The sequence below is a fragment of the Neophocaena asiaeorientalis genome, unplaced genomic scaffold (genome assembly GCF_003031525.2).
Source record: "Neophocaena asiaeorientalis asiaeorientalis breed wild unplaced genomic scaffold, Neophocaena_asiaeorientalis_V1.1 scaffold110, whole genome shotgun sequence".
In the NCBI taxonomy this organism is placed as follows: Eukaryota; Metazoa; Chordata; class Mammalia; order Artiodactyla; family Phocoenidae; genus Neophocaena; species Neophocaena asiaeorientalis.
This window is the reverse complement of record NW_020175053.1, coordinates 7,456,797-7,528,342: the sequence shown is the minus strand read 5'-3', so window position 1 is coordinate 7,528,342 and position 71,546 is coordinate 7,456,797. Positions and strand designations below refer to the sequence as shown.

The window sequence follows — 71,546 nt, the reverse complement described above, 5'->3', positions numbered from 1 at the left end:
GAGCATTAATGTTCTGAAAGCCTTTAAATTTTTTTCTGAAAGCTTTAAAAATATTTGTATAATCAAATTCATCAACTAATTGTTTGCTGTGTTCTTTTATTGCTTCAGAATTGGTGAAATACATGAAGGCCTTTAACCTTTAATTTAGTCTTTTAAGCTGTGTGGAAATAATTGCAGAGAAGAATGCTGCATTTATATGCTTTATGTATTTTATTCCATATTAAGAGTATAATTTTAGCAGTATTAGACACCTTGTCTAATTTCACATGGGTTTTCATATTAAACTTAGAGGTGTTTACCTGTGTCTTTCTGGAATCTATTTGTTCCATTGGTCTAGTTTATTATTTTTAACTATAACCTGGTATTATAAGGCTTTTTACTCTTGTTTTGCCCAGATGTCTGCTCTTTAACTTCTTAGCGGGGCTTCTACCTTGAATCCTTGTCAGTTTTCGAACTCTGGTGGAGTGGGTTGGCCAAGATAAAACGTACATATCATCAGGATGCCTTTTCTCTCCCTCTTCCCCACTCCCAGGACTCAGAGCCAGTTTGTGTCCTTGCTCTTGTGCCTGGTCTTGGTTGCTGGTAGCTCTCCAGAGTGAAGAGATTTTTCAGGTTGAACTCTGGGCCATGCTGTGCGGCTCTCGGGATAGGGATTGAACCCAGGCCCTAGTCAGTGAAAGCGCCAAGTCCTAACCCCTGGACCGCCAGGGAATTCTCTCAGGTTGAACTCTTTAAGTGTTAGCACCTGATATACCGATCTGAAAAAATAATTTTTTTTTTTTTTTTAATGAGACCATGCTTTTTTTGAGGGGCGGGGGCGGTGATATCTAATTCCAGAACGTTTTTATCAGCCCAAAAAGAAACCCTGCACCTAGCAGTCACTCCCCATATTTTCCCCAGTAATCAGCCCCTGTGCAGAAAGCCTCCTGCCAACGTGGAGCTGGGGGAAGGGGTGCCCTTTTACATTCCGGCTTCTTTTCACATGCATTTTACATTTTACTATTTTGTTAGGTTGTCAAGATTTACTCTTCAGAGTCATTAGTTGCTATTTGGCCTTGGCTCTGTAAAATGAACTTGGCGAATAACCACCTTCACTTATTTTACTTCTCATAGTTGGGCCCGGGTGTGCATCATTTTCTCATCTCTTTCTGCATTCTGAGATCTTTGTTTTTCCTCCTTTTGCCACTGGTTATTCTTCCTTTTTGAGCCTCTTCCTCTTGGATTTAACCCTGATTGGTAGGCACACTATTCTTTTATTCTTGCCAATGATATCATTTTTGTTTTTAATTCAAAAAATATTATTTGATTATTTTCTCTCTGATTTTTATTTATTTATTTTTAAATTTTATTGAAGTCTCTCTGATTTTAAACAGTTAATCTTAACTCTTTTTGTGGGCCTCTGTTATTGTAGCTTAATTCTTTTATTTTTTGGCCGTGCTGTGCGGCTTGCAGGGTCTTAGTTCCCTGATCAGGGATCAAATCTGTGCCCCCTGCAGTGGAAGCACAGAGTCCTAACCTCTGGACCGCCAGGAAAGTCCCTAATTCTTTTTTAATCTGTTTTCCAGCTCTGATGGTATCATCTGCACTGTCTTCTGTCTATTTAACTGATTTCTGTTATTGTTACCTTATAAATTATTATTTTTTAATTTACATTCTGCTTGACTTATTCTTTTTTTTTAAATCCTGATTCTGCTATTTGCAGAATTCTTTTTTTATTTTAAATTCTTTTGTAATATGTCACGGTTCTGCAGAATATATTCTGGTCTGTTTTTATTTAGCATTCCCCTTGTGTGTAACACTTTAAATGTGTTTATGAGTCCCATTCTGTCTTTATCTCCATTCTTAGAGATGACTCTGCTAAGCCTGCTCCTTTTCTCCTGGACCTTTATGGTTTGTGCTTAGTGGCCACTCCCGCTCCTGGTTGCCCTTTAAAATTTGCTTGCTGTGTTCCTTCATTTGAGTCTTATCTTTGTTCTTTGTTTTTTTTTTTTTTTTAATGGTTGATTTTTCTCTTTTTATTATTTATTTATTTGCGGTACGCGGACCTCTCACTGTTGTGGCCTCTCCCGTTGTGGAGCACAGGCTCCGGACGCGCAGGCTCAGCGGCCATGGCTCACGGACCCAGCCGCTCCGCGGCATGTGGGATCTTCCCGGACCGGAGCACGAACCGGTGTCCCCCGCATCGGCAGGTGGACTCTCAACCACTGCGCCACCAGGGAAGCCCTGTTCTTTGTTTATAACATGTTTATTTTGTTGAGTTTTGAAGGAGGCGGCATTCTGTACCGTTTCTCACTTAGTGCTTCCCAAAGTTCTGTTGTGTAAGACTTTCTGGGCACATTTTTACATAATGGAAAGAACACAGAATTCAGAGGAAGGACCAAGTGTTAATCCTAGCCCTCGCATTGGGTAGCTTTGGCTAAGATATTTAGACTATATGGTAGGACTTAATTCTTTTAAAGTTTTATATAGTTGTTGTGTTCTTAAAAATTAGCATAATTTTTCTATCTAATGGGAATATAAGGAAAATTAAAATAATACAGTGTACAGTGATGAACTGAAAATTGATATAATTATTAACTGATTTATTTTAAAATGATAATGAAATAATTAAAAAATGAGATTGTTGGGCTTCCCTGGTGGCGCAGTGGTTGAGAGTCCACCTGCCGACGCAGAGGACACGGGTTCGTGCCGCGGTCTGGGAGGATCCCACGTGCTGCGGAGCGGCTGGGCCCGTGAGCCATGGCCGCTGAGCCTGTGCATCCGGAGCACAGGCTCCGCAAGAGATTGTTGGGCTGGAACTCTGATAAAATTGTTGTCACGTAGGTGGCAGTGGTATTGTTTGCATTTGTATTGAATTTATGAAGTGAGTTTGCAGATACTTATTCTTCCAAATAAGCCTATATATGAGAGATAAGTATTCTTTCCATTTTATTGGGGAGATGTTGAGGTTCAGCAAGGTTAAGAGAATTCCCCGTGGTTACAAGCACAGAGTTGTGACAGTGCAAGAACTTGAATTCAGATTCAGGACTTCCAAGACCAGGGCTTTTGTAACTTGACCCAAAATAAAACTTGACTAGTTTTAAGGTTGTTTCTTCAGATACTTGACAGTCTGTCACTTGGGTAGATTTTTCGGAGTACAGGCCCTAGTTTCAGCAGTTGTCCTGGAGATCAGCTGTCACTCTGAATGTGCGGAGGATCAGTGTTGGGAGTTACCTGGGGGCAGCCACTGCCTCTGGCAGTGTTCCTCTCTGTCTGGATCTTTGATTGTGTCTGGGAACAGATATATTTATTGGTCGAGGGCAAAAGTGAAGAGATAATATGGGGAGAAAAGAAAAGAAACTGATTTCAGAAATAAGATTTCCACAGTAACTTGAGCAATGAAACATTTGAGAAATTCTTGGTTGTGCTGACCAGGATCCTACGGAATTCTTGTCGGTCTCTGTTGTAGTTTCTTAGGACAGGGCCGAAAGTAAGCTCATCACACGAGATGAATTGTGCCAAAGCACAGCAGTAGAGGGCTGCCGCTCGCTCAGGCAAAACAGCGCCGTCTGTCTTGCTGTGGTAACTTCTATTAAAGCATTATCTAGATTTACACTTTAAGACTTGTTTTCTTAACATTTCAGAAGTGCCAAAGCAGCAACCTATGTTTTTATTAATTATACAAGCAATAATTGGCTTTCGTGAGCACCTGCCGTGCTTCCTCCTTGAGCACAAGAACAGCACAAAGTTCCCACCATTATTTTGATTATACTGAAGTAGCACAAGGACATTTCCTTGCGTTCCCACCACTCTGATTATACTGAGGACAACTCATGGATCAGTGCCCAAAGCACTCGGTGCTTCTTTTGCAGGCCCCTGGTTTGCCGGGGTGGGGGGGGCTCTCGAAGCATTCAGAACTGTTCACAACTCTGGCTTATTCGCATGCCCCCGGTTTGCCGGGGGTGGGGGTGGGCTCAAAGCAATCAGGACTGTTTGCAGTTCTGGCTTATTCGCCAGCCCCCAGTTTGCTGGGGGTGGGCTCATGGGTCACGTCTCCTTTCCATGTCCTCAGTTATCCCACTACAGTCTCTGAAGTCTTTGGGGATCCTTTGTGTACACTCTCAGATTATTGAAACACAGGGACTCAGGCCAGGACCTGAGGGAAGGAGGACTCAATTGAGGAATTGGGAAATTATCCAGAATCATGGCAGTGGCTCCATCATTCTCTCTTTTCACATTCTTCTCATTCTCTGTTCTCCTTTTAAAATCTTTGTTACACACATGCACACACAAATATACATATATGCATATAATTTTAACAAAAGGATGTAATTTTTTAACTTTTTATTTTGAGATAATTTTAGACTTAGAAAAAAGGTGCAAAAATAGTCCAGAGAGTTCCCATGTACCCACCTTTTCCTAATGTGAACATGGTGTATGTCTGTAGGAATGTCATCAAAACCAAGAAATTAAAACTGGTACAATACTAGATGCAGACCTTATTCACAGTTCCCATTTTCCCCCAATGTCATTTTTTCTTCCAGAATCTCATTTTGCATTTAATTGTTGTGTCTCCTTAGTCTCTTCCAACTGTGACATTTCTTCAGTCTTCCTCTGTCTTTCATAACCGTGACACTTTTAATGAGTACTGGATTGTTGTTTTTGTAAATTTATTTATTTTATTTATTTATTTTTGGCTGTGTTGGGTCTTTGTTGCTGTGCGCGGGCTTTCTCTAGTTGTGGTGAGCGGGAGCTACTCTTGGTCGCGGTGCACGGGCTTCTCATTGCGGTGGCTTCTCTTGTTGCAGAGTATGGGCTCTAGGCGTGTGGGCTTCAGTAGTTGTGGCACGCAGACTTCAGTAGTTGTGGCGCTCAGGCTTAGTTGCTCAACGGCATGTAGGATCTTCCCAGACCAAGGCTTGAACCTGTGTCCCCTGCCTTGGCAGGTGGATTCTTAACCACTGCATCACCAGGGAAGCCCTGGACTGTTATTTTTGTAGGCTGTTCCTCAGTTTGTGTTTATCTGATGGTTTTTCATGAATGGAATGAGATTATGCAGTTTTAACAGAAGTGATGTTGTGCCTTTCTTGATACATCACATCAGAGAGTTGGTGTTGTGGAGATATTTTATCTTTAGGGATGTTAACTTTAATCACCTGGTTAAGATGGGGTCCATCTATTTACCCCTTTGTAATTAATAAATATCTTAGAGGATGTACTTTGAGACTAAGCAGATGCCCTGTTTCTTCTCAGATTTCTACTCACTAGATTAAGCATCCATCCATGGACCTTTTTCTGAAAAAATTATTGTGGTATTTACCTAATGACAGTTTTTCTATTTTCCTCATCCCATCTGATTGGAGTGCATCTGTGAGAAAGAGCTATTCCTTCTCCCCTCTGATTTATTCACTTACTTATTTGTGTCAGTATGAACTCATGGGTATTTGTTCTATTCTGTAGGTTTGTAATCCAGTATTGTCATTTTTTATTTCAAATTGTTGCAGCTTCGACCTTTGTTTGCTCCTTCAGAGTAGAGTGACTGCTTTCAACAAACCCCACCCTTGTTTGAGTACCTTTTTAAGGGCAAAGTGTGCTCGTTGCTACTGGGGTGTAGTTGCTTCTAAGTCTTCTCAGTGAACAGAGCTGGGAAAATAGATGTGTGTACACCAACCCACACATACACACATCTGTATTTCTCTGTCTGTCTGTGTATATGCTAAAAACTATGAGTTCATACTGATGTCCCTGATTCCAATCCAACACCATGTGGTTTATTTTAGCCTTTCCTCTTGCTTGTATTCTTTCCCCAGCCTGGCTCTCATTATCTTCCATTTTGTTTGCTTATTTGTTCAGTCCCATTCTATTTATACATAAAGTAGATGCAGAATTGCTAACCCATATCCTTGTGAGAAACAAGTTCACTAATTAGATTACAGGATTTGTGTTCAGCCCTTTCCTGCTTTAACTTTACAGCATCCAGTTAAAATACTGTTTTCTAAAGTTGCTTAGGCTGGTTTCTAGTTCCTCATGCCCTTCAGTGTGGTTATGTCATTCATTTGTAATACAGTTAGGTTCATTTGTTACTGTTGGTGTTCCATTTGGGGTTCTTCCCGTATCCTCATTCTTGTTTCTTTAGTTTTTTGAATATGTGATATGACTGTGACTCTCGGAGTAAGAGCTACACACAAGGTATACTCAAGGAACAGTCCCTCCCTTCTCATCCCTACCACCCTGTTCCCATCCTCCCCTTCACCGCTTTCCCACTCATCCCCTGTATACAGTCGATCTCTTTAGTTCTGGGTTTATCCTTCCTATATTTCTGCTATACAGATATGCAGATACATTTATGTTTTTTTATAACCCTTCTTTCTTATATGAAGGGTAGCATAGTATAAATCTCTTTTATAATTTGCTTTTTTACTTAACATTGTATCTTGGAACCACTCCGTGTTAGTTTGTAGATCTTTTTCATTCCTTTTTTACAGCTGCATAGTACTCCACCATGTGAGTGTATCATAGTTCATTCAGCCTTTCTCCAGTGTATGGGTATTTAGGCTGCTGCTAGTATTTTGCGGTTACAAATAATGTTGCGGTGAATTACCTTGTGCTTATGTATTTTCATATCACTGGAGATGTATGTTTAGGGTAGAATCCTAGGAGTGGGATTGCTGAATCAAAAGGTGCAGATGTTTGATTTTGGTAAGGACTGTCCTACCAACCTGTCCAGAAGGGTTTATAACCTGTCTTCCCACCAGCAGTGTTTGAGAGTTAATTGCATATATTTTATGATGCATACATATGAATGATTATCAGATTTTGTTCAGGGTCTTCCTTTCCTTATCTACTTCCTCTTCTATCATGATGGGTTGGGGAAAGAAAAAAACAACTCCAACTGTAGAAGGTTTTTTATTGGAAAGAAGTAAAATTAGTTTTTCAGCTCTGACTGGAGATTTTTTTACTGGTATTTTAGAGTTATAATTGTATGTTACAGTTTTCTACTTTACCTAGTTTAGCATCTGTTGTGTAACATCTCACTGTCTGCTTAGTTGTGCGGGCAGTTCTTTTCAGTTTAGATAATAATGCTGTTTGCTTCCAGTTTAAACACTTTTCCGTCTTCCACAGGTCTGGGCGGGTGTTAATATTTCTGACGTTGGGGCAGTTCGTGAGAAACTTGCATTTTTTGACTGACCTAAAGTTTCCATGATGGGGATGATCATCCGAGCCTTTCTTTCTCTGACTTGACTCATTGGGGTACAGTTTACAAAGGTGAGCAAGGGTGGCCTTACGAAGTAGATCATCCTCTTTCAGACTGTAGCTCCCTTTCCTCCTGCTCCTTCTCCCCTGTACCCCCACCTTTATGGTTTCCTAATCTCCTAGTCCTGTCTGGCCTGGGTCTGGATCTGTCTGCTGACCTCTCCTGTCTTCTCTTGACGACTCCACTCCCATTTTACGAGAACCCAACTGTTTATTTTGTCTGATCTTACAGGCTGATGGTATATGCTAAAGAAAATTACTGAATTGTCACGATCGACACTACTAAAAATCTCTGGATTCTCATTCCTGCTGGTCTCCAGCATATCTTGTTACTTGTCCCCATTCAGACCCTGATCTCACCTCCCTCCCCTCATGTTGGGTTTGCTTTTTCATCTCCTGCCTTCAGGTCTGCTCTCCCACACCTCATTTACAGGACATATTTGCCTCATGTTTCAGAGGAGACAGGTTTTAGGTTTTGGCTCATCCTGATGAAGATGATCTAAATAGCCAGAACCTTCAAAATGAATAGGCTCCCTTGGGAAGCAGAATGCTTTCTGTATCGTGGTCAGTACGATGATTTTTGTTTTTGTCCTCATTGTCTGCCGTCCTCAGCTTCTTTTCAGTTGCCCCGTCAGAATCATGAGCCAAACCTTGGTTCATCACCAGCAAAAGGGCATAGCCAGTGGAGGACTACTGACCCTCGCATGGTGTAGTGGCTGAGAAACAGGGGTTTTGGAGGTCAGCACGCCTGGGATTAAATCCCAGTTCTGTTGGCTACTGGTTGTGTAATCAGAGACAAGTTACTTGACTCCTCCCTTCTGCCGTAGTTTCTTCACCTGTAAAGTAGGGGCTGTGCTTTACCGCCATAGGTTTGTGGTGAAGACAGCAAGTAAAGGTTTTTCTGAAGCTCTCAGCACTGTGCTGAGGGCTCAGTGAGCGGTGGTCATTATGGTTACTGAGGTCCTCTCTCAGTGTCTCGCTCAACTTCAGGGCCAGAGGTGCACAGAGCTGCCTGGGCGGCTACCCGGAATGCATAGCACTGGAGGAGACTCAATGCTCTTAGTCTTGGTTCAATACGTCTGGCCGTTCTCAGAGCTCACCGCGAGCCAGCCCGACCTGGACCGTCCTAGAATTCTTGGCCAGTGAAGGCAGGAGAGAATAACTGAGGAGGAAGGAAATGTAAGGGGATGATCCACAAGTGAGTAGTAGCCCACCTGCTTCATCAGGGTCTCTCTCATGACAAGTTCAGAGCATAGGTGAACTCCAAAGTTCATTTCTAAAGAGTACTGCTTGGATTAGAGTACTGATTGGATCTGTTGCAGAGTACTAACTCTGACTTTGTGCTACTCTAGTGTGCTTCAAATAACAGAGTTTATGGTTGTGGGGTTTTAGGATGATGATAGTCACGGTACTAAATTCTGATGGGGTATCTTAGATCTAGTAATAGAGACGCATTTTTCCTATTAATCGGAGAGAAATGTTTTTCATACTTTTATCCTTTAATAATTTGTGTACTTGAGCCCACCAAAAAATTTGTAGAACCTTTACTGAGTATAAGTCACTACAAGTCTTCATCTTTCTATGGCTATATCTATGCATATATATGTATGTATGTACATTCAGTCATATGATTTGGGTGTGGGTTTTTTTCCAGTCTCTTGTATACATATAAAAAATTTTTAAAGAAGTTTTGCACTTACGTTTGGAAGAAGCCTGAACACAGAATAATGGTATCTTCTTTTTGTAACTTGGCCAACACTATCAGGGCAGACATAAAGGGCATAGCCAAGCTAGGACTAAAACTCAGACCTCCTGATTTGAAGTCTAGGGTTTTTTTCTGATGTTACTTTCTTTTTATGGTTTCATTGGATAAATTAATAAAAAATAATAAAGTAATTAAAAATGACTTCCACTTTTTTGGGGATGGTCTAATATCTTTCAGGCTTTTCATCTGCTGTTTTTGCAATCTTCATAACCCCATAGGCTTTCTTCATTTTTGAGTCAAGCAAATGGTTGCTCAGAGGTGTTGGGTAGTTCAGTGATGTCTCAGCTAGTAAGGGAATGGGCCAGAAGTGGAACTCACCTGACTCTTTGGCCCCTGTTCTATTATTGAAGAGATTAAAAAATGCATATGTAGACAACCAAATTTGTTCAAGCTCTGGGCTGTATGGAGCACCTTTCCTAGAGAGGGTGCACATGTGTTCATGACATCAGGTTTTAAGTTGCAATATCTGAAGTATTATTGGAGCACTCAGTCTTAAAATAATGTAAAATTATGATGGTTTTACAGCTAAAATGACTTTAGCTTTTATTTGCTCACTGAATGGTTCGCACACTCTAAAGAAACCTTTGCACTGGCTTTCTTGGTTAGTAAATTATGAGAGAATCAGGCTAAAGGAACGAATACATTTTCTTTTAAAGCAGTCATTTGTATTATCTACCTACTTACTTTTGGAACATTAATTTGGATCAGTCTAACTTAGCATCTGAAGACAAGTTAATTTTTATCTGTGAAACAAAGTACTGTGGTTTTGTGTTCAGATAATTAAAGTTCACCGAAATGGGTAGCTTAGAGAACAGCTTAATAGCTTTCTCTAAAAATAACCCATTAACAGTTGATAGCATTTTAGTTGCTTAACAACGTGTACAGTATGTGGTGCTAATGCATGAGGAGATAGTTCCTTCATTAGACAAACTTTATTATCCACAGATATTATTGAGCCTCTGCTATGAAATGACTGTAATGACAGGGGGCTGGGGAGGATGGGGAGAAAGCCTGAACGTACCAGAAATGCTATATTTACGCCAAAGCCCCAGAAATGACTGTGGAAGCCTGGGCATTTATTCTAATGATGTTGCCATTGCTCAAAACCTGTTTGGAACACTTCCTATGAAATTGTCCTCAGTATGAGCATATGAACCATGAGAGAAAATCAGCCCCACAGTTTTGTAGCATAGCTCAATTTTTAAAAATCACCTTTTGAGGTATAATTTTTTTCTTTTTCTTTGCGGTACGCGGGCCTCTCACTGTTGTGGCCTCTCCCTTTGTGGAGCACAGGCTCCGGACGCGCAGGCTCAGTGGCCATGGCTCACGGGCCCGGCCGCTCCGCGGCACGTGGGATCTTCCTGGACCGGGGCACGAACCTGCATCCTCTGCATCGGCAGGCAGACTCTTAACCACTGCGCCACCAGAGAAGCCCTGAGGTATAATTTATATACAACAAAATGGACCTTTTCTTTGTGCAAAGTTCAGTTGAGTCTTGGCAAATATATACCGTGTAACCACCACCACGGTGGAGATACGGAACATTACATAACCCCGGAAGAAGTACCCTCGTGCCCTTTGCTGTCAGTCTTCAGCTCAGGCAACCATGGATCCAGTTTTCTATCACTGTAAATCAGCCTCAGCTTACCTAGCGTTTCAGATAAATGGAATTTAGAAGTCTTTGCTCTTTTTTGCCTGGCCTTTTCACTTAGCATAGGGTTTTCCAGGTTCATCCTTGTTGTCGCATGTAGTCATTTCCCTTTTGTTGCTCAGTGCTCTTCCGTTGCACGGTGACACACAGTTTGTTTACTCTTTCCTTGTTGACGACTATTTGGGTTGTTGCAAGTTCGTGACTGTTATGAATAAAGCTCCTACAAACATTTGTATACAAGTCTCTATGGATGTATATTTTCTTTATTTTTTAATTGAAGTAATTTGACATACAATATTTTATTAGTTTCATGTGTACCACATAGTGGTTTGACATTTGTATACATTGCAAAATGATCACCACAATACGTACAGTTACCATCTGTCACCATACAAAGTCAATACAGTATCATTGACTGTATTCCCTATGTTGTACGTTGCATCCCCGTGACTTAATTATTTTATACCTGTAAGTTTGTACCTCTTGACCCCCTTTACCTGTTTCCTCCCCATCCCTACCCCCTACCCCTCTGGCAACCACATGGGTTTTGTTTTGTTTTTTAGATTCCATGTATAAGTGACATCATGTGGTATTTGTCTTTCTCTGTCTGACTTATTTCACTTAGTGTAATGCCCTCAAGGTCCGTCCATGTTGTGGCAGATGACAAGATTTCTTTCATTTTTACAGCTGACTGGTATTCCATTGTACACGTATACTACGTCTTCTTTATCCATTCATCCATTAGTGGACACCTAGGTTGTGTCCGTATCTTGGCTATTGTCATAGACATATATTTTCATTTCTCTTGAGTAAATAATTAGGAGTGGAACTGCTGGGTTGTATGGTGAGTGTGCATTTAACTTTTCAGAAACCACCAAGCCTTTTCATGGTGATTGTACCATTTTGTAGTTCCACCTGCAGGGTATGAGAGTTCTAGCTTTTCTACATCCTCATCAGCACTTGGTATGGTCATTCTTTTTCATTTTAGCCATTCTAATGGGTATGTTATGTGATTTTAATTTACATTTCCCTTATGACATCATTCATCTTTGTATGTGTGTATTGTCACACAAAAAGTGTCTGTTCTTTTGCCTATTTAAAATTTTGGGTTGTTTGTCTTATTTTGAAGTTGTAAGAGTTCTTTATATACTCTAAATACAAGTCCTACATGTTGCAAATTTTTTCTCCCATATGCACAGCTCATTTTTGACCTTGACAGTATTATCTGGCCTGTTCACCCACCTTGCTCACTAGATCCCAGTCAGCACCTTTCCTTTTCAATCTCAGTAACTCCTCCTGTCTCCACTGTCGTCATCTTGTACACTCCAGAGGCTTTACCACTGCCCTTAGAGGTGTGCTGCTTTTTCTTTTTGTGAGTATTTTACTGATTTGAGAGTGCTGCTGGTTCACAGTGCCCTTGAGTCTGGGACGCCGAATGTCCTGCAGTAGGCGGCATGATTTCGTACAATGAACTGACTGGCTTAAAATGCCAGTTATGTGCTTGTTGCTTAGTCCAAGCCACTACCATCTCTTACTGGTGCTATTGCAGTGTTTCAAATGGTTTCTTTTTTCACTCTTTCCTTTTTACAATTTATTCTTCATATCACAGCTGGAGAGAGCATTTACAAATATAAATTGGGTACTTTTAGTCCTTCCTTAAAGTGGAAGTGCACTTAAGATGAGTCTTAAACCCTTAGCACAACTTCCAGGTCACAGCCTCATCCTGAGCCATGTGCTCTTGGCTTGGTATGTGCCCGCCACCAAGTAGCCTTCTTTGGGGTCCACAGATTCACCTGCCTAACCTCTCTCTGTTCAGAAGAACACTTGCCTTCTCAGCTACCCCTCACCTGGCTAATTCCAGCCTGTCCTTCAGGTCTCTGTTTTAAATGCCACTTCCTTAGAGAGGAAGAGCCTTCCCTGAGCCCCTAATTTAAACCAAGTTCTCTAGTTATCCATGATGATGTTAATTATAGCATTTGCATTTTTTCTTAGTATCTATCATAATTTATCTATGTCTCCTTACCCCACCCCGCCTTTTCTTCTTTTGGCCTTGCCACGCATCTTGTGGGATCTTAGTTCCCTGACCAGGAATTGAACCTGTGCCCCCTGCTGCACTAGACCACCAGGGAAGTCCCCTAATACATGTCTCTTTATATTTCCCCCATGTTGTATAAAGTTTATGAGAGTAAGGAGCTTTCTGTTTTCGCTGTAGTATCCATAGCGCTTAACAATGTAGATGATTAATGAATACCTGATAAAATTGATTTTGACATTTGAATGGTTTTAAGTTTATTCATTGTGCCTCCTTCAAGATCCCAACTGACATTTTTTCTCTTGAGTACAAACTTCTATGTACTAGTTTTCTGTCTCTGCCATTTGCACTGAATCTGTAAATTGCCCTGATAATAAGAGTTCTTAATCTTTTTTGTGTCATGGATCTTTCAGGCAGTCAGTGAAACCTGTGGCTCCTTCTCAGATTAGTGGGTTGTTTTTTGTTTTGGCTTGTTTTTTTTAATCCAAAATATGTTTATTGGGATCGTTTCCCATTCATCTTGATTCAGGGTGCTTTTAGTGCTGCTTCCAACTGAAGGAGCATCCTTCTGTAAGCCTTGCTTTTTCGTCCTGTAGGCTGGCAGAGGACATTAGAGCAGCCAACACACAAAACTACTGTTTGTGCCTGGCTAGAGATGGTGGTGGTTTTATAGCATCCTGGGCATTTCACATCCATGAAGTAGGAGGTGGGGCTCTGCAGCAGGTGCTTCTTGTTGTGTGTCCTATTCTGGCGAGGGACGCAGGAGATCCTTTGTGAGAGGCATGTTCTCCTGAGGAGGTCCTCACTGCCAGATCAGAGTAGTGGTCTTAAGTGAATAGAATAAATTATGTAAGGTTACCAAGGAAATCGGTTATGTTGAAGTACTGTTTTAGAAAATACATCTTTAATGTGTGTGCTTCTTTATTAATGCCTTAAATAGCAAGATCAAGCAGCAGATGTGATAACTACTGTAATTTCAAAGTAGTGAGACATATAAATATTTCGAGAATTACAACTGTAGGCTTTTTACTGGTCTTAATATTTCTGTTTAGCCTCCTTCAGTCTCTGGAAATACCTGTATTTCTGATAGTGTCATTCTCGTGGCTGGAGAATTCTTTCTGTTATCAGAATAAAGTACAGATTTGGGAATTGTCTTTACTAAAGGAATTTAGAGCCTGAACCAAGATGGCGGAGTAGAAGGACGTGCTCTCACTCCCTCTTGTCAGAACACCAGAATCACAACTAGCTGCGGGACAGTCATTGACAGGAAGACACTGGAACTCACCAAAAAAGATACCCCGCATCGAAAGACAAAGAAGCAGCCACAGTGAGACGGTAGGAGGGGCACAATCACAGTAAAATCAAATCCCATAACCGCTGGGTGGGTGACTCCAGACTCATCCACCAGAAGACCAGAGAACACTTACACCACAGAAGTCCACCCACTGGAGTGAGGGTTCTGAGCCCCACGTCAGGCTTCCCAACCTGGGGATCCGGCAACGGGAGGAGGAATTCCTAGAGAATCAGACTTTGAAGGCTAGTGGGATTTGATTGCAGGACTTCGACAGGACTGGGGGAAACAGAGACTCCACTCTTGGAGGGCACACACAAAGTAGTGTGTGCATTGGGACCCAGGGGAAAGAGTGACCCAAGGGAAGACTGAACCAGACCTACCTGCTAGTGTTGGAGGGTCTCCTGCAGAGGCGGGGGGTGGCTGTGGCTCACTGTGGGGACAAGGACACTGACAGCAGAAGTTCTGGGAAGTACTTCTTGGCGTGAGCCCTCTCAGAGTCAGCCATTAGCCCCACCAACGAGGCCAGGTAGGCTCCAGTGTTGGGTTGCCTCAGGCCAAACAACCAACAGGAGGGAACCCAGCCCCAACCAACATCAGTCAAGCAGATTAAAGTTTTACTGAGCTCTGCCTACCAGAGCAACAGTCAGCTCTACCCACCACCAGTCCCTCCCATCAGGAAACTTGCACAAGCCTCTTAGATAGCCTCATCCACCAGAAGGCAGACAGCAGAAGCAAGAAGAACTACAATCCTGCAGCCTGTAGAACAAAACCACATTCACAGAAAGATAGACGATGAAAAGGCAGAAGACTATGTACTAGATGAAGGACCAAGATAAAACCCCAGAAAAACAACTAAATAAAGTGGAGACAGGCAACCTTCCAGAAAAAGAATTCACAATAACGATAGTGAAGATGATCCAGGACCTGGGAAAAAGAATGGAGGCAAAGATCGAGAAGATGCAAGAAATGTTTAACAAAGACCTAGAAGAATTAAAGAACAAACAAACAGAGATGAACAATACAATAACTGAAATGAAAACTACACTAGAAGGAATCAATAGCAGAACAACTGAGGCGGAAGAACAGATAAGTGACCTGGAAGACAGAATGGTGGAATTCACTGCTGCGGAACAGGATAGAGAAAAAAGAATGAAAAGAAATGAAGACACAGCCTAAGAGACCTCTGGGACAACATTAAACACAACAACATTCGCATTATAGGGATCCCAGAAAGGGAAGAGAGAGAGAAAGGACCAGAGAAAATATTTGAGGAGATTATAGTTGAAAACTTCCCTAACATGGGAAAGGAAGTAGCCACCCAAGCCCAGGAAGCACAGAGAGTCCCATACAGGATAAACCCAAGGAGAAACACGCCGAGACACATGGTAATCAAATTAGCAAAAATTAAAGACAAAGAAAAATTATTGAAAGCAGCAAGGGAAAAATGACAAATAACATACAAGGGAATGCCCATAAGATTAACAGCTGATTTCTCAGCAGAAACTCTACAAGCCAGAAGGGAGTGGCATGATATACTTAAAGTGATGGAAGGCAAGAACCTACAACCAAGATTACTCTACCCAGCAAGGATCTCATTCACATTCGATGGAGAAATCAAAAGCTTTACAGACAAGCAAAAGCTAAGAGAACTCAGCACCACCAAACCAGCTCTACAACGAAAGCTAAAGGGACTTCTCTAAGTGGGAAACACAAGAGAAGAAAAGGCCCTACAAAAACAAACCCAAAACAATTAAGAAAATGGTCATAGGAACATACATATCGATAATTACCTTAAACATGAATGGATTAAATGCTCCAACCAAAAGACACAGGCTTGCTGAATGGATACAAAAACAAGACCCATCTATATGCTGTCTACAAGAGACCCACTTCAGACCTAGGGACACATACAGACTGAAAGTGAGGGGGTGGAAAAAGATATTCAATGCAAATGGAAATCAAAAGAAAGCTGTAGTAGCAATACTCAATATCAGATAAAATACACTTTAAAGAATGTTACAAGAGACAAGGAGGGACACTACATAATGATCAAGAGGTCAATCCAAGAAGATATGACAATTACAAATATATGTTTACCCAACATAGGAGGACCTCAATACATAAAGCAACTACTAACAGCTATAAAAGGAAATCGACAGTAACACAATTAATAGTGGGGGACTTTAACACCTCGCTTATACCAATGGACAGATCATCCAGACACAAAAGAAATAAGGAAACACAAGCTTTAATTTAAATGACACAATAGACCAGATAGATTTAATTGATAATTCTAGGACATTCCATCCAAAAACAGCAGATTACACTTTCTTCTCAAGTGTGCACAGAACATTCTCCGGGATAGATCACATCTTGGTCGCAAATCAAGCTTCAGTAAATTTAAGAAAATTGAAATCGTATCAAGCATCTTTTCTGACCACAACGCTATGAGATTAGAAATCAATTACAGGGGAAAAAACATAAAAAACACAAACACATGGAGGCTAAACAATACGTTACTAAATAACCAAGAGATCACTGAAGAAATCAAAGAGGAAATCAAAAAGTACTTAGAAGGCTTCCCTGGTGGCGCAGTGGTTGAGAGTCCGCCTGACGATGCAGGGGACGCGGGTTCGTGCCCTGATCTGGGAGTATCCCACGTGCCGCGGAGCAGCTGGACACGTGGGCCATGGCCGCTGAGCCTGTGCATCCAGAGCCTGTGCTCCGCAACAGGAGGGGCCACAGCAGTGAGAGGCCTGCATACCGCAAAAAAAACCAACAAAAAAACAAAAAAACCTAGAGACAAATGACAACGAAAACACAATGATCCAAAACGTATGGCATGTGGCAAAAACAATCATAAAAATCCTCAACAGAATACTAGCAAACAGAATCCAACAGCACATTACAAGGATCATACACCATGATCAAGTGGGATTTATCCCAGGGATGCAAGGATTCTTCAGTATATGCAAATCAGTCAATGTGATACACTACATGAACAAATTGAAGAAGAAAAACCATATAATCATCTCAATAGATGCAGAAAAAAATTTCTGACAAAATTCAACACCAATTTATGCTAAAAAACCCTCCAGAAAGTGGGCATAGAGGGAACCTACCTCAACGTAATAAAGGCCATATACGACAAACCCACAGCAAACATCATTCTCAATGGTGAAAAACTGAAAGCATTTCCTCTAAGATCAGGAATGAGACAAGGATATCCACTCTCATCACTATTATTCAACATAGTTTTGGAAGTCCTAGCCATGGCAATCAGAGAAGAAAAATAAAAGGAATGCAAATTGGAAAAGAAGAAGTAAAACTGTCACTGTTTGCAGATGACATGATACTATGCATAGAGAATGCCACCAGAAAACTACTAGAGCTGATCAATGAATTTGGTAAAGTTGCAGGATACAAAATTAATGCACAGAAATCTCTTGTATTCCTATACACTAATGATGAAACATCTGAAAGAGAAATTAAGGAGACACTCCCAGTTACCATTGCAAAAAGAATAAAATGCCTAGGAATAAACCTACCTAGGGAGACAAAAGACCTGTGTGCAGAAAACTATAAGACTGATGAAAGAAATTAAAGATGATACCAACAGATGGAGAGACATACCATGATCTTGGGTTGGAAGAATCAATATTGTGAAGATGACTATACTACCCAAAGCTATCTACAGTCAATGCAATCCCTGTCAAATTACCCATGGCATTTTTTACGGAACTAGAACAAAAAATCTTAAAATTTGTATGGCGACACAAAAGACCTCGAATAGCCAAAACAGTCTTGAGGGAAAAAAACGGAGCTGGAGGAATCAGACTCCCTGACTTCAGACTATACTACAAAGCTGCAGTCATCAAGACAATATGGTACTGGTACAAAAACCGAAACACAGATCAATGGAACAAGATAGAAAGCCTAGAAATAAACCCATGCACCTCTGGTCAACTAATCTATGAGAAAGGAGGCAAGGATATACAATGGAGAAAAGACAGTCTCTTCAATAAGTAGTGCTGGCAAAACATGTAAAAAAACGAAATCAGAACACTTCCTAACACCATACACAAAAATAAACTCAAAATGGATTCGAGACCTAAATGTAAGACGGGACACTGTAAAACTCTTGGAGGAAAACATAGAAAGAACACTCTTTGACATAAATCACAGCAAGATTTTTTTTTTGATCCACCTCCTAGAGTAATGGAAATAAAAACAAAAATAAACAAATGGGACCTAATGAAACTTCAAAGGCTTTTGCACAGCAAAGGAAACCATAAACAAGATCAAAAGACAACCCTCAGAATGGGAGAAAATACTTGCAGATGAATCAACGGACAGAGGATTACTCTCCAAAATATATAAACAGCTCATGCAGCTCAATATTAAGAAAACAAACAGCCCAATCCAAAAATGGGCAGAAGACCTAAATAGACATTTCTCCAAAGAAGACATACAGATGGCCAAGAAGCACATGAAAAGCTGCTCAGCATCACTAATTACCAGAGAAATGCAAATCAAAACTACAATGAGGGATCACCTCACACCAGTTAGAATGGGCATCATCAGAAAATCTACAAACAACAAATGCTGGAGAGGATGTGGAGAAAAGGGAACCCTCTTGCACTGTTGGTGGGAATGTAAATTGATACAGCCACTATGGAGAACAGTATGGAGGTTCCTTAAAGATCTAAAAATAGAATTACCATATGATCCAGCAATCCCGCTACTGGGCATATACCCAGAGAAAACCATAATTCAAAAAGACACATGCACCCCAATGTTCATTGCAGCACTATTTACAATAGCCAGGTCATGGAAGCAACCTAGATGCCCATCGACAGACGAATGGATAAAGAAGATGTGGTACATATATACAGTGGAATATTACTCAGCTATAAAAAGGAAAGAAGTTGGGTCATTTGTTGAGACGTGGATGGATCTAGAGACTGTCATACAGAGTGAATTAAGTCAGAAAGAGAAAAACAAATATCGTATATTAACGCGTATATGTGGGACCTAGAAAAATGGTACAGGTGAACCTGTTTGCAGAGCAGAAATTGAGACACAGATGTAGAGAACAAACGTATGGACACCAAGGGGGGAAAGCTGCAGGGGTGGGGGTGGTGAGATGAATTGGGCAGTTGGGATTGACATGTATACACTGATGTGTATAAAATTGATGACTAATAACCTGCTGTATAAAAAAATAAATAAAATTTTAAAATTAAAAAAAAAGAATAAAGTACAGATTTCTCAGCTTTCTTTGTGTGACCTTTTGCTTTTCGCCCAGATGAGCTCTAAACTCCAGCTGTACTGGACAGCTTTGCACTTGTACCCAGCCTTCCATGCTTTAGTTCCTGTGGCTACTTTCTTCTGCAAGCCTTTCCTCATAGACTGCCTATTAAACCCTGCTGTGCTTTCTAACCCACCTTAAATAAATACCACCTTCTGAAAGAGGTTCACAGATATTAACATAGAGCAATGTCTGACACATAGTAAACACTCAATAAGTTGTAGATATTATTAAATAAGAATTGTTCATAAGATTTCTTTTTATTATCACCACCCAACTATAAATATCTTGAGTGATGTCCATATAAGAAACAAGACAACACAATATATCAGTAATTGTGAGTAAACATGATGTAAAGTGAAAATATGCCTCATATGTAATATACATCAAAAATAAAAGTCTTGACCTGGGGGAAACAAGACTTGAAAGTACTGCATCAACCCTGTTAACTGTTGTTGCTGTTTGCACTGTAGTAAGTATGACTTTGAGAGGAGGAGGTGTGATCAGGAGTCGAGGGTGTGAAGAATTGGCAGTACAAGCCAGCCCTGTGGGTGGCTCCTCACACCCCACAGCCTTGGAGTGTGTGTGAGAATGCAGTAGCCAAATTGGAAGTGGAGCTGGTGTGGGCACCACCAGCACTGGAGAGTAGTGACCATGCTGAGCACCCTGCTATCAGGGCCATGGACAGACCCAGATATACCTAGAAAAAAAGCAGGAAAGTTCAGGATGACGGGGGAATGTCAATTTTATGAGACACGATCAGAGAACTTCTAACAGTGAAAGGGAACTATACCACAAGAGTAAAGCTATTCAAATGAATAGTCTTAAGAATAAAGGTTCTTTCCTAAACTCTAATAACCAAATAACTAGAAATCCTGAAATTTTGGAATAATGCTTTTTTAAAGAATAAAGGGTACAGCTTTCGTGGAGCAATTTGGAGCAGGCCTTTTTTTCCCTTCACATGCAAGACTGCTGTCATTCCAGCTGGCAAACGTAGTAGATTTGAAATGGCTCCTCTGTTTCTCAGAGTCCATAATATATCAAATTATTTCTGTATGTCCAAGTGGGAATCCGAAAATAATTCTTTTATAATCTCAGAGCTTAATACCATAGGTATCTGAATGCAGCTTCTCTCAGCTAATACTTGGGCATCAGCATAAGTTTTCACTCTCTGTTGTAATGACAATCTCAGCTACTAAGTGGTGCCTGTTGCTAAGTTGGAAACCAGTGTAGAGAGAGCACTTGTATGTTTCTTTTTTCCTTGACATTTAACACTTTTCTAGAAATATTTACTTTCCCTCGCATTTTGTACATGTGAAGTTGTTAGACTCCAATTAAATGTATGTTAATCTCCTTGACCTTGTCCCACAGCTCGCTGGTGCTCTGTTACCCCCGATGTCTCCATTGCATTACATTTTGGCTAGATTCTACTGCTGTGTCTTCTAGGTCACCAGGTTTTTCTTCAGTGTATAATCTCTTGCTAATTTCAACCATTGTATTTTTTTCATCTCTAGAAGTTCATTTTGAGTCTTTTTTATACCTTCCACTTCTCTCTTTATATTGTGCTCTACGTTCACGAGCATATGGAGTATATTTATACCAGTACACATGATTGTCTACTAATTCTATCATCTCTACTTCCTAGGTATGTTTTTTTTATTGGCTTTTCTCTTCATTATAGATTGTATTTTCCTGCTTTTTTGTTTTGTGGCTGTTGTTTTTACTGATTAACCGTATTTCAGATGTACAGCAAAGTGATTCATTATATTCAATATTTATATTTTTTTCAGATTCTTTTCCATTATAGGTTATTGCAAGGTTTTGAATATAGTTCCTGGGTTTTTTTTATTTTTTGCGGGGGGGGGGGGTTTGGATGTTGATTGGATGCAAGACACTGGATTTTACATTGAGTGCTAGGGCTTTTTTTGGTATTTCTTTAAATACTTTGGGACTTTTTTTTCTGGGATGCAGTTAAGTTACTTGGAACACTTTGATCCCTTGAAAGCTCTCTTTTAAGCATTTTAGCTCTCTTTTAGGCATTTAGTCCAGAATAGCCTTTAGTCAAAGACTAATTTAGCCCCAGTACTGAGTCAACACCTTTCTGAGGACTCAGTTTTTTGTCCTGGTATGAGGAGGTCTTTACTGGAAAAGTGGTAGAAGAGGAACTGTTCCCAGCCTTTTTCCACATGGATTAGTCCATCTGCTCCTCTCTGGTGGCTCCTTCCCCAGCCTTGGAATTTGATCATGCACAAGCTCTGATCATTATCAGCTGGACACTCAGAGGGAACCCTCTGCGGATCTCCCCAACCTTCTCTGAAGTTCTCCTCTCCTGTACTCAGCCGCAGAAATTCTGAGTTGGACTCTCCAGATCTCGAATTCTGTCTCAACTCAGGGAGACTACCAGGCTCCATTTGGGTTTCCCTTCTCTTTACTGAAACCTGGTAACTCCAGGCTGTAAGCTGAGGCAGTCACAGGGCTCAGCTTGCTGGCCTGTGTTGCCTGTTGCTGGGTGTCAGAAAACTGTTATTTCATAAATACTGTCTGGTTTTTTAAGTTAAGAAGCAAAAGCCTGTGAAGGTATTTAGAACTTTAGGAACTCATTTAAAAACTCAAGTTATTTCCTTCAAGCTGCCTTATCTTATATTACCTACCCCTCACTGGTTATTTTTTTCTCCCAATAGAATAGACAGAAATAGTAAGACAAAATACAATTTAAATTACATTTTAAATCACTCATGGTCCCATCATCCTAGCTTGTTCTGTATATTGCCTCTTCTAGATAAATATTTTTAAGCTGCAGTCTGTTGGTTTATTTTGAATCTTACCTTTAGTTAATACAATCTTCATACTTAGTTTAATGGCTGCATATATAAATATTATATATGTTATATATATTTATATATATATTATATATAAATATTCCATAATGTATTAATCCTTATGTTTGGCAATATAGGTTTTGTTCTTTTAGGTAGTTTTGCAGTAAATACCTTCAAATATCATCCCTATTCTTAAGGATGCTCAAAGGGAGAAAGGCAGGTGGGATGATGTTCTATTTATTTCAGTCTGCAGTGAGATTTAGCCTATATTGGGTATTTAGTAAATGTTTGTCAAATGATTGAGGTGGAACATAACTTAAAGTTCAATTAGGTAAAGTTTTCAGTTACCTTTTTAGGAATATTTTTGTTCCATTGGGCATTCATTTTTATTTTTATGGGGGGTTAAAGTAGATAATTATGAAATGTTTATGTTTCCTTCTACTTATTAAATTAAGCCCATATTTTCTACATGTTAATTATAATTATGTCATCAATTTTGGAGGTATAATTTAGTGGAAGACCTTCTTCAGATAAACTTTTATGTTGGAATAATTTTAGGTTTACAGAAAAGTTGCCAGGATAGTGCAGAGGGTTCCCGTAAGCCCCCACCCAGTTTCTGTTTCCCTTGATATTAACATCTTACATTACTGTATGCGCTTATCAAAACTGAGAAACCAGCATTAGTATAAAGAAATTTCAGACTTTACTTGGAATTTGCTTTTCCACTGATTTCCTTTTTCTGTTCCAGGATCCAATCCAGGGTACTACATGCATTTAGTTGTTATGTCTGCCTGTCTCTCTGTGACTGTTTTCTCACTTTTCTTTTCATGACTTAAAGAGTACTCATCAAGTATTTTGTAGAATATCCCTCAACTTGGGTTTGTCTGATGTTCTTCTCACAATTAGCCTGGGGTTACAGGTTTGGGGAAAGAAAATCACAGAGATGAGCTGCCTTTCTCGCCTCATCCTATCAGGGAGTCACAGTGTCCACATGACGTCACTGGTAGTGGTAACTGATCGCCTGGTGGAGGTGGTATCTGCCAGGCTTCTCCACTGTAAAGTTACTGTCCTTCCCTCTTCACATGCTGTTCTTTTGTTTTGTTTTTGTTTCTTGTGGTATGCAGGCCTCTCACTGTTGGCCTCTCCCGTTGCGGAGCACAGGCTCCAGACGGGCAGCTCAGCGGCCATGGCTCACAGGCCCAGCCACTCTGCGGCATGTGGGATCTTCCCGGACTGGGGCACGAACCCGTGTCCCCTGCATTGGCAGGCGGGCTCTCAACCACTGCGCCACCAGGGAGGCCCACATTCTGTTCTTTTGAAGCAAGTCTCTAAGTTCAGCCTGCCTGCAAGGTGTGGGGGCTGGGAGAGATTGAGTCCCACCTCCTGGAGGGGAGAGGATCTACACATATTACTCCAAGTTCTTCTGTTAGGAGGATTTGTCTCTTCTCCTCCACTGTTTGTTTCTCCCCTGTGAATTTGGTTACAGCTGCTAGAAAGAAGACATAAGTGATTTAGAACGTATAGTTCTGCCATTGAGGAATATAGTCTAATTGAATGGAGAGCATTTGAACAGGACCAAGCTGGGAAACATGAGGTTTATGAAGTAGGCACTACTTCTTGAGTTGCCTGTGGCCACTTTCTCCAAAGCTGTGGCTCCACCATCGTTCCAAGTTGGCTAAGACGGCTCCTGCCTGGTGCACTCCCCTCCCCATTCCATTCCTTCAATAAACTACTACCTGAGGGAACTTCATAAAAATATCGCCATGCTTAAAATCCCTGCCTAACATCTTTTGGTGCCTCCCCAGCGTAAAATTGTAGATATTTAAGCATGGCCTGGTTCCTGCTTATGCCTCCGGCTTCAACCCCATCCGTGTCCCCTTGGGTCCCACTCTCTTGCCGCAGGTTCCCGCAGGCCTCTGTAGCTTTGCATGCACCTCTGCTTTGCCTGAAGTGTGTGCTGCCTTCTCACACCTGCCTAGTTTTGGGGAGTCGTCTTTTCACCCCACCTGGTCCGCCAGCCTTTGACCCACCCACTGCTTTCATAACAGCCTGTGCCTTTTGGTTGTTCCCTTGGATTTGCCAGTCATTCTCCTCCTCACCTTCTTTAAAAGTAGTCACCTGTGCTGCTTCCACTCCTGTCCCCACTCCTCTCCACTTACTGCCACCCAGGGTACCACACATCAGCTGATTGCAGATTCATTGAATGCTTTCCAGTTGTTGTGAAGCATTCTTGTTTGGAACTCTTTATAATCTTGGCTTCTGAAACACCACTCTCTCCTGGTGCTTATAGGTACTTCCTCACTCTCTAGCTGGTTCCTCCTCCTCTGTCTGCTCTTGAGTTCTGTCATCAGACCTGTTTTCTCCACTTATCTCTCCTCAGTAGTTCAACCCTCTGTGGCTTCCGTTAAAAATTCCTATATCTTACTCCTAACCTTGTTCTCTCTCTTTAATGCTGCTAGAAGCGCAGAGCCATCCGAATCACCTGCAAGCCTCCTCAGATCTTTAAATCAGGAAGTACAAGACTGTCATTGTCTTCCCCTACCCCCACCTTCATTTTGTGCCTCCCAAACCCAGGCCTGCCCCTCATGTTTTGTTTGCAAGGCCTGGGTCAGGAATACAAATGGAGCATCACATACCATATAAATCAAACTAAGAAACAAGAAATGTATTCTTACCCCCGAAACATAAACTTTCTTAAAGACTTGGAAGATCAGGTTCAAATTGAAAAATCTTGGGCTTTTTAGAGTTGGGTGTCAGCAGTTTGAGGAGAGCAGGCCTCCAGCATAGCCCTCTTCTCTTCCCAGCCAGTGCTGTGCCCCCCCCAACCCCCATGAGCTGGAGCTTGTGGACCCCCAGCCCAACAGTTCACGCACCATGTATACCCTGCAGATAGCTCCCCTTGGCCGCCGCTTGTGGTACACACCCTGGAGGAGCATTCTGCTCACCGCCTTGGGATTCTGGGGCTCCTGATGGCACATTCCCCGGACCCAGTAATCACCACTGGGTGAGGAGGTGCCTGATTGGGTGAGGACCAGCTGTCCCCGTAGATGGCCTGATTGTTTTCCTCTCCACATGTTGCCTCTCGCCTTCTCTGTGCCCTTGCTCCTCTTTCAAAAGCCTGCTCATCTTTCAGGGTATGGTTTCTACAGGCCTCATCTTTTAATCCTCTCTTTGTTGCCCTTATTTGGACTTAATCTACCCAGCTTCTCCTTGGGTTTCAGAAGTGCTTTACTGTGATAAAAGCAGTGCATGCTGTCTGTTCCTGTTTCCTTCCCTCACTAAATTGCCAGTTTTTTAAGAGCAGGATCGCTGATTGGCTTTGCCCCCAGTACTAACACGAAGTCTCAGAAGTGGGAAGAGCTTGACAAGTGTGGCTTGAATCCACTGCAGCTCTGGCGTCACCCTCCTGTTGTTGTGGTAACCCTGTCAAAACAGGAAATGAGGTTAGTTTAGCATGACTTGTTCATAATTGACTCATGCTGGTTCCCTTTTCTTCCCTAAACGATCACAAAATGTCTGTTAAATAATCTACTCCAGAATTCTGTGGGCTTCTACTTCCACATTAACTGGTCAAGTATAGTTCTGGAATCTCTGTTCCCACCCACCCTGGCCCTGGAATTGACCATGCATTTGGAGAGCCCTGGCTCCTTTTTTTAATTGCTCTCTTAAGAATTGCTTGATGAACAATATGCCAGTGTACAGTTTAAGTTTTGACATATTATACACCCATTAAGCTATCAAAACAATTAGATAATGAACATTCATCGCCTCCAAAAGTTATCTAGCTTCCATTTCCATTTGTATAATCCCTCCCACCCAGCAGCCCCAGGTAAACCCTTCTGATGTGCTTTGTGTCCTCATAGACTAGTTTGCATTTTATATAAGTAGAGGTACTTTTCTTTTGGTCTGGCTTCACTCAGCATAATTATTTTGAGATTCATCTGTGTTGTATATATCAACAGTTTGTTTCCTTTTATTGCTGAATAGTAGGAATCTACCGTTTTAAGAATTGAATGTGCTCACCTCTGGGCTTGACCTCCCATTTCCCACCATTTATGTATCTCAGGATAGAATTCATCTGGGACTTGAAGCTGCATTTATGTAAGATGACTGGGTGCTCTCAATAGCTTGAGCTCCTCAAGGGCACAGTAATAGTATAATCCTTGTATCCTGTTAGTATAACCAAATGGCTGGATAAAAGTTCCCTCCTGGGCTTCCCTGGTGGCGCAGTGGTTGAGTCCGCCTGCCGATGCAGGGGACACGGGTTCATGCCCCGGTCCGGGAAGATCCCACATGCCGCAGAGCGGCTGGGCCCGTGAGCCATGGCCACTGAGCCTGTGCGTCCGGAGCCTGTGCTCTGCAACGGGAGAGGCCACAACAGTGAGAGGCCCGCGTACCGCCAAAAAAAAAAAAAAAAAAGGTTCCCTCCTTTACTTAGGGTGTGTGTCTGTGTCTGTCTATCTGTCTGCACCTCTCTCTCTGTTTTATTTATTTATTTACTTTAAATTTATTTTTTATTTATTTTTGGTTGCATTGGGTCTTTGTTGCTGTGCGCAGGCTTTCTCTAGTTTCAGTGAGCAGGGGCTACTCTTCGTTGCGGTGCATGGGCTTCTCATTGCAGTGGCTTCACTTGTTGTGGAGCACGGGCTCTAGGTGCGTGGGCTTCAGTAGTTGTGGCACACAGGCTCAGTAGTTGTGACTTGTGGGCTCTAGAGCACAGGCTCAGTAGTTGTGGTGCACGGGCGTAGTTGCTCCGCAGCATGTGAGATCTTCCAGGACCAGGGCTCAAACCCGTGTCTCCTGCATTGTCAGGCGGGTTCTTAACCACTGCGCCACCAGGGACACCCTCTCTCTGTTTTAAATAACATACCCAGTTCCAATTTCATCACTGAGTGTCAGTCGGTACTGTTGGAGGGGCACGTTGACCATAAGCCCCTCTCCCCAAGCAGTCTTATTCTCAAAGGCAAGTTTATGCCCGTGTTTGTTTGACTACCATGCTTCAGTAAAACTGGATATTTATTTATTTATTTTAAATTTTAAAATATTTATTTATTTATTTTTGGCTGCGTTGGGTCTTCGTTGCTGTGTGCGGGCCTTCTCTAGTTGCGGCAAGCAGGGGCTAGTCTTCCGTTGCAGCGCGCCGGCTTCTCATTGCAGTGGCTTCTCTTGTTGCGGAGCATGGGCTCTAGCTCTGTGGGCTTCAGGAGTTATGGCATGGGGGCTTAGTAGCTGTGGCTCATGGGCTCTAGAGCGCAGGCTCAGTAGTTGTGACACACGGGCTTAGTTGCTCCACGGCATGTGGGATCTTCCCGGACCAGGGCTCGAACCCGTTTCCCCTGCATTGGCAGGCGGATTCTTAACCACTGCGCCACCAGGGAAGCCCTGGGTATTTATAATTTTGAGTGTAAACCAATATTTTATAACTATTTTAACCTGTGTTCTCTTTTGTTGAACTCAGGCTCTAAAATCTGAATTACCAAAAAAGTTTTGATTTCTAATAGTATTTACTCCCAGTGTTGAATAAGCTTGCTTGAACGACATATCCCTTTGCCTGTCTACCTAAAAATCAGTGGTTTGGGCCTTCTTGCAGCAAACCAAAGCAAAATAAGATTTGAGTAGCTATTCTTTTATTTAAGGAAATAGACATCATTTCAAGGTGTTGGGGTACCCGAGTGCGATGTATAAATGGTGTGAGAAAACTGAAGCTGAGTGAGACAAGGTCCCTCCTACAGCATAGTTTTGTGGTAGAGTCAAACAGATGCATCAGTAATTCTCAGTATAAGTAGACTGATAGATATCATTATAGAAGCACAAACTTGAGAATAAACTTATTTTACTGTTTCCTGTTTCTAGCACTTACCCAGAGGAGACCAGAAGTAATGTCTTACTGCCCGTCCGTGTTCTTTCATTGCTTCGGTCAGTGGACCAGATGTTGATACTTGTTAATATGAAAAGCTCTTACAGAAAAGATTCAATAGAATATTGTTCATAAAGATAGTAGTAATATTCAAGATTCAGATTCATCATAAAATTGAAGATAAAATTATTATTGCTTCTGCTTGGAATTCTATTAAGTCAGACCTTCAGGACAACTTGGAAAGAACTGGGCCCTATGTTATGGCTGTGAAGGTATTTTTTGAACAATACTTTTTAGGTTTTGTTATAAGACTACCCAAACATCTTGATTAAATTTCTTGTGGGGGGGGGGAGGAAGAAATAGTCATGTCATTTTGCACGTAAGACAAAGTTGTTGCAAGCAATCAATGCATCCTCCTGCCCCACCTTTTAATTGAAGTATAGTTGACTTACAATATTAGTTTCAGATATACGGCATAGTGATTTAGTATTTTTACAGATTATGCTCCATTGGAAGTTATTACAAGATAATGGCTATAATTTCCTGTGCTATGCAGTATATCCTTATTGCTCTCTTGGGTGCATTTTTGTTCGGGTTGAAGATGTGGTTGATGGTCAATTGATTGTTTCTGCTGAGTCAGTGGAATCTAATCCAACAGTAGGAAGTTGTTTTGGAGGCAGAAATGATTGCTCTCACCAGAATGCAGTTGCTGTTAAAAACAGTGGGAAAATGGCTTATGTGTGTCATACGCCCATGTTCCTGGGTTTATGAAAATGGGCATCTGTACAGTTCCCAGGGCCAGGCCCTCTGTTAGTTTTGAGATTCTGTGTGTGCTGCGTTTTGCCAGCCGCATCCTCCCTAGCTTAAGGCCTCTTTGTGGATTATACACATGCTTCCTTCACGTGTATGAAACAAGTGTTTGCCCAGAGTGCTAAACATTTAATACTTTACCGCCTTGTTCTGAGAACTGTTTTTAATGCCATCTCCCCTCCTCCCCTCCTTTTTTATTTATTTTTTTAGCTCTGCTTATGATAATGTCAACAAAGTTCGAGTAGCTATCAAGAAAATCAGCCCTTTTGAGCACCAGACCTACTGCCAGAGAACCCTGAGGGAGATAAAAATCTTACTGCGCTTCAGACATGAGAACATCATTGGAATCAATGATATTATTCGAGCACCAACCATTGAGCAGATGAAAGATGTGTATCCTTTTCAGGCAGCTGCTCCACTGCTCCGTCACCTGGTTGAGTAATGTAACTGGACGTGACTGCACTTATGGGGTGGAGGAAAAGTAATAAAGCACATTTAAGGGGAAACTGTACTTTGCTTGTCATTTACTGTAATACTTGCATCATTTACATTTTTTCTCTGATTCATTTTTTTCATTTGTCAGTAACTGATTTTAGTATCTTTTTGGCAAATCCAATATTTTCTGTCAGTTTCAGTAAAGATTTCCTTTAAGTGTATAGTGGAAAATTTTGGAGAACACCTTTTCCAGTCACGTGTTTGCCACTCAAGGTATGGTTTGTTATGATAGTGAAAAGGAAAGAGCAGTCGACTGTGGAAGAGGGTGCCCTGTACAGCACCTGGTCAGGTCCATACTGTCCTGATCTTAGCGCCATTTCACATCTGGGTCCAGTTTTCTCATTTTTAAAACTGGCATGCTTGCCCTCATGATCTACAAGGCTGGCTCAGCTCTGAAGTTGTGTGATTAACTATGACAAACATTTAGAAATCTGGACTAAGCAGGTAAAGGCTTGAGTAAAGGAGGCTGCCTGGGTAAAGACTGTGTTTGAAAGGTACAAGTGTGAAGTGTGCTGAGGAGGACCTGATGGGAGAAGGTTCCGGTTCTGGCCGCAGCAATGTTCCCACCAGTTTGCCCACTTCGCATTCTGCCCCTCCAGGGAGAGGCAGCTCACTATCTCCAGGCAGCCTTTCCATTTTTATTTTATTTATTTTTATTTTTATTATTATTTTTTAGCCTTTCCATTTTTAGACAGCTCTGTCACTAAGTTCTGATGATATTTTAAACGAAATGCCTCCTCCTGCCATCTGTTGTCCTGCTTTACCTTTTGCCTTGAAAATCACATCTCTGTCAGATGACAAGTTTTCCAGTCATGTTTCCTTCAAATTCTGTACCATGTCTCATCTAGCATGAATCTGTAGATGTGTAATATTTACACAGAAATGAATAAAAGAAATGCAAAAACACTAATGAAATAATATCGTGGTGAAGTTAAAACCTAGCCGCTTTTCTAATTTATTTTCTGTGGGAATGAATGAAGTTAGCCATAACTAAAATTTTATATGCTGAGATACACGGATAGGCAGGAAAACAAGAGGAGCTCAACCAGGACAGGCCCCTACCTAGCACAACTTCCAACAGTCTTACATACTTATTTATACTCTTAACCTTAACTGAAGAGTGAAGCAAATAGACTGAGGGTTGAGTTTAGTAGCAAATGTGTTCTAGGCCTGTGTTTCCAAAAGTTTTATGGTTGATTTTTGTCGAGAAGGAGGGGGACAAGAAGGGAGGTAAAAGAACAGTGACGTTTTGAGTTGTTGCTAGGCCAGAGAGGAGGGAGTGCCTGGTGCTGGCCCCCACCCTCCCCCAGCCCTTCCCAACAACCCCAGAGGGCGTCTGTTGATGGTGGACAGCTTGGAGACCAGGACTCATCCACACCACCTGCGTCAGGTCTCCGCTAGCGCATCACTGCGCATATCAGGCAGGTGTGGTGCCTGCTGTCTCACAGGACCTAAGAAGGAGTTCACGACTTTCCGATTCCTTCTGTTGAGGTGTACCAAGTTTTCATCAGGTTCTCATTTCCCTCCCGAGCCTCATGATGTCATAATGGACCCTTTGGCTTCGTTTTGTTTTCAGTGCTTTGCTAAGTGTGACCAGCTATTTTGTTGTGTTACCTTAACCTTTCCAAACAGATATATAGTACAGGACCTCATGGAAACAGATCTCTACAAGCTCTTGAAGACGCAACACCTCAGCAACGACCATATCTGCTATTTTCTTTACCAGATCCTCAGAGGGTTAAAATATATCCATTCAGCTAACGTGCTGCACCGTGACCTCAAACCTTCCAACCTGCTGCTCAACACCACCTGCGATCTCAAGGTCAGCTTGGTTATTTATTCTTAGGGTGATATCTGTTGAAAAACTCATGTTACTGGGGCATATTTATATTTATTGTTATTCAGATTTAAAATTACACCAGAAATACATGAAAACATTTATGGCAAAAAAAAAAAAATGCAAGTAAAGGGTGCTAGTTCTCTTTTCTTCTCCATCCCATTGCTCCTCCTTCTCCAGAGGTAACCACTATAACAAATTGGTGTATTTTCATCCAAAGTTTTTTCTGTGCTCTTACATACACATGTACTTTTTTACTTATGTATGTAAATAGGATTATGTGTACATTAAAAGATCTATTTCATTGGTCACCTTTTTCTTCGATAAATTTTATACAGTAAACACTCAGAAAACAGCAGAAAAGTTGACCTTAATGATTTCGATTCCTAAATAATGCATTCCCAATAAATAGGAAAACCCTAGATCCTTTATAGTCCTTAGAGTTCTCTTAAAAATGGACAGCATTGGGCTTCCCTGGTGGCGCAGTGGTTGAGAGTCCGCCTGCCAATACAGGGGACACGGGTTCGTGCCCCAGTCCGGGAAGATCCCACATGCCGCGGAGTGGCTAGGCCCGTGAGCCATGGCCGCTGAGCCTGCACGTCCGGAGCCTGTGCTCTGCAATGGGAGAGGCCACAACAGTGAGAGGCCCGCGTACTGCAAAAAAAAAAAAAAAAAAAAAAAGGGCAGCATTTATATATATTTCTATTTTAATACATGGCAGAGCTAAATAAGGAGGGAGGTCTACAGCTGTCTCCAGTATGATGAAGGGAATGTGGATTCAGTCTAGTAAAAATGCATGTGAATTTAAGACCTAGATGAATGAAATGACATCCCATGTTCATGGATTGGAAGGCTTAATATTGTTAAGATGACAGTACTTCCCAGTTTGATCTACAGGTTTAATGCAGTCCGTATCAGAGTCCCAGGTGGCTTTTTTTGCAGAAATGGGCAGGCTGATCCTGAAATGCATATAGAAATTCAAGAGACCCAGAATAGCCAAAACAGTCTTATGAAAGAGCAAAGTTGGAGGACTCACACTTCCTGATTTTAAAACTTACTACAAAACTATAGTAATCAAGACATTGTGATACTGGCTAAGAGTAGGCATATAGCTCACTGGAGTAGAATTGAGTCAATAAATAAACCCGTTTTTTGTTTTTTTTTGTTTTTTCATTCATTCATTCATTTAGTCATTTATTTTCGGCTGCGTTTGGTCTTTTTTTTTTTCCCGATACGCGGGCCTCTCACCGTTGTGGCCTCTCCCGTTGCAGAGCACAGGCTCCAGGCACGCAGGCTCAGCGGCCATGGCTCACGGGCCCAGCCGCTTCGCAGCATGTGGTATCTTCCCGGACCGGGGCACGAACCCATGTCCCCTGCATCGGCAGGCGGACTCTCAACCACTGTGCCACGAGGGAAGCCCCGCGTTTGGTCTTTGTTGCTGCGTACGGGCTTTCTGTAGTTGTGGCAAGTGGGAGCTACTCTTCATAGCGGTGCACAGGCTTCTTATTGCAGTGGCTTGTCTTGTTGCGGAGCACAGGCTCTAGGTGCACGGGCTTCAGTAGTTGTGGCATGCATGCTCCGTAGTTGTGGCTTGCGGGCTCTAGAGCACAGGCTCAGTAGTTGTAGCACACAGGCTTAGTTGCTTCGCAGCATGTGGGATCTTCCCAGACCAGGGCTCAAACTCGTGTCCCCTGCATTGGCAGGTGGATTCTTAACCACTGCGCCACCAGGGAAGCCCCAACCCATACGTTTATGATCAACTGATTTTTGACAAGAGTGCCAAGATCATTCACTGGGGAAAGAATAGTCTTCACCAAATGGTGCTGGGACAATTGGATAACCACATGCAAAAAAAAATGAGTTTGGGCCCCTCCCTGCCTGTACTATGTACAAAAATTAACTTAAAATGGATTAGAGATCTAAGTTTAAAGGCTGAAACTAGAATGCACTTAAAAAACACGGGAGTAGGGGCTTCCCTGGTGGCGCAGTGGTTGGGGGTCCGCCTGCCAATGCAGGGGATGTGGGTTCATTCCCCGGTCCAGGAGGACCCCACGTGCCGCGGAGCGGCTGGGCCTGTGGGCCATGGCCGCTGGGCCTGCGCGTCCGGAGCCTGTGCTCCACGGCGGGAGAGGCCACAGCGGTGAGAGGCCTGCGTACCGCAAAAAAACCCACAAAAAACACAGGAGTAAATTCTTACAAACTTGTGTTAGGCAAACTTCTTAGACATGACACCAAAAACACAAGCAACAACATTTTTTTTTTATAATGGATTTCAGGGAGTTCCCTGGTGGCCTAGTGGTTAGGACTCAGTGCTTTCACTGCTGTGGCCTGAGTTCAATCCCTGGTCGGGGAACTGAGATCCTGTAAGCTGTGTGGCGTGGCGTGGTGTGGCATAGCCAAAAAAAATATATTTCATCAAGATCAGAAGCATGCACTACAAAGTAAATCATCAAGAGAGTGAAAAGACAACCCCCAGAATGAGAGAAAATATTTGTAAATCATATATGTGATAAGAGATTTATATCTAGAATATATGAAAAACTATTACAGCTTAACAACTAAAAGATAAGTGGCGGGGCTTCCCTGGTGGCGCAGTGGTTGAGAGTCCGCCTGCCAATGCAGGGGACACGGGTTCGCGCCCCAGTCCAGGAAGATCCCACATACTGCGGAGCGGCTGGGCCCGTGAGCCATGGCCGCTGAGCCTGTGCTCCGCAATGGGAGAGGCCACAACAGTGAGAGGCCCGCAATGGGAGAGGCCACAACAGTGAGAGGCCCGCGTACTGCCAAAAACAAACAAACAAACAAAAGATAAATGGCACAATTTAAAAGTGGGCAAAGAATCTGAAAAGACCAAGGATCTAAAGAAGGTATACAAACAACCAATAAGTACATGAAAAGATGCTTGACATCATTAGTCAGTGGGGAAATGCAAATCAAAACCACAGTGAGATACCACTTCACACACACTACGATGATATAATCAGATGATAAGTGTCAGCAAGAATTCGGCCCCACGTGTATACCTGAGTAGAATGAAAACATGCATCCGCACACAGACAGATATAGAAATATTCATAGTGGCGTAATAGCCCAAAGGCGGAAATAATTCAGATGTCCAAATGACGATGGATAAATAGAATGTGGTGGATCCATACAGTGTAATAAAAAGGAATGAAGTACTGATACGTGCTACAATATGGATGCATCTTTTTTTTTAATGAGTTATTTATGTTTTATTTTTGGCTGCATTGGGTCTTCATTGCTGCATGTGGGCTTTCTCTAGTTGCGATTAGTGGGGGCTACTCTTTGTTGCGGTGCGCGGGCTTCTCATTGTGGTGGCTTCTCTTGTTGTGGAGCACGCACGGGCTCTAGGCACACAGGCTTCAGTAGTTGTGGCACATGGGCTTAGTCGTTGTGGCTCGTGGGCTCTAGAGCGCAGGCTCAGTAGTTGTGGCACACGAGCTTAGTAGCTCCACGGCATGTGGGATCTTCCCGGACCAAGGCTTGAACCCGTTTCCCCTGCATTGGCAGGCGGATTCTTAACAACTGCGCCAACAGGGAAGCCCAATGTGGATGCATCTTGCAAACATTATTAAGTATGTGAGGGAAAGAAACCAGTCATAAAAGATCACGTATTGTAGAATAGATGTGTCTGTAGAGATGGAAGGTAGATAAGCAGTTGCTGTGGGCTGGTGGGATTGGAGAGGCATTGGGAGAGACTGCTGATGGGCACAAGGTTTCTTTTTGAGGTTATAAAAATGTTCTAAAATTGGATAGTGGTATTGGTCATACAGCTCTGTGATATAATACCAAAAACCATTGAACTGCACACTTTAAACGGGAGAATTGTGTAGTATGTGAATTATATCTCAATAAATTTGTTTGAAAAGTACATATAGATGAATAGCAGTGATCATTTTGTGGACTTCACTTCCACAGACGTTCCTGTGGGAAGCTGTGTAAGGTATACCTGGCAAGGGAGTTGAGTGTCTGTCCCTGCAGTCTGAAAACTGATAGGTCAGGGGTCTGATAAGCAGTAGATGATTGCAGTACTGTCTGCTGTAACACACACAAAGGAGAGAGGTGAGTTGGTTCTGGCCAAGCTGTGAGGCATCGGGAAGGATTGTCGTGCTGTCCCTCTCAGCATGTCAGGCTTGCAGTGGGCGAGTGGCTGTGTTGGGCACAGGCAGAGGGAACAACAGAAATATAGTAAGAATAAGAAGTAAGGGACGAGTGCACCAACACTGAGGCCTGCGCTGTGTGGCTGCAGCTTTGGTGATCACTGAAGTGTTGATCATGAAGAGCCTTCTGGAACTATCTAAAAAAGCAGTGGGTCCTGTCATCAGGCAGTCATCTTATCTGCTGTCGTTGGGTGTTTAAAGCAGGATGGCAGATGTCCTGTGAGACGTTGTGGAGGACAGCTTCCTGCATCAGATATGACTCGGTTGGACTCTGTCACCTCTTAGGATCCTTCTGAGTTAAATTCATATACTTCCTACATAGGGTGTAGCCAGATCCCTGTGCATGGATCTGTGCAAATGAGAGCCAGGTTGGCACACGAGGAATGGCCGTACTTTGTCGGCTCTTAGTGATTTTCTTGAAAACTTACAGTGAAGAGCGGCCAGGTAGCCCAGCTTCGTGAAGGCTCTCGGCGCGCCACGGCCCCCAGGCACCCGGCACGCGCCCGCCCCACCACCACTATGCCCAAGAGGAAGGTCACCTCCGCCGAGGGGGCGGCGAAGGAGGAGCCCAAGAGGAGATCGGCGAGGTTGTCAGCTAAACCGGCTCCTCCAAAAGTGGAAACGAAGCCAAAAAAGGCGGCAGGAAAGGATAAATCTTCCGACAAAAAAGTGCAAACAAAAGGGAAAAGGGGAGTGAAGGGAAAACAGCCAGAAGTGGCTAACCAAGAGACTAAAGAAGACTGACTTACCTGCAGAAAATGGAGAAACTAAAAATGAGGAGAGCCCAGCTTCTGATGAAGCAGGAGAGAAAGAAGCCAAGTCTGATTAATATCACACACCTGGTCCTATCAGTGGTCCGTTTCCCTTCTTGTACAATCCAGAGGAATATTTTTATCAACTGTTTTGTAAATGCAAGTTTTTTTTTTGTTTTTTTTTTTTTTGCTGTACACGGGCCTCTCACTGTTGTGGCCTCTCCCGTTGTGGAGCACAGGCTCCGGACGCGCAGGCTCAGCGCCCATGGCTCACGGGCCCAGCTGCTCCGCGGCATGTGGGATCCTCCCGGACCCGGGGCACGAACCCGTGTCCCCTGCATCGGCAGGCGGACTCTCAACCACTGCGCCACCAGGGAAGCCCCTAAATGCAAGTTTTTTAGTAGCTCTAGAAACATTTTTAAAAAGGAAGGAATCCCGCCTCATCCCATTTTTTAAGTGTAAATGCTTTTTTTTTAAGAGGTGAAATCATTTGCTGGTTGTTTATTTTTTGGTACAACCAGAAAATAGTGGGATATTAAATATGCGAGGCTTTGATTGTCTTGGGTGTCAGCTTAACATTCCACAGATGGAGGGTAGCTTTTATATCCTATAATACAAAGCATACTAAATGGCAGTTTGGAGTCAGTTGTCCATTTAATGTCTTAAACACTTTAAATTACTTCTCTTCCCACATTGTTTTTGGTAGAATTGTTTCCTAAAGCAAACCACTCACCCCTTGATCTTGGCTCTCCTGGGCAGAATTTTGTGCACTTTGTAACATCTTTGGTCATGGTAGTCCAGTTCTTCTAGTAACTGTTAATGTGCTGTGACGATTGACAATTTGAGTATGTAGTGTATATGATATTAAATTGTGAATTAGTGGGACTTACGATGTAACAGCATATCAATATTTGAAGATATTGGTACTTGATATCCTTTGAAGGAAAATTTGCCCCCAAATTTTAAGCTGGAAAGTCACTGGAATAACTGTTCAGAAAAGAATCACAACTACATGATTTTTTAGGTTTTTGGTACATATGTTGAGAATTGTGTACAAATTGAAATGTCTGTGTACTGATCCTCAAAACAGCCAATAAAATCTCAATTATGAAAGAATTTCTTGAAACACATAAAAAAAAATTACAGTGAATATTTTTATGTCTCCTAGTGCTTTATTTTCTTTCTGTTTCTTATCACAGTCCTTTTATGGCAGATTGCTTTTGTTTGTTTTTGGAGAGCCATTGTTAATATTTTAAGTATGTAATATTTCTGGGCAAAGTTGACTTTTACTTTGACTTGAAAATGCTCATCCTTAAGAAGAAGCGCAGAACTAGACTACTTTGTCTGTTGTCTCTTCACTGTTTGTGGACTTGTCTTTACCTCGGGCCATTTTATTCACTGCTCACCAAAATGGACACCCACACTGATATATATGTCTTGTTGGCCGTCTGCACAATCCAGGCATTGTTTTCAAAACGCAATTTTAACACACACTCAGAAACACAATAGGATGTTTTAGATATTTACAGCAGTGAAATTCACCCACATTTCAAAATGTCCATGTGGGATGTACATCATCCACATGGGCATGAATATTCAGGAGAGACTCTCATTCCAGAGATGAGTGTGGTATGTCACCGAGTCACCGATTTGCCGTGGGAGCGTGTCCAACAGCCGGGGCACATGCACGTGGGAGGGTGGAGCTCTGGACTCACCGAATGCCCATCACATCCTCAGACCTTGCGGTGACCGTGATGCTGTCCCACGAGCCCTGTACCTAGAAAGTTTGTGACCAGTGGCCTTACTGACTTGTTATTTGGTCCTTTTTGAATTTTCAAGTAGGTAATAATGTCACATTTTCCATTAGCTTCTGTGTTACTAAGTATTTTCTAGTCTCGAGCCCTCAGGATATCAACTCTTCTCAGTGTCTTAGACCTTTAGTTTTTGGCTCTATAAACATGCTTTGTACTTGTTACCTGAAGCCCAGAGACCCAGCAGACACCAGCCTCTCAGGGCCCTCCTGAGACCCTCTCCTTGTAGGCTTCCTCTTTATTTCTGAGGGCCGCAGAAAAGCAAGGGCTGTAGACCCTATTTAGAGATTCTGCTTGCATATTTTTAATGAAACTGCAAGGGGAGTGTGGTCTCCAGCAGTCCGTGTCCTCGCCGTTTGCGTACTGAGCCCCTAGCAGCCCCAGGAGGAGTTCCAGGCTGCTAGGCTCACAGCACGTGTGGTTCTGGGTGTGCATGGGAAGGAGGACTTTGAAAGATACAAAATGAAACGTCTTGGGGGCTGGCTTTTGTTTTATGAGAATTTGAATTTGCTCAACCCAAAAAGTAGCCAAGTAGGAGTGATAGGTCATTTTATATTTCTTGTACTGTATCCTGGTTGTCTACCTTCCTTCTTATGGAATTGTAATGAATTTTATTACTTTTTTATTTTGAAGCCTTGACAGTTTTTTGGTTAATGCTGTATTAGCTTTCAGTGTTGTAGTGTTAAAGGAACTTTAAATCCCATGAGCTTTCCATTGATGACCATGAGTGGAGTTGTGAAATCTTTTTTTTTTTTAATATTTATTTATTTGGCTGCGCCGGGTCTTAGTTGCAGCACACGAGATCTTTGTCGTGTGCAGGATCTTTAGTTGCAGCATGTGGGATCTAGTTCCTGGACCAGGGATCGAACCCAGGCCCCCTGCATTGGGAGCGTGGAGTCTTAGGCACTGGACCACCAGGGAATTCCCGAGTTGTGCAGTCTTGTAGAGGTCTAAACCCTACATCACCCTCTTTATTTTTTAAATTATAATCAAAAATTTTGAGAACCTGCTGGTTCTGTGCCTTATACTAGGAGTGGAGGATACAAGTAATGGAACATGATCCTCCTTATACCAGCTCACTATTCTGAAAATTGGTAACTAAAGGGAAAAAAGGATTAAACATTTTCCCTGTCTTTCCAGTGAGATCTGGGCATCAGGGTAAGGAAATAGCCCCAGTTGATGAATGATGGCTCTTCCTTAAAATAAATGCCAGCTAATAAATGCACAAGGAATAATAAAATTAGAGAAGTCGCCATTTTGCAGCCTCCAGTGACGTAATTGATTTGTGCAATACAATCCCTGGACCCTCTGCTCAGACTCCAGTCCCTGGGTGGGCTGCCACCGCCTCCCCATATGGACTCCCTGTTCACCTCACACCTAGACCGCGTCCTGATCTGAAGCCCTCTCTCAAGCCCACCGGGCTGCTGCGGTTCCTCCCAGCCCACAATGACCCTCGGGCCACAGGACCCCTTCTCATGGCTTCCAGACAGGAGGAGCGACTGCCGCTTTAGTTCTTGTTTAAAGAAGGAAAAAAAAAAAAAGAAGGAGCTGTACTGCAGCGTTCCGCATGGAGAAGGAATGCTGCTAATTCTAAAACTTGGGCTTCCCTGGTGGCACAGTGGTTGAGAGTCCGCCTGCTGATGCAGGGGACACGGGTTCGTGCCCCGGTCCGGGAAGATCCCACATGCCGCGGAGCAGCTGGGCCCGTGAGCCGTGGCCACTGAGCCTGCACGTCCAGAGCCTGTGTTCCACAACGGGAGAGGCCACCACAGTGAGAGGCCTGCGTACCGCAAAAAATAAAATAACTCTAAAACTTTTCCTTCTTCATCTTGCCACTCTGAACAATGCAGTTTTTTTTTTTAACATTATTAAGTATTAATGTAAGATTTTACATTAATGGTAATGCTGTACCCTGGTTTTTACTTTTAAGAGATAATCAGTAGTTCAGATACTGTGAGAAGTGATCAGTACTAGAGTCTCTTGCCAGTTAATCCACCTGAGTTGCTATGCTTCCTATAAACATTTGAAATAAGGCATTTATTCACCTGATGTTGAGAGCCCACTCCACTTAGGGATAAAAAGTTAGTTGAGTATTGCCTTTTTCTAGGGACTTATATTCCAGCTGTGGGGATGGACATATATCCAGCTAACTGTCATGGATTGTGGGTATGTGCTTACATATAATACATGTCAAGCAAAGTATTACCAGAGTTCAGAAAAGTGAGCTATTCGTGGGATTGGTGTTGGTTCCTGGGAAACCTCTCACAAGAGGTCACTTTCATGCTGGTATTTAGGGCCAGGGAATGGTGAGCATCAGGTCCTCAACTGAGAGGGCATCGCGGAGTCAGGAAGGTCATGGAACTGTTGGTAGGAGCAGATGTGGCACAGAGATGGTAGTGGGAGACACCCGAGCAGACAGTGTGTGGAGGGTCTTTGCTTAAAGAATTTGGGCTTTATTTACTAGGCAGAGGGGATTGGTTAAAAGATTTTTGAGCCAGAAAGGTGATTTATGTTTCAGAAATAACACTCAGGCAGGAATTTCAAGGAGGACTCAGATTGCAGTCAGGTAAAGCGAGTCTCCCTAATTCCAGACAGACTAAGGCCCTGTCAGTTGAGATGTTGGAGGGGCAGCCAGTTGAAGAGCCACTTGGGGAGGTTTCAGCTGTGGGGCCACCCTTCCCTCACACACCCCCAGGCAGTTGCTCTGGTTTCCCAAGGTCTTCCTGTGGCTGGCATCTCTTCAGTGTTCCAGTGTCACTGCACGTGGGTCCTCCTCAGAGAGGGCTGCTCCGTCTTAATACGCACGCTGTCCGGCACCACTGTGTTAGCTGTGTCTTGCTCTATAACAATCACCTCAAAATGTAGTGGCCTTCCAAAGAAGAAGAAATTGAGGATAAAAAGACCAAGTGAAGGCAGAACACAGAGGGTTTTTTGGGCAGTGAAACTATTTCTGTATGACAGTGTACTGGTGGATACATGTCATTACACACTTGTCAAAACTCATAGAATGTACACCACCACGAGTGAACCTGAAGGTAAACTATGGACTTCAGGTGATAATGATGTGTCAGTGTAGGTTCCTCGACTGTAACAGACGTCCCGCTCTGGTACAGGATGTTGATAGTAGGGGAGGCTCTGCCTGGTGGGGGAGGCAGGTGTACATGGGGAACTCTTTGTACTTTCTGCTGAATTCTGCTGTGAACCCAAAATGGCCCTAGAAAAAGAAAATCTGTTATTAAAAAAAAAATGTAGTGGGCTTAAACAACAAGAATCATGTTTGAGCTCATAGTTTCTGCAGGTGAGGAGTTCAGTCAGGGTGCAGTGGTGGGCGGTGACTGGTCTCTGCTCCAGCCTCTGGGCCTCGGCTAGAAGATATGGGGGTGGAGCCTCAAGTCATCTCCCACAGGGCCTGGCAGTTGATGCCAAGGAATGGCCACGTGTAGCCCACGTGGCCTGGTGTCCTCACAACATGGGCAGAGGGTTCCAAGTACCCCAGTGGAGAGAGCCAGGTAGAAGCATTTTATGATTTTGTCTCAGAAGTCTCACAGCATCACTTCCACTATATTCTGTTGGTTTAGGCAGTTACAAAGGTTTGGCCAGATTCAAGAGAAGGGAAGATAGATCCTGCCCTCTTGATAAAAATTCAGCCAAAGATCTTGAAACAGGAGCGTGGGTAAGGGTTATATTGGTATGACCCTCTTTAGAAAAATTCAGTCTGCCACAGCTGTGTTTAAAGTTGCTCACACCACTTATCCTGTCTTTGTAGATGTTTAAGAATCTGATCAAGCCTCCCAAAGTGTGGCTTCTGTTACTTTGTCCACGCTCCCAGAGGTGTGTGGAGACGTCAGCCTTGGTACTTGGCCTCACTGAGCTGGGAATTTCCTATATGCTGTTTTTTTTTAATCTGGGTTTGTTTTGTGGTTCCACTGACCCACAAAAAGCTGTGGATGAAGTCTGGACCCATCCACGCTGTGTGGGGCTGAGTGTAGTAGAGGGCAGTGAAGGATCTGGGAATCCTGGTCAGGGGCTTGCGGTGCATTTACTCTGCTGCTGAGATGCAGTATTTCTTCTCTGAGCACACGACTCAGAATATGGCTTCAAGTGTCCATTTACATGCAGAAGGCAGACCAAGTGCTGAGCTTTGATTGAACTTGAATCAGAGGATGAAGTGTTAGCCCTGAAAAAAGAGAAACTGTGGGCTGTATTGAAAGTTGAAGCCACACGGAATTGACGTGAATTGGTTGTAGTCCAGCGTGGCAAATGGTGACTTCTGGATGGCTTAGAGGACCCACCTTTGCATGTAAGGCGAAATTGCTCCTCTCTTGCTTCCTGAGCTGGAATCACGCCTGCAGGGATTGTACTGCTAGTGAACTGAGTATTCCTGCAGTTCGTTTCATGGGACTTGGTAGAATAGGCTCTAAGGAAACAAACAGGGTGCAGGTATGTCGAAAGCCTCAAGATCAGTCAAGCTGAGGTTAGAGCTTACCACGGTCCCCCTGTAAAACTTACGGCCCTCCATCAGCCCGATCCTCTGACAGGCCCGGGACTGTCGAGGGTGCGACAGCATCAGCAAGCTGGCCGGCTCGAGAGGTGAGGCTGGTGCTGGGGCGCACGGGGTGGTGATGGAGGCCAAGAGGGGACTGTCAGCTGCAAGAGGGCCCAGACAGCCTCACCATGCAGCTCTGTTAGGGTGTGCTTAGAGCATAGCCTGTGGAAGAGCAACTGGGGAAGCAAATGTGCCATTGGCTCCTTTTGAAGATGCAGTGACAGTACGTCAAAAGATGGAAATTGGGCAACACAGATACGTCACTTCTCTTGAATGCTGCGGTCGAAGCAAGCAGCAGGGCCTGTGAGGTCAGAGGTGCCACATGGGGATGCCAGTGTCCAAGGCTAGAGGGAAACACTGGTGAAGTGGATGGGAGCATTCACAATCTTTCTGAATTGTCGAGAACTTCAACTATGGGATATCTGAGCAGAGGTTGATGTCCATTTATGTCTCATGAGTATCTCTGAGGTGTGTCCCTTCCTCCTTATCCTATTTTTATGGCCTGAGCTCAGACCCTTTTCACTTCTTAGGTGAATTAAAGCAATAAGCCTCCAAAGTGATCTCTGTCTTCCAGGCTGCCTTCTGCTAGACTCTGGCCTGTCTTTGTTAACATCTCTCTCTCTTTCTCGGGTTAGTTCCCCAGGAGCTAGGAATTAAAATATCCTGCAATTGTACGGGATTAAATATGTTATAGTTACTTTCCTTATACATTGGGGCTGGAGTAGCATCAAAGCGTTGAATGGTGAAAGGCCAGCAAGTACTTTTGTGAATCAGGAGAAATTAGAAGCTGGGTGTTTGTTTTTTTAAAAAAGATTCATCTTCGATATGTGAAATACCTTTTAAAGGTTTGGGAGTGGGTTTGGCTACATGGAGGGGGAAGGAGGTAGGAAGAGCAAGTGGAGGACCAGCAGGAGGTCAGGTCTGCGGAGAGAGGGCGAGTGTGGGAGAGGAGCTGATCCCACGGTGATCACCCCCAAGCGTCAGCAGCAGAGGTCTGGTCTCCTAGTCTCTAGTGGGTAGCCTTATTTTCTGAGCAGAACAGTTTTTGTCAAGTGGCCTAAGCAAGGTTGCTGTGGGATAAGCAGATAATGATAGGTGAGGATACTATCCTCTGAAGATGTGTTCTGTTCAAGGCTCCTCCAGCCTGTTCCTGTCTGATGTGCGGCAGCTGCCTTTCAGATTGTGGTGAGGATTAGGTAAGAGTGAGTGTGTAGAATTCCAAGAAGCATCTGCCACATAGGAATGGTAGCAGTTACTTGTCATCATTACTGCTGTTGTCTTTTTTGTGTTTATGATGTTTTGATGTTAAATTGGTTAGAATCTCTAAGAACGTGTCCTGTTATTTTCTTTCTTAGATCTGTGACTTTGGCTTGGCCCGTGTTGCAGATCCGGACCATGATCACACAGGGTTCCTGACGGAGTACGTTGCCACACGTTGGTACAGGGCTCCAGAAATTATGTTGAATTCCAAGGTAAGGACCAAGTTTGCATAAAAAGAAAACCAAGAGGCAAAAGAACTTTGGGCGTGAATTGCAGTAAGCCTCCCACTCAGTAAGTCTCTTTCAACCTGGGTTGAGGCCTAGCCTGTCTGGTCAGAACCAAGGTATGTCTTTGTCTCCCATTCAACACTGAACTTCTGGGCCCTCGGCTGGGGTAGTGCTGATGTGTTACAGAGTTGGAGGGCCCGCCTCCCTAGTCACTGGTACAATGAATGTTCTGTGTCCCACCCCCTGGTCAGCTCTCCTGCAGTCCTACCTGGGGCAGCTTTCACTCCTGTGGCTGCCACTGCCAGGGTCAGGCTGGCTCTATGTCAGAGAAGAGCTCTGTATACGGTGTGTGTTTCTGTGAATGCGGACCAGAGCTTTTCTGTAAAGGTCAGACATACCTGATAATGAAGAATGCCCCTTTAGCAAAATTATAGTATAATTGGAAGAAAACACTGGTGTGGAAAAAATTGGAGCTGCTATAATTCTTTCAAAATTATGTGATGGTCCTGCTTCCAAATGGTAGTCCCTGCATCTGGATCAAAAGCACACTTCTAACAAGGTCTTTGTCTGGGTCATAAGGAATGATTGAAAAACTTATAAAAGCAAGAGAAAGTGAAGTACAACATCCTTGTTAGGTGTATGAGCAACAGTGGCAAACAGTGAGGGCTGCTGTGGGGATTCAATTTTGTTTTTTATTTATCTTTTGGGCATGCCACACAGCATATGGAATGTTAGTTCCCTGACCAGGGGTCAAACCCGTGCCCCCTGCATTGACAGCACAGAGTCTTAACCACTGGACCACCAGGGAGGTCCTGGAGTTTCAGTATTTTTAATATATCATTTGAAAATAGTATTTGAATAAGGTGTCACATTTGAGAAGTTAAGTGCACCTGACATCTAATATCTAATCCTGTATCTCATATCTCAAGACAGATTCTTGATCTCAGTTCCATCTTCCATAATGTAACATTAATATACATGAAGAAAAGCTATAAAAATAGGGACTTCCCTGGTGGCTCAGTGGTTAAGACTCCACACTCTCAATGCAGTGGGCCTGGGTTTGATCCCTGGTCCAGGAACTAGATCCCTCATGCATGCTGCAACTCAGAGTTTGCATGCCACAACTAAGGAGCAGGCAAGCCACAACTAAGGAGCCCGCCTGCCTCAACTAAGACCCAGTGCAACCAAAAAAAAAGAAAGAAAGAAAAAAAGCTATAAAAACAAACTTTGGACCCCATGTTCAGGTGTAGGAACCAGAAATCATCCTGAGAGGCTTCTTGGGAATGAAAAGAACAGGTGTAATTAGCCCATAGGCTGCATTCTCTTTCTCCATCCTTTACGAGTCAAAGGGCTTGGGATGTAGGTTGCTTTTGTGAGGAAACAGAATTTGTTTAAAGCAGTTAGTTATTCTTGATATCATACCTGTGTTTAGTTTAGCTATGGAAATAAAATTTCATTAAAATAAATTGCATTGTAAAGAAGGATTTGGTGTAACAGATGTTTCAAAGGAGAAAATGTTGTGTTGCTTCTCTCATAATTCTGTACGACAATCCCACACAACGGGTTCTTGCTGTGGATAGATGGGCCACGTGACAGCCTATCCACGCCAGAGGCGCCCATGTGTGCAGCAGTGCCTGCCAGCTGGAAGGAAAGCTGTCCTTTGCGTCCTGGGGCCTTGTGGTCTTACAGCATCCGTCCCCATTTGAGCCGCTCCCCTGTCTTCACTTCTTGGCCACCGTCCAGGGGGAAGTAGCCAGGAGGGTGGCCTCTGTTTTTGCAGAGTTAACTGTAGTCAAAACTGAGTTTGAATCCTTTTTTTATTTATAGCATCTCTAGCCTGAGAATGTTACTTCTAGCAATGTATTCAGGATTTTCTTTTTTATTGATTTAGAACATTTTCACACCCACAGAAGAGAGTCCAGTGAACACCCATATTCCCCTTACAGCACCAGATGTTGACATCCTCTGCCTCCCTCTCTCTCCCGTCTCTTCTCTCTCTTTCCTTGTGTCAAACCCTCTGATACTTCACCAACATAAACCAGCACTGCACACCTCGACTGATGCTAGGAGTTCACTAATACTCCCGAAAAGGCGGTGTGCTTCCCCACAGCCGCGGTACCCTGCGAGCGCCTGTGACGGCTGGCGCTCATTCAGTGCCATCCCAGTTGTGTGTGCCCCCCCCATCTGGGACAGTCCTCCCGCCTTCCTGGCTTCTCCATGACACAGAATACTTGGCAGAGCACAGAGGTGGTGTTGTGCCCAGCGGGTCTCTTTCTGAATTCTTGGGACTGGCTCCTCCTGATTAGGTTTAGGTCACACTTTTCGGGCACAAACCCCACAGAGTCTTGGAAGCCATGTGTGTGGCTCCTCTGTTTCCTGGCAGCCTCTCCCCCAGGGGTGCGCCCTTGAGGACCATTGTCTCCATTGCAAAACGTGATTTTCTAAATTGATTGTTTCTTTTACATCGATGAGCTGGCATTCATCTGTGAAGAAGAGGTTTCCCCCTTTTCTCTTTCTCTTCCTCTGACCCCTGTCTTTGTTTTGAAAACATGATTGTGGACTCATGGTGGCTGTGGGGGTTTTTTGTTTGTTTGCTGTCCATTATCTTTTTTTTTTTAATATACTCATTTTCCCAGCTTTGGCCAGCTAGAGCGCTCTGTGTGTGTATATTTGTAACATTTCATTTTGATAGAATTTTCAATTCGCAGAAACATTGCAAGAAAAGAAAAGGCAGGGGTTCTCAAACATTCCGTTCTCAAGACTCCTTCAGTGTCTGAATGTCTAAAAATTTGTCCAAGACCCCAAGCAGGTTTTGTTTATGTGGGTTTTATTTATCAATATTTACTATATAGAAATTAAAACTGAAACTTTTCTTTTTTTTTGGCTGTGTTGGGTCTGTTGCAGGCTTTCTCTAGTGGCGATCAGGGGCTACTCTTCATTGTGGTGCATGGGATTCTCATTGCAGTGGCTTCTCTTGTGGAGAACAGGCTCTAGGGCACATGGGCTCAGTAGTTGCAGCTTCCCAGACCAGGGCTCGAACCCATATACCCTGCATTGGCAGGCGGATTCTTAACTGCTGAGCCACCAGTTTGGAGCCCCAAAACTGAAACTTTTTAAAGTATTTATTAATTTTTAAATTTATTTTAAAATAAATGTTAAAAAGTTAGATAGTTCTCATTTTAAAAATGTTTATTTTCCACAACAAAAACATTTTAGTGAGAAGAATGGTGTTCTCATCTTTGCAAATCTCTTCAGCGTCTGGCTTGATTTGAACACTGCTGGATTCTCACCTGGTTCTGCATTCAGTCTGTCAATATGTTGTTTTGGTGAAGTTAGTGAAGAGTTAGTGAAGAGTCTTCGCACGAAGCTCGGAAAGGGAGAGTTAGTAGTCTTTTCAGCTACTCTTGGCTCATCATTGATAACCACACCAAAACCCAGCAGAGGAAAGGCTAATTGCCACGTGAAATCTGAAACCATGGCATCCATTGCTCTTCCTAACACCAACACCCATGCGTAATTCTGTAACACTGAGCGTTAGGGAAGCACGGTTCACTGTTGTCACGTTTCACGTATAATATCCTGTAATGTCATGTAACCTCTAGAAAAATCTGTACACATGTGAGAGAATGAGTGAAGAGGAAAACAGAATCACAGTCGTATTAAAGCAGAGGGAAGCCGCCTCACAGAGCTGATGGCTGGAACTGTCCACCCTTCACCTCAGATGCACACTCACCAGCTCTTTGTTTTATCCCGTTTGCTTTTTCATTCTCTGTGTGCCTGTTTTTGTGAGTCGTTTGAGAATGGATTATAGATGTGCACCTTTAGCACTAAGCATTTCACCGTGTGTGTCCTTAGAACAGTAGTTCGAATGTTCCCTGAGGACATTTGGTTGTGTTTAGAGACATTTTTGGTTCTCACAACTAGTAGGGGAGGTGCTACCGGCATCGAGCAGTGAGAGGCCAGAGCAGTGGCGAGCACCCTGAGGTGCGCAAGCCAGCCCCCCGACAAAGACTTGTCCAGCCCAGGGCGGCAGCAGTGGAGGTGAGAAAGAAGGGTGTTCTCTCCCATGACCATAGTACAGTAATCAAAAGTGGGAAAATTAACACTGATCCAATAGTAATGCCCCGTTTATATTCAGATTTTGGATATTGTCCCAATAATAACCTTTATAGCTTTTCTCAATATGTGTGCAAGGCTCACACGTTGCATTGTTGCTTTAGTCGCCTTTAATCTGAAATAGTTCCTCAGCCTTTCTTGACCTTGATGTTTTTGAAGGGTGCAGGTCAGCTACTTGTAGCACGTGCCTCAGTTTTGTGTCATGCATTTGGGGCGTGAATAGCACAGAAAGAGTGTTTTCTTCTCAGCTCATCATCTGTCACATCAGGAGGCATACCTGGTTTGTGTCGGTATCGGTGAAGTTCATGTTGATCTTTTGGTTAAGATGGCGTCCTCCAGGTCTCCGCCATCATTATGGTTATAGTTACTGTTAATTATAGTAATAATAATTACCACGTTGGACTTCCCTGGTGGCGCAGTGGTTAAGAATCCGCCTGCCAATGCAGGGGATACAGCTTCGAGCCCTGGTCTGGGAAGATCCCACATGCCACGGAGCAACTAAGCCTGTGCGCCACAACCACTGAGCCTGTGCTCTAGAGTCCGTGTGCCTAGAGCCCGTGCTCCGCAACAAGAGAAACCATTGCAATGAGAAACCCACGCACGGCAACAAAGAGTAGCCCCCACTCGCTGCAACTAGAGAAAGCCTGCGTGCAGCAACAAACACCCAACGCAGCCATAAATGAATGAATGAATCAATCTACGAGGAAATTGTGGGAAGATACTTTAAATCTCTGTAATTTATTGACGAGAATTGTTTTGAAATTCAACCCATTTTATCAGAGCTGTAGATCTGATCATTAATTCTTTGATTTTCAAAAAATACTTTGCTATGTTTCCATAAACTTTAATATTTGGATAAATTTTTTTCCCTCTAGCTTTTCTCCACATTTCTTCTTCTATTTATCACTATGCCTAAGCATTCTCCATAAAACTCAACTTATATAGTAACATCTTTTTTTTTACTGTTGTATGATCATTCTTCCATGTCTTTTCACTGAATTCCTTTAAAAGAAAAAATACACCTGAAAAATCAATAGAGAAAGGAGATAAGCAATAGGGATCAGTGAGACATGAAGGAGCCAGCACGTGCTTCTTTTCGGCAGAGATCATGGGTAATTGTTGTGTTTTGTGTTTAATGATTTTCAAAATAGATAAAGATATTCTGGAAATGTAGCAATGCCCCCCCACCTTTTATAATTAATTTATTTGTTTTTTATTTTTATTTTTTGGCTGCTTTGAGCCTCGTGGCTGCACTCAGGCTTTCTTTAGTTGCAGCAAGTGAGGGCTACTCTTTGTTGCGGTGCACAGGCTTCTCATTGTGGTGGCTTCTCTTGTTGCAGAGCATGGGCTCTAGGCGCCCGGGCTTCAGTAGTTGTGGCTTGTGGGCTCTAGAGTGCAGGCTCAGTAGTTGTGGCACACGGGCTTAGTTGATCTGTGGCATGTGGGATCTTCCCGGACCAGGGCTCAAACCCGTGTCCCCTGCATTGGCAGGCAGATTCTTAACCACTGCACCACCAGGGAAGTCCAGGTTTCCAAAATGAGTAAGTGGGCCACAAATGTCCTAAAGCAATCAGTGGTTGTTTCTATTTTTTTCTTTTTCCAGCTTCAGCTTACAAGGATTCTGATTCTTTCTCTCAAATAATTTGAAAAAAGAAATGAATCCAAAAAAAAAAAAAAAAAAAAAAAAAATATGAAGTATACTGCAGAAATTCTAACTTAATAACAAGTTAATCAACTTTGAAGAGAGAAATAAAATCAAGCAATCTGGGTTGTTTAGTGTCTTATAAGAAAGTCAAATGATATTTGTCTCTCCATGGTCCCTTATTTCTGAATTATAGAGCCAGAGGAGAAGCTGATACTCCGGCAGCCCTGTGCCTGTCATGCAGAAAGGTCTCGTTGTGTCATGGAACAGCAGAGGTCATTCATCTTTTCTCCTTTCCACTGCAGGGCTACACCAAGTCCATTGATATTTGGTCTGTAGGCTGCATCCTGGCAGAGATGCTCTCCAACAGGCCCATCTTCCCGGGGAAGCATTACCTCGACCAGCTGAACCACATTCTGGGTAAGGTTCGTGAGCATTCTGGGGACCCACTGTGTACATCAGAGTACCCTCAGGAAATTAAGAAGAGTTCCAGCAACTCTTCAACCTGTGATGGACATGAGCTTTTTTAAAATCTTCCTTGATTTAAAACATTAAGGACTTTGTAAAAAGCATTGGGAGATAGTGAGAAGACATTGAATGTCAGTGCCCATTCTGCCCCACTGCTGATGGTATGCAGTTGGTTTACCTTGGTCTTGGTAATTAACAGCTGATTATTTTATCTGATAGGTATTCTTGGATCCCCATCCCAGGAAGACCTGAATTGTATAATAAATTTAAAAGCTAGGAACTATTTGCTTTCTCTTCCGCACAAAAATAAGGTGCCATGGAACAGGCTGTTCCCAAATGCTGACTCCAAAGGTAAATGTGATTTCATTGATTACTTTTCTTAGGCTTAGCTTTTATTTGTTTCTTTGTCTTATTCATTAAAGCAGTAGGTCACTAGTCTGTGGCTGTTGGATAATGCCTTATTTGGTGCTCACTCTTCATTGCTTTCTTCCCTCTTATTTAGGAGCAGGAGCCATAGGGTAAGGGAGTCTGGAGGTGACTGTTTAGTTTTCCACGTTTTAGTTTCTTTGCTGCTTTTTAACTTGGATTAAGTTCAGTTTTTTTAAGGTCATCTTGTCATTTGATCATTTTGAAAGGTTTATCACAGAATAATTCACATAGAGTAAAATTCACCCTTTTTAGTTGTGCAAGTCTTTGAATTTTAACAAATGTAATGCAGTCCTGTAACTTCACCACAGTCAAGTTTTGGAGCATTCTCATTGTCCTGAAAGGTTGCCTTGTGCCCCTTCGTAGTCAGTTCCCTCGCCTAGTCCCTGGCAATCAACATCTGATCTGGTTCCTGTCCCTATGGCTTTACCTTTTCCAGAATGTCATAGAATTGCAATTATGTAATATGTAGCCTTTTATGTCTGGATTTTTCCACTCAGCAGAATGCATTTCAGATTTAGATTTATCTGTACTGGTGCCTATGGCAGTCTCCTCAACAAATGATGCTGGAACGATTAGACATTTGTGTGCAAAAAATAAGTAACATGGACCTAAATAGAAGGAGTAAAGCTATTAAGCTTTGAGAAAAAACCAGGATAGAATCTTCATGGCCTTAGGTTGGGTGAAGATATCTTAGATATGTTCCAAGAGCATGTTCCATAACAGAGAAAGGTCATACATTGGATTTTAGTCTTTGATATCTTTTTTGTTTTGTTTTTTTTTTGTTTGTTTGTTTGTTTGTTTTGCGGTACGCGGGCCTCTCACTGCTGTGGCCTCTCCCGTTGGCGGAGCACAGGCTCCGGACGCGCAGGCCCAGTGGGCATGGCTCACGGGCCCAGCCGCTCTACGGCATGTGGGATCTTCCCGGACCGGGGCACGAACCCGTGTCCCCTGCATCGGCAGGCGGACTCTCAACCACTGTGCCACCAGGGAAGCCCCTTTTTTTTATTTTTATTTTTTTATTTTTTGCGGTATGCAGGCCTCTCACTGTTGTGGCCTCTCCCGTTGCGGAGCACAGGCCCAGTGGCCATGGCTCATGGGCCTAGCCGCTCTGCGGCATGTGGGATCTTCCCGGACCGGGGCACGAACCCGTGTCCCCTGCATCGGCAGGCGGACTCTCAACCACTGCGCCACCAGGGAAGCCCCAGTCTTTGATATCTTATAAGTTAATTTTGTTTAATGATTATATTATCCTTCATTCCTGCTTAACATGTACCTGTTAAATATATTAGGCAGCTATTTTTTTTAACTTTATGCTGTCATGAAAGTGTGGTAGGCAGAATAATGACCCCATGCCCAAAGATGTCCGTGTCCTAATTCCCGGAAACTGAATCCATGTTAGGTTACATGACAGAGAGGAGTAAGATTACTCATCAGCTAACTTTAAGGTGGGGAGATTAGCATGGGTTGTCCAGATGAGCCTGGTGTCATCACAGGAGTCCTTAGAGTGGAAGGAAGAGGTCAGAGGAGGGAACCCAAGAACAGCTTGCTGACACGTTGGTGCAGTGATATTACAATATTTACATCCAGTCTGCTGTTGACTGAATTTTACCTTTTTCTAATATGTGTGTATGCATATGTATGTGTGTGTGTGTACATATATGTGTATTTTTTAACGTTAACAACGATTTACTTAGATGTTAAATTTGTTTTATGTGTTGACCTGAGCCAAGTTTCAGAAACACTTGGTTTAAAATTGAATTTCTTTTGGATATAAGAGGAACTGTCTTTTAAACTCTCTGATATAAAGGTAGTGTATGATTATGGTAGACAGTTTGGACGTATAGAAAAAATAAGTCAGAGAATAAGAAATAGTCTTAATTATCAGAATCCCAAAATAACCTTTAATGTTTGCTCTACCAAAGTGTGCACAGCTTCTACCTATTTAGTTATAGTTATATAATGTATTCTAGTTGCAGAATTTTCAAAATTAGAACTTCGCATGCCTTGCACATGTTACTGATTAGATTGGCTTGTGTGCTGTATCGTCCATCCCAAGCATGTTACCTAGATCTGATTTCCTGAGTTGCCTTTTTTAAGAGGTGTGTACATAACAAAACTGTATAATTAAGACCTTACAAGAAACAGAACTCTTGGGCTTTTCTCCTGTTTGTTTCCTCATTCTTTTCTCTGGTTAGTCATAATTTGCATCAAATTATTTGAGGTTTTTTTTTAGCTTATTTTCCTTAGGTTAAGGTCATGAACTTTGAGATTGGTTCGTTCAGGTAATAATTAACCCCACTAAAATCCAGTTAAATTTGAATTGTAGGTATTGGGTGAATATAATGAAAAAGCGGGGAAGAACTATACATAGAATCAAGTGGAAAGATGGAGTTTAGTGCTGAAATGGGCATAAAACATCATGTGTCCAGAGCACAGGCTTTACAGCCAGACCTTCTCTGGTTCAGTCCACAGCCCAGCCACTTACCAGCTGAGCATCCTTTGGACAAACTACTTAACCTCTCTGGGCCTCTGTTTTCCCATTTATAAAAATATTAGTACCTGCATCACAGGGTTGTGTGAATGTCTATACTACTGGTTTTGGTAGGACTAGGTTCTGAGATCTCAAGACAGAGTTTTTCATTTATATATCTTGGGTCCTTTCTATGTCTCTGTAGTTATAAAGAATGGGTACATAACGTTCCCTTGTGGGTGGCCTGTAGTGTCTTTCACAGCCTCATGTTGGACATTGACATTCACATCAGTTATCTGTTGCTGTGCAACAAACCCCTCCACAACCCCGGGCCTTCAGATCACCCCATATGATGCTGCACACCTGAGACTTAGAAACAGTTAGTCAAACCAAACCAAACCAAAACTAGATTAATGTGGCACCTTGTGAAATAAGATATAGAAGAGGATCTTACTAAAATTGACCCGTATTACCAAAAATTTTAAAAACCCGACCAGCACATATTTGTTCCAAAGCCCATGGGGCTTGGTGGGGCTTGGTGCAGCTGGGCGGGTCTGCTCGGCTCGCCTCATGCTGCATGGCCTAAGGGTGCTTCAGAGCACCTAGCACCCCGTTGGCTCTCGTCCTGCAGTGGACCAGACTGGGTTTCTCATGCTGGCAACAGCATTCCAAAAGAACCAGAGCAGGAGATGCAAGGTCTCTCCTGGCCGGGTCTCAGAAATGGACATTTCTGCCACAGTCCGTTGGTCAGAGCACATCACAAGGTCAGGCCCGACTCAAGAGGGGGAGAAATGAATCCACCCCTTCATGGGAGGAGCTGCAAAGAAATGGGGGCCATATTTATATGCCACCAGGTTGCTTCTAGTTTCTTAGTACAGCATTGGTAAATGTATTCATTTAATAAATAGATGGGTGTCTTGTTCTAAGGCCCTGGACATAGAACAGCAATAAGACAGATTTAAGAACCTGCATGCAGGTAGCTAATAGTCTAGATTTGCATGAAGATAACAGGAAGAAATGAATGGAGGACCTCGGGGATCTCAAGAAATTAAAACTTTCAAGCTGAAACACTGGCGCTTTTAAGTCTGGTTAATAGTATTGGGTTGGCCAAAATGTTTGTTCACATTTTTCCATAAGATCTTATGGGAAAACCCAAGTGAACTCAAATAGTTCACAGAAAAAGAAATGGAAATGTCTCTTAAATATAGGAAAAGGGACTCATTGTTATTTATTATATGAGATATGAACATTGAAAGGTCAGTAATTCCATTTTTTTTCCCACTCATCACAGTAGTAAGAATCACAGAGTTTGATAACCCACTGTGTGGTCAAGGCAGGGGATCTTCTCAGAGGCAGCTGGTGGAGTGTGAATCCGTGGAGTCTCTCTGAAAGGCAGCTTGGCAATTCTGTCACATGTCTTTTGTTCCAGCAATTCTGGGTATTGCACTTTTGGGTTTGCCAACCAAATGGGGGGGAAGTGACATTTTAATTTGTTTTTCTTTAATTAAGAGTGAGGTTGAATATTTTTTCACATGTTTGTTGGAAATTCCTGACTGCTGAGTCCCTTGAACCAGTAGTATTGTAGATTTTTCTTCAAAGGAATCTAGCTTAGGATTCTCTCCAAAATTACTCCTGTGAGGGGGAAGAAATGATTATTCTTCAGCAGATGGTACTGGGCTAGTTGAATAGCTGTTTGGAAGAAAACCAATTTAAATCACTATTCACACATCAAAGTGAATTCCAAAACAATTGATGATCAAATACTTTTTAAAAAATCATACTATTAAAAACTAGCGGTATCTAGAGCATTCAGTATTTTTCTGATCTCTGCGTGGGGGAAGAATATCTTCCTAAGCTTTAAAAACAAACCAAGGTGGTGCAGTGGATAAGAATCTGCCTGCCAGGGCAGGGGACGCGGGTTCAATCCCTGGTCCGGGAAGATCCCACATGCCGCGGAACAATTAAGCCTGTGTGCTACAACTACTGAGGCTGCGCTCTAGAACCTGCATGCTGCAACTACTGAAGCCCACGCACCTAGAACCCGTGTTCCGCAACAAGAGAAGCCACCGCAAGGAGAAGCCTGCGCACCGCAATGAAGAGTAGCCCCACACTCGCCACAACTAGAGAAAGCCAGTGCACGGCAACAAAGACCCAATGCAGCCAAAAATAAATTAATTAAAAAAAAAAAAAGACAAACATAAATGAAAGGTAATAGATTTAAAAGTTTAAAATTTAAACTAGATTAGACTAGGTGTAGACAAATAGGTATAATTTGTTCTAGATTGAATAACATCTAAAGAATCCCTATCCTGTTTTGTTGATGGCCACACACAAGGTGGTTAGGTCCTGTGCTCTGCGATTGGCCTCCTGAGTGCAGACTTGTGACCTCACTTTTTCACATTTTCCTCATCTCAAAATTGGGGCAAGTTTTACCTACCTCATAGGATAATTGGGAAGGTTGAGAGCTAAGAATATTAGACAGGGTTAAGAGCAGTAGTTCTTAATGTTAGACTTCTCGTTAATGTTATTAGTGTTTAAAGAGCAGAGAGAACTCTAAGACATCAGTGGATAAATACATGAGTAAAGGACAAGAACACACAACTTCCACGAAGAGGTACTGAGCCGAGGGTCACTGTGGGAGGAGCCAGTCGTGAGTTAGCAGTTGTGAGTTTAGTCTGGGCCGTGTTAAATTGTTAGAAACGTCTTCCCTGGTGGCACAGTGGTTAAGAATCTGCCTGCCAATGCAGGAGACACGAGTTCGAGCCCTGCTTCAGGAAGATCCCACATGCCGCGGAGCAGCTAAGCCTGTGCGTCAAAACTACTGAGCCTATGCTCTAGAGCCTGCGAGCCACAACTACTGAAGCCCACAGGCCTAGAGCCTGTGCTCCGCAACAAGAGAAGCCACCACAGTGAGAAGCCCACACGGAACAATGAAGACCCAACGCAGCCAAGAATAAATAAATAAATTTTTTAAAAAATTGTTAGAAACAACCTCAGCGCTAACTGTTCATTGTTCATGGATCAGAGTCAACTGATACATCTACTCAAAGGAATATTATATCAAGTCCCTAAAAGTGATTTTTACAAAGTTTTTGTAGCATGGGAAAATACTAATGAGCAGTGTTGACTGAGGAAATAACACAGCCTTTGTTATGTATAATATGATCTCAACTGTGTGAAAGAAGATGCACAAGGAAATTCTACAAAACATGTCCAGAGATGAGCAGTGGTTCCCACTGAGCGATGGGGCTGTGGGCGTGGGGTGAGTCGTCACAGACTGGAGGGTCGGCTCTTTGAGGCCTTCTCCATCCACTTCATGAGAACCCACTGGGACTGGCCTTGGCCTGAAGAAGGACTTCACCGGCTCTCGGAACCGACAGGCCCAGCAGGGCTTTGATTCCAGGCGTAGCTTCTTTGACCACAATCTGGACTTCGTCGTTCAGCATTGCCTTCCTCTGTTCCATCTTTCTTGTTAACCAGCCTCTTTTCTCATGGTGACACGATGGCCACCAGCATCTCCAGGCTCACGCTGACCTGTTTCCTGATAGTTTTAGCCCAAGTGTAGGGTTGACACTCACTGCCTCTGTGTCCACACCCTTGACAGTCACTGTGGCCAAGAGAACCTGGTGAATGTGGCCGAGCTGGTGTCACCGCTCCCACGGGCAAGCCTGAGAGCTCCCCCATGGCAAGTGCAGCTCCGTGTGGTTAGAGGGCAGGTGCGCAAAGCCAGCAGACGGCTGTCAGCGCGTGAAGAAAGATGAGGAATTCTGTTCTCTCGGTCCCACTTTTGTTTTTCGTTTTTTGGTTTTGGGGGGGTTTTTTTGGCCATGCCATGCAGCATGCGGGATTTTAGTTCCCCGACCAGGGGTCAAACTGGTATCTCCTGCAGTGGAAGAGTGGAGTATTAACCACTGGACTGCCAGAGAATTCCCCTATTTTTTGAAATTTTAAAAAATGCCGTTCTTGTGAGAAGTCTGTGTCCATTTCTCAGATAACCTGGTATTTGAAAAGCCTCCAGACTTTATTACTGCTCCTGTAAATGCATATACATATATATGTTCTCAATGGGATAAGCTGTATTCTATTTCATTACCTACAGAGAGTCTCTGTATACAGAGAGTGAGAGTCCTGAGCTGACAATAGATTTAGGAGTTTTTTAACAGATGGCATTTGAAATCCTGGAAGAGGCTGAGGAGGTGAAGAGTGAGATGTGTAAGGAGCTGGACAAGAATCTTCCCTGGGCAGTGCGGGAGGGATGGGGATTCTCGCAACCTGTAGAGGAGATGGACACAGATAATGCCTTGTGAGAATGTGGCCGAGTTCCGCACCTCCACATGGCATAGAGGCCTCCAGTTCAGGTCATGGGTGACCACATAAGAGGAGTGGGAACATGGAGACAGAAAGGACTGGGCCAGGTGAGGGCAGCAGGGAGGATCGGCTTTGGGTGGGGAGAGGGTCTCCTCTTTGAACAGAAGGATGCATGTGGATCTGGTGGAGGAACGCCCAGGAAGGTCACCCCTGCGTGTGAGGTGCCTTTGGTGAAGCGGCACAGAGAAGTCGCTTTGTTGTGTCCTGTCCTTTGTGCCAGTCTTTTTAGTGCTCCACGTGACAGCGCGGGATAAGTGCACGCAGAACACATCTGCCACGTACTGAGTGCAGTGGTTTCCTCAAAGGATGGTGCTGTGTAGTTGTTTGAATTGTGAGTTGAATTCGCTGCTTTTTAATAATTGATCCTCAGTAGTTTTCAAGAGTAGGGCTCTGAGATCAGAAAGTTTGAGAAGCACTGTTGTGGTGGCACAGTCTGCACAGGTGGCCTTTTTCTCTGCCTCTGCTCAGAAATTCGAGCTGAGGATGGAAGTGACAGATGGCAACCTTAATCTGGGATCAGAGTGTTGCTGGGTAGGTGAGATGGCCCCAAAGCAGTGCTGCCAGCCGGGTGACCCGCCCCAGGACCTGGAAGGAGAAGTGACTGATGAGCCGGAAGGGTGGGGTCATGTTGCTGCACACACCCCGGAGTTAGAGGGGAGGTGTGGGCTCATGGCCGCCACCAGGGAGAGTCAGGATTGTGGTCAGATGTCATCCTGGCCTTGAAGGGGCTTCAGTCTTTTAGGGTAAATAAAATCTGCATCCTATGCACAGCCAGCGTGATTCATACGTCGGAGTGGTGCCAGCGGGATGCTGAGCATGTGGGAGGAGGGAGGCCAGGCTCTCTGACTGTGGGAGCAGCACCTGCCAGCTGCTTCCCATCTCCCCCTCCTCCCCTCCTGTAGCTGCAAGCAGTGCAGAAATAGCGCTGCAGTCAAAAGAGGCTGGAGAGCCAGTCAGTTTTCAAGTAGCAAAAAAAAAATTTTAAAAGCTCTTTTCTTTTGAAGTTGTTGCCTAGGATTGAACTTGAAGGAACTGAAAGGTCTGTTTTAGGAGTGTGTCAGCTGCAGAGCATCCAGTTGCCTTGGAATGCATCCCTCCTTAATATCAACAAGACTTGGAATTTAAAAATAATGCTGTTAGACTCTTGACTGTGGCTGGGCCCTTGACTTCTTCTGACATGGATGGAGGTTATCTGGTCTCAAGGCAGTCCTTGGGGAAATGTCTGTGAGCTCTAGGGGAGGGGAGGGGGGTGGGAGCGGGAAATGAGGTCGGTTTTAGTACCTGTGTTAGGTATGGTAGGGCTCTGAGGCCCAGCAGGTGTGTTCGCCCATCTACCAGTTTGAAAATGTACTATTTGTAGAAATTCATTATGTGGGCTTTAAAAAAAACGTACTGTTTTTCACACTTCACTTTATGGACATGAAAAAAGTCCTTTGTTGTGTGCAATTTCTTACCATGTCCATCACACAGTGTACCACATCGATGATCTCCTGATTGAAGGTGAGTAGGGGTGGTGTGCAGGGATGTGCACATGGGGGCCCCAACCTTGGGCAGTGGGGCACCCCACCCACCCGCTCTCTCCCGGCGACTTCCTGGCCAGCCGCCAGCTGCTCTCCATCGGGGAGCACATTTCCTAGTGACTACAGTGATTTTCCATCACCGTTCTTTATCCTAGAGCTTAGAGTCGGGTGCTCATTTGCAGATGGATGAGGTTGATAACCTAATAAGAAGCTATCACCGTGAGTAACAAGGCTTCATTAAGTAGATGCCAGTGCTTTTGTTTTTGTTAGTGTCAATACATTTTCTAAAAATGTGTGTTCTTAATAATTACCTGGTAGTTTTTTTTTGCGGTACGCGGGCCTCTCACTGTTGCGGCTTCTCCCGTTGTGGAGCACAGGCTCTGGACGCGCAGGTTCAGCGGCCATGGCTCACGGGCCCAGCCGCTCCGCGGCATGTGGGATCTTCCCGGAGCAGGGCACGAACCCGTGTCCCCTGCATCGGCAGGCGGACTCTCAACCACTGCGCCACCACGGAAGCCCTACCTAGTAGTTTTTAGATTTATTTCTTGGAGCCCTTGGATTTCTCAGGGGTGTCTCAGGGCCGTGAGCACCACTGGTCTGAGCATTGTTAAATAAAAGGAGATAGTTTTAAAAGAAGCCCTCTTTGTTACCTCTTTACCAGAACAGTGATGTCTTTTCTAGCATGTATTCTCCCTCATTGAAACCTACTTCTGACACTAAATACAGGAAGTATTTTGTCACATGACCCTTAACCCTGGTCCCAGCCACTGTCAGCCGTGCCCCTTGGCTGTCCTCGCGGCCTGAGGTGGTGCCTAGATACTCTGCAGAGGCCCCAGGGCAGGCTGCTCATTGGCCACCGCCTCCGGCTTGTTTCTGTTGGCCCTGCACTTGCTGCCTTGCTGCATTGTCGACATGAAAGAGGTGGTCAGGGCTGAACTGCCGGCCAGGTCGAGAGAATACTTGTAGTTTGGGGCCTTGGAGAAAGACGCCAGGCTGCAGAGCAGGCCAGGGGGCCTGTGCTTTACACACGCCTCTCAGCCAGTACCTGGAAGGAGGAGGCTGAAACCACATGGGAGGCAGTGACCATTGCAGAAGTGACTTTGGAGTTGACTTAAGAGCAGTACATACATAAAACCTCTGCTTTTGACCCTGTGAGCAGAGCCGTGATTTAGGACAAGGCCAGGTTTTGGGGGCAGACTTGGGCTTGAATCCTGGCCACTATGTGGAGCCTTTGCTGAGCATATCACCTTCCTGAGTCTGGGTCTCTACTAACAGGTGCTCAGACTCAAGCTCAGAGATGGAACAGGCACCCCTGGGTGGTGGGGGCTCCTTTAGCTCGGTTGTCTTGTGGGTCAGTGGACTTAAACAGGAAGACGAGAGAGTATTTCATTGACTGTTTCTTTGGCTTCTCACCTCTTCAAAACCTTTCTCTTTGTAGCTCTGGATTTACTGGACAAGATGTTGACGTTCAACCCTCATAAGAGGATTGAGGTGGAACAGGCTCTGGCCCACCCGTACCTGGAGCAGTACTACGACCCAAGTGACGAGGTGAGAGCCTGCACCCGCCCGCCTGAGTGGCCCTGCCATCATGTGCCTGAGACTAGTGCTGTCCCCACAGCCTGAAACCCCTTCCTCTAGGTCCCCTGCAATGGGTGGGGCCGGGGAAATGGAAGGGGAGGGGAGCACAGGCAGGGAAGGGATCCCAGGACTGGTCATGGCCTGTGGCAGGAAGAGACATGGAACTGCAGGGCCCACCCTGAGGGTGGAGGGGAGGAGGGGACAGGTCAGCCAAGACAGTCCCACCAGAGCTTGGTGGCTTCGTCTGTACCTCCCTAGAGACACGAGAGCCTGTCGTGATGAGGAATGCTGGTCGCAGAGGTGCGTGTGCGAGTCTCCAGTGCACACTGGGCATCCAGGTGAAGGTGCTGCACGTCGGGCATCTTCTGTCCAAAAGTCCCCGTTCCTTGGCTCTTTGGTTCCTCTGGGGACTCACTTTTAACTTTGTTCTCTGGAGGATAATGAAGGAAAGTGCAGTAGGAACCAGAAATGTGGATCTTTCTAGTTGAGGTTCAAATGCATAGACAGTAAGCCTTCACACTCCTGTTTTTTTGTTTAATTAATTAATTTATTTATTTATAGCTGTGTTGGGTCTTCGTTTCTGTGTGAGGGCTTTCTCTAGTTGTGGCAAGCGGGGGCCACTCTTCATCGCGGTGTGCGGGCCTCTCACTGTTGCGGCCTCTCTTGTTGCAGAGCACAGGCTCCAGACGCGCAGGCTCAGTAATTGTGGCTCACGGGCCCAGTTGCTCCGCGGCATGTGGGATCTTCCCAGACCAGGGCTCGAACCCGTGTCCCCTGCATTGGCAGGCAGATTCTCAGCCACTGCGCCACCAGGGAAGCCCTACACTCCTGTTTTTTAAGAAGGGAGAACCAAGAGGAATGTGTTAAAGGGGAAATGGAAGAGGAAAGGAAGAACTAACTACAAAAGTGAAAAGCAGTTACATGAAAAAGAGAAAGAGGAAATCAAACATATATCAGTCAGCTTCCCCTTCCACAGCCTTTCCCAGAAACAGTTGACGCAACCTCCGTGGTACATAACAGAGGAGCAGCTGAAAACATGGGACCTGGGGCTCTTACTGCCCTGTGAGCTGGTGGTTTCCTAAGCCCCACGTCCTACTTTCAGGCTGGGGTGGTACCCCACACCCAAAGGGGGCCAGGCGGATTAGAAGGGTGGCATGTGTAGGGTCCCGTACGTCGAGCCCTCCTTCAGGGAGGGGAGCTGCTTGTTTTTCTCTTTTCCCCCTTTCAAGAAGCCAGGGCCTAGCGCAGAGTTCGGGGTGCACGTTTCCTCCCCCTTAATACATGGTGTGAGGGTGACATGGATAAGGTCTGGGGTGCCTGGTAACAGCTGTATCGTCATCAGGTTCTGTAACATTGCATTCTTTTGGAGGGGGGTGCTTACAAATCAAAACATTAACTGACTAGTTACATCTTTTGTCATTGAGTATGCATGGAGGTTTTTTGATATGAATAGACAGTATTAGATTTCTGGTTATTTATAGAGAAAGTATACTAAAGAAAAGCAAAAACTTGCAGAAAAATACAAGAAAGATCACTTTGTAGTCTTGTTATGCGGTTATCATTATTAAAATTTTGGAGTGTTTCCTTCTCAGTCTTATATTTCTATATCTAAATTTTAAAAATAGAGTTCATTCTGTTTAACACAAATATGGGCATTTGCCATGATTTTCACCTTCCTTGCGGCTTCACTCTTTAATGGCTCCATATTACTTCTTCATATAACGATACCGTAATGTATGTAATCAAATGCATCTGTTCAAGTATTGAGGGTCTTGATTGTGTACACATACTACCACCAGCAGCAGCCCTCCCATCACAGCAGATTCCTGTGGCTGCCATGTGCATGCAGTGCCTGAAGACATTGGAGAATCATGTGGGGACGCTCCCTCTCACTGGTTCAGGGCTCTCGGGAGGTGCACTTCCGTGACTGGGGTGCAGCACAGGGCTGCTCATCCCAGGTGCCAGTCCTGCCATCTCAGTTCCAAAGCCTGAGCTATGGTCTTTCTGTGGAGCAGTGAATGACTGCCTCAGCCACAACCACTTTTGTCTAAACGTTCTGTTTTCTTTTCAAGCCCATCGCCGAAGCACCATTCAAGTTTGACATGGAATTGGATGACTTGCCCAAGGAAAAGCTCAAAGAACTCATTTTTGAAGAGACCGCTAGATTCCAGCCAGGATACAGATCTTAAATTTCTCAGGTACCTGGAGCTTTAACCATATAGTAAATCCTAGCAGAGGAGACAGGTAAAAAGTGTTCAAAAAGAGGAAACACAGATCTCAATTTTCGAGAATATACGGAACAGGAGAGAGAGTGGGGCTTGTTGTGTTAGAACTCTTGTAGAAATGAGCAGTGAGATAAAGAATTATGACCAAGGATTGAGGCATCTGCTGGGGAAATGCTTTGGACAGACCAGCCCGGGACAGCTGGATGGCCTGGCAGTGGGGTCTGCAGACAGGTGACCGAGGGGGCTCCAGGCAGCGTTACGAAGTGGGGGATTCTGCAGCGGTGGGCATTGGGGATTCTCAGCTGGATCTTAAGTCCATTCTCTCCTGCCTGGGCCTTTTTATTTATTTTCACATACTGGGGTCAGGCTGAGGGTTGGTCTGAGGTTGCCTGTGTTGGGCAGCATCCAGGCTTGAGATCAGAAGCTGCTTGAGGTATTTCACACAGAGGGTGTGTGATCACTCAGGAGGCTGTGGAAGGGCTGGAGAACAAGAGCAGGGCGGTGGGGCTTCCTGCAGACGGGGGTCTGCAGGGGCTGAGGGGAAGCGATGTGAGCCAGAATCTGTCTGGTCAGCAGGCCCGGAGGGTGCCGGGCCCCTGCCAGAACTGCAGCTGTTAGAGCATCACCATTGCTGAGGAGCGTCAGGAGCCCGACTGCCACTCACCCAGGGACCTCAGGGGCCTGAGTCACCACCACCCTCCAGTACCTCTGAAACCCAGGACCACCCCTCCCGAAGAGCCATGTGTCACTAGGCAGAAGAAGGAAGGCTTTTCCTCTCAGTGCCTGCCACTGGCAGTCCCACCAGAAGCAGCTGCCAAGGACAGGCAGCGGTGCTAAGGCAGGGTCCCAGCCCCAGAGCTCAGATCAGGGGATAGGGAAGGGCAGAAGGGGGGCTACAAGCAGATGCGATCAGCTCACCTACTCACAGAGCCACCAGGGCTGGACCAGGGCAGAGGAGAGGGTGGGAGAGGAGCTTCCAGACCTGGGGCTCAGACTGGGGTGTGGTCAGGAGAAGCAGTGACTGCAGGGGAGTGAGGGGAGCAGAGCCTGAAAGACCCCGATTCCCTAACCAAGCAAGGGAGGGGGACTGGCAGGCCCTTGCTGGGACACACTGGAGGCCAGACCCCAAGCCCGAGCACATGTGCCCCCAGCAGCCAACCTTCAGGAAGTGTCTGAGCAGGAAGGGGAGATGCCGCAGGGGACAGGGAGGCCAGTCCAGTGGGGTTGGAAGCGTTCATCCGTCCACACCTCACATCGGGACAATCTCTTGAAGAATTTGTTGCACACAAGGCACTGTGCGGTCATTCACCAGCAGAAGGAAAGCGGCCCCTGGGACCCAGCCGTTTTCACCCCTTCCTGGCCTCTCTGCCTGCATTCACGGTGGGGGGATTGTCTCTGCCAGGGGCCTGCCCTTCCGTCCCCGTGTCCGTGCCAGGTCAGCCTTGGCTGCCTTGGGTGAATAAGCTTTTGGCTGGCTCTTTACAAATTAGGCCACTGACCCCTGGCCTGGAAGGTTGAGCTGAGCAACTTTCTGCACAGTCCCTTCCATGGGTTGCTTTCCTGTGTGTTCATGGCCCCTGATTTCCCTGCCTTCTGGTTTCAGGGCATACATGCTGTGTGCTCACCCCAGTGAGCAGAACAGACAGGACTGAACGTGGCCCCCGAGGAGCACGTGGCCTGAGAGGGGAGAAAGACACAGACCGTCATGCACATCTTTGGTGTAGAACATCTGGGGGTGATGGAGCTATCAGTTTGTCATTGTTCATTTAATCCCTGTCACGTACTTCTTAGTGCTGGGTAGGAGGGAATGGATGGGTAAGACCCAGGCTTTGCTTTCTAGCAGCCTCATGGCAGGACCCGGGGAGTCAGGCCCAGCATTGTGGTGCTGCACCAGGGGAGGGTTCGGCCCCAAAGATGCAGAGCGCCGGGAGGGGGCGCCCTGCTGGTGGGGAGGGGCCCGCCTCTCCTCACAGGTGGTCTTAGATCCTGAAGTGTCAGGGCATCTGACACTGGGCAGTCTGGGTGGTGGGACCTCAGCAGGGACTTGTGGGGTGGCTGGTCAGGCAGCAGGCAGGGGAGCGTGACAGTGACCAGGGTCCTGGGCCGCAGGACAAGGCTGCTGACTGGATGCCTACTGGAGGCCATTAGCACACGGGGACCCGGCCCACCCGGGGCCCACCCCAGCTCTGAGTATCCAGGGTTGGGGCCTGTCACCAGTGGAGGCAGTGGCAGGGGGGTTGCTCTGTGTTTAGTTCACTTCCTCCAGGCACACAGAAGGCACAGAATGTGCTTGTAGCCTGATTTTTTTCCCAAACGTTTTTTAAATGACAATTTTTACCTATTGTGAGAAGTTGCGGGTTTTACAGTAGACACCCATATTCCCACCACCCCGATCCTATGATTAACATTTTATTATACTTTCTTTGCCTTCTCACGTATCTGTCCATGCATTCCTCCATCTGCCCATCATTCCATCTTGTTTTTTTCTGTGCATTTCAAAGGAAATTTCCAACATCTAGACTGACTTATAATTTAGTCATCTAGGATAGAAGAGTGAGTGCAGAGGAGGGTGGGTTGGGGGCGTTGTTAAGCTCTGGGCCAGGTTCTTTCACAGACATTGCCTTTTGATGATCACAGCAGCGTTTTCTGAAGTCAGCACACAGCCCAGGTCTACGATTGACGAAACTGAAGGAGTGTGTTTAAGCATTTTGCTCAAGATTATACATCGGTGGCAAAAGTAGGCAGAGAGTCCAGGTCCTTTAGACTCAGAAATCTTTTTTCACCTAGATTTGCTCCCCAGGGAGGTGGAGGGACCGTGGGTGTGAGTTCCCAGTCTGCAGCGAGGGCAGAACTGCACAGAGAAGAGCCTGGAGGTGTTGGTGCTGTGACACACGGGGCCGCCGGGGAAACGTGCTCATACAGCTGTGGGGGCTTTGCTGGAGGGGACAGCAGGGACCGCTCCAGAGGAGACCCTAGGTGTCCCCTGCTCGCTGATGTTCTTAGTGGCGGCTCTGAGTGATTGTAAAGGGTCAAAGTATGTTCATTATATTTTGTTTAAGGGGCTCTATTTTAGAAATGTTTTCACTGGAAAGGTAAAAAGGTATAAGTGGTTAATACATTGTTACAAGTCTCCGATTCCTCCCGCCTTGGGTCTCAGCCTCATCCTTACAGACCATCTCCTTACCTGCTTCCCTGAGAAGCTGGGGAAGAGGAGGTGGTGCCTGCCTTTCTTCCTCCTTCTCCAGCCTGTCGCTGGACCTTCTCGGGGGGTGGTGGGGACTGATTACTAGGGCCATTAATCTTGTTTCCCTTTGGTTCCATTAAAGATAAAAGCATTTAGGGCAGTTTTAGTTTTCTGCCAGCTTCTAGGTGTGGCTGCAGTTCATGGTGGCACGCCTCTAGGAGGAGGTCACGTCTTGTCCCCGAGCTCGTCCCGAGCAGCAGACAAGGACTATCCACCTGGCAGTGCCTGTGAGCCAGGTGACACCTGCTGGTGGGCGTTTAACAGGCCACGTCTCCAGGGGAAGGAAGGTCTGCTTTGCTCGCATCCTGACACACTCGATTACCCTCACGCTGTCTCCACGCGGCTTCGTCGTGAGACAGAGAACGTGCGCTTCTCCTCCCCAGGATGGTCCTCGGGGTGGAGGGAATTCCCACGTCCACCCACGCCCCACCCCCAGCCGTCTGTGCTCACAGCCGAGAACTGCTAGTCTGGAAACAGGTGGAGTAGATTTAACCCAGAATATAATTTCCTCAAGTAAAATAGAGATGTTAGGGGAGTGATGGGGGACCTCAGGGGCCTCCTGAGGGATTCTCGGACATCTGCAGGGCCAGGGGGGCCTGGCAGGACAGCAGCCATTGGGTCCCCTCCTGCATTTCCAGGGTCCAGGTCCACCAGCTTCACGCTTCCTACCAGCACTTGGTTGTGCTTGTTGTGCTTAGTCACAGAAAACTTGAGCATTAAAAAAAAACACTTTCTGCCTCCTGTGTGGTTGATTCTGACCTACCTGCTCATCCAGAGAGAGAGAGATGTGCTGAGAATAGGAGGCAGAAGCGTTTTCCACTTCACACATGTGTTTACAAAGATTCTCAGACTCTGGTTTGGACCGTTGGTTAATAAATGGCATCTAAACGGGGAATACTGACGCTGGCCTGCCTGTGAGCAAGCGTGCGTGTCTCCCCCTGAGTATTCTGGAAACATCCTCTGTGAAACATCTGAGAGAAAAGGTGCCCGGGGATGGGGGTGTGGAGGCAATCCCACCCTTGAGGAGCCTCGGGTGTGACTCGTGCCACGTGGTTCTGAGGGAGATGACCTTTTCCGCAGGAGTGTTTTTCCTTTGCTTTTTCACTCTTCCGTTTTCCTAGCACTGCTGCTGCTGCTTTTCCCACGTGGTTCACCCTTAGCTCACAGTCGGTCTGTCTGTTTCCCAACAGGACACGGGCTCCGAGGACGGGCCACGCGCAGGCATCGCTGTTCTTCCTCCCAGCTCCTGACCCCGGGCCCGTCTCCAGCCTGTCTCGGCGTGTCCACCTGACTCCTTTGAGCCATTCGGAGGGGCAGTTTCTGGTAGTTGTGGCTTTTATGCTTTCAAAGAATTCCTTCAGTCCAGAGAACTGTTCCTGGCACCCCTGTGTGTGTCGCCCTCCGGTGACCTGTGGCAGTATGTACTTCAGGGCACCTACTGCTCACCTTGCTTTAGTCACTAATCGCTTTCTGGTTTGAAAGATGCAGTGGTTCCACCCTCCCTAGTCCTCCCTCCTGATGCCCTGCTGACCCCGCCCTCACCGTCGGTCACTGCGTCTCACCTTCCGGGAGGGCGGCCGCTCCTCGGGCACTTTAAGGCAGTGACGGTCCCTCTTTGCACTCCTCTCCCACCCTGCCGGGGCCCCTGCAGCTCGTGCTCCCGCCCCTGGACCCTGTGCGTGCTGTCAGCACCTCTCCTTGTGTCATGTTAATCTCTAGCAGATGTAAGGTATATGTACTGCTTGCCCAACTTCTAGAAAATTCAGTCCTTTTTCTAAAAAAAAGGAAGAAATCCTGCATCGGGCAGTTCCACTTGTACCACTTACAGGGGCACAACACTTGCCAAAATGTGTTATATACAGTTCTGGGTGTTTGCAAGACTTATGCAAAAAGACGTAAAGTGGCGGCTTCTCTCGGGATTTGGTGAGAGGTGCGCGAGGTCATGCAGGCTGCCCAGGTGGTGTGGGGCTGAGCTCCACGCCCAGTGGGCACAGGTGCCACGGGCACTGTAGCCACGCTCGATGCCTGAGGGTCTAGCGGAGAGGAACACTGCGTCTTTCAATGAGAAAGTGTACACTTCCTTTTCCTCCTACAGCATGTCAGCATCTCAAGTTCATTTTCAACCTACAATATAACAGTTTGTAATAAAGCCTCCGTGAGCTCACGACTGGAGCACTGTTCTTTCGTCAAGTGCTCGCTCACGTCTCTGATGTCACCGAGCTCAGGCCGTCAGGAGCAGCTAGAACTAGGTCCTGCGTGCGAGGAGCCTTAGCCCCTGCCCTCCTGAGCCCTCTAGTGTTTGTTCCCGCCGCCGCACCCTGTGGTGTGGACTCGGTGTTCTGTCCCCGTGCGGTGCCTCCTCTTGACTCCCCCACTGCTCTCTGTGGTGAGAAATCTGCCTTGTTCAGTAATTACTGTACCCTCGCATGACTGTTAGAGCTTTCTGTGCGGAGATGACTGTCCAAGTGCCACATGCCTATGATTGAAACAAAAAATCTATTGTTACCTCTGAGTTGTGTTCCACGGAAAATGCTATCCAGCAGATCACTTAGGAAAAATAATTCTATTTTTAGCTTTTCATTTCTCAGCTGTCCTTTTTTTCTTGTTTGATTTTTGACAGCAATGGAGAATGGGTTATATAAAGACTGCCTGCTAATATGAACAGCAATGCACTTGTAATTCATGGAAATAAATGTACATCTTCTATCTTCATATTCATGTTAAGATTCGGTGTTGATTTCCTCTGGATTAGCGGGTCCAAATGGACAGTCAGGCTCAGTCTGTGCTTTAGAACAGAAAGGCTTGCAGGCCTCCCCTTCCCACCAGGCACTGCCCGAACACTTTGCTTTACGTCAGGTGATTTAGAAAGCATTTCTGGAGGGTTCTTTTTTCCTTCCACACAGCAGAGAATCAATTCTGACATGTTCGTTTCTTCAGATCATAGGTCTACAGTGTTCTGTCAGGCTCTGATGAAGCAGCCCAAATGTCTCAGGTTGGATTCTCTGATTCTTTCTAAAGAGGGCCGGCCTGTGTCCCAGTTGAGTGCTGGAAAGGGCTCCACCCCCCACCCCCCAGCCCAGCGTGCTGGTGCTCACCCCTCACGGGCCAGAGCAGGTGGCTGACTCATCCTCAGAAATCAAAACTACGTCTAGGTTTTTGCCCTGAGATACGTGATTTTCACCTCCATGCACAGAGCTGCCTTGTGAAGGTCCACACAGCATTGAAAAGATACAGAGATTGGACTGTTCCTTGATACATTTTTAAAGGAGCATTGATAGTTTTATTGCTCTTGTTTCTTTGTATTTTTTAAATGGAATGTTAGCAGTATTATGAGGTTAACCTGCAGTCCTCTAACTAGAAAGAAAGCCATAGCCTTGGTTACTAATCCCTGGGGACTCTAGGCTCTTTTTCCCTCCCCCTCACTGGTACCATGGAGTCAGATGGGCATGAAACCACTAACTGCATCCTAGAGTCCCTGTAGCCACAGGTTGTGTGCTTTTTACTAATCATGCTAAACTTGGTTTAACAGGTCAGGAATTGTCTTAACCAAGGTACCTGTGAAAAGTACTAGCTGTTAGGTGTGAAAGACTCATCATTTGGATATTTCATCTCTAAAAATGTACAGGTTAGGTCATCTAAATTCATGCTGGTGATCCCGAATGCCTCCATTACTGCTCCACGCAGATAAGTTTCAGACTGATGGCTTTTTTGGTGTCTAAAATGTAAGCAAAAAATTCCTGTCGAAACATTCCAGTCCTTTCACTTAGTATGAAACAAAATACCTAGCAAGCCAGCAGGATGGACTTGAGAGAACTCAGGACGACTGTGCAGACACAGCCTTCAAAGCTGGTAGAGACACGCAGACCGTGGACATGAGGGTAGAAGATCACTGCGTTGGTGTGCGGTGTGTTCACGTGACTCCTGCTACTGCGTGCACAGCGACAGGTGGGGCGGGGCCACAGTAGTCAGTGGCTGTCCCTGAGGCAGACAGGTGTACTGCCTACGACAAGCCGAGTACCAGCCATGCGCAGACCATTCAGAGGAGACTGACCTTTATTTGCTTACGTGTTAATACAGATTTTAAATTGGTAATTTTTCTATAGTATGGTAATAGTATGTTAATACACATACATATGCACACATGCTTTGGGTCCTTCCATAATACTTTTATATTTGTAAATCAATGTTTTGGAGCAATCCCAAGTTTAAGGGAAATATTTTTGTAAATGTAGTGGTTTTGAAAATCTGAGCAGTCCTTTTGCTTACGTTTTAAAGCATTTGTGCTTTAAAATTGTCGTGCTGGTGTTTGAAATATCCTCCTAGTACAGATGAGAGGCGTGTCCCAGCAGAGGAAGCGCCGTCTCCCTCACTGCAGCCAGCTTGGCATCGTGGGTCAGAGACGGGAAATCCAGAGGGATGCTGTAGGCTTGCACCAGCTTCCCTGAAGCTCGTGGCCTTTTCTGTGCTGTTTATCCGTGTAGAGCACTCAAGATCTGAAACTGCTTTGTTATCTGCTTTGTACTGTTGGTGCCTTCTTGGTATTGTACCCCAAAACTCTGCATAGATTATTTAGTATAATGGTAAGTTAAAAACAAATGTTAAAGGAAGATTTTATTAAGAATCTGAATGTTTATTCATTATATTGTTACAACTTAACATTTATTTGTGGTATTTGTGATTTGGTTAATCTGTATAAAAATTGTAAGTAGAAAGGTTTATATTTCATCTTAATTCTTTTGATGTTGTAAACGTACTTTTTAAAAGATGGATTATTTGACTGTTTATGGCACCTAACTTGTAAAAAAACAAAAACTACAAAAAAATTAGAATCATTAAATTGTGTCCGTGTTACCAAAATAACATAGTACTGTGCATGTCTAGTTTAACTGGAATTTCATACATGAAGATATGGAGTCACCTGGTCCTTTATTACATTTCCCAAGCAAGTGCGTCTTCTGGTTTGACTTTGCTCGTAGTACGTGGCAGTAGTACTGTCAGCTGGTGCTCTGGAGGCACTGGAATCCTAGTCTGTCCAGAGTGGTCTTCAGACCTTTGGCCGTAGGGGGAGAAGGCGTTGCCACACGCGTCTCCTCTCATCTCCCTGAACTTCAGCGACCCCGCTGCTGGGCAGGTGTCACTGGCCACCTCTTTTCAGACCAAGAAATCATGACCACGGGAGGGACTGTTGGACATTTGGTTCCTGTCACCGTTGGGCATCGTGCAGTGGCTTATTTACGAGAAAAGATACCAGCAGTGTCCACAGTGAGACAGCAGGAGCTCGGCTCTGGGCCTCGGACCCACAGCTGCACCGTGGAGCCAGCACACTCGCCTTGAGCACGGTGAAGGTTATATACAGATACTTCAAGTGCCTAGCGTAGTACCTCCAAGCAAGCGGTAAATCTTCCTAAATGTTTTTTTATTTCTTTAAGTTTTGTTGTGAGGCAGCATGACAGTGTCTGCTAAGCAAACTATTTTCTGTTCATCTGAGAGGAAAACTGCCCCAAACGTTCTTCAGGCAAATGAGCGGATCCCACCTGAACTGGGAGTTTCTGAGGGGTGTTTGAAGCACTGGTATTGCATTTGCTTTCCCTGGAGAGGTGAACAC

At 44.6% G+C, this 71,546-nt stretch overlaps 1 protein-coding gene and 1 pseudogene across 3 annotated transcripts; both read left to right on the top strand.

Annotated features, from left to right (window-relative positions):
* The first annotated feature begins 25,528 nt into the window (after positions 1-25,528).
* Positions 25,529-68,653, top strand: MAPK1 (mitogen-activated protein kinase 1). Of its 3 annotated transcripts, XR_003005761.1 has the most exons (11): positions 25,529-25,548; positions 27,959-28,021; positions 28,983-29,165; positions 30,900-31,089; positions 43,750-43,866; positions 49,945-50,059; positions 50,327-50,458; positions 60,333-60,442; positions 62,545-62,670; positions 64,301-66,418; positions 67,132-68,653. XR_003005761.1 is itself a non-coding variant. In XM_024763816.1 (10 exons), exons 1-9 carry the CDS (start codon positions 25,544-25,546, stop codon positions 62,659-62,661), a joined length of 1,032 nt encoding a protein of 343 aa, XP_024619584.1. In that variant the 5' UTR covers positions 25,529-25,543; the 3' UTR covers positions 62,662-62,670; positions 67,132-68,653. The 3 variants fall into 3 exon arrangements, 2 of the variants coding, with proteins under 2 accessions (XP_024619584.1, XP_024619583.1); XM_024763816.1 differs by lacking the exon at positions 64,301-66,418; XM_024763815.1 differs by having other exon boundaries at positions 64,301-68,653.
* LOC112412233 (non-histone chromosomal protein HMG-14 pseudogene) lies at positions 34,576-36,212 on the top strand (annotated as a pseudogene).
* Positions 68,654-71,546: the final 2,893 nt, after the last annotated feature.

Coding starts and splice junctions, on each gene's coding strand:
- MAPK1 (XM_024763816.1), top strand. Junction 28,022..28,982: donor CGTGTTCTTTCATTGCTTCG/GTCAGTGGACCA, acceptor TTATTTTTTTAG/CTCTGCTTATGATAATGTCA. Junction 60,443..62,544: donor ACTACGACCCAAGTGACGAG/GTGAGAGCCTGC, acceptor TTTCTTTTCAAG/CCCATCGCCGAAGCACCATT.